This window comes from Oncorhynchus nerka, linkage group LG6 (genome assembly GCF_034236695.1).
Source record: "Oncorhynchus nerka isolate Pitt River linkage group LG6, Oner_Uvic_2.0, whole genome shotgun sequence".
Classification (NCBI taxonomy): Eukaryota; Metazoa; Chordata; class Actinopteri; order Salmoniformes; family Salmonidae; genus Oncorhynchus; species Oncorhynchus nerka.
The window spans coordinates 72,665,127-72,722,807 of record NC_088401.1 but is presented as its reverse complement, the minus strand read 5'-3'; the positions used below and the strand labels follow the sequence as shown (position 1 = coordinate 72,722,807).

The 57,681-nt window shown below is 44.4% G+C and overlaps 4 protein-coding genes across 13 annotated transcripts; 3 read left to right on the top strand and 1 right to left on the bottom strand.

Annotated features, from left to right (window-relative positions):
* The first annotated feature begins 2,207 nt into the window (after window positions 1-2,207).
* Window positions 2,208-22,863, top strand: ganabb (glucosidase II alpha subunit b). Of its 6 annotated transcripts, XR_003863869.2 has the most exons (25): window positions 2,208-2,438; window positions 3,503-3,604; window positions 5,254-5,362; window positions 5,513-5,640; window positions 7,995-8,174; window positions 8,336-8,401; window positions 12,489-12,558; window positions 12,818-12,881; window positions 13,095-13,191; window positions 13,427-13,607; window positions 13,763-13,916; window positions 14,056-14,291; window positions 15,651-15,777; window positions 15,870-15,949; window positions 16,697-16,759; window positions 18,280-18,420; window positions 18,574-18,772; window positions 19,010-19,318; window positions 19,452-19,528; window positions 19,640-19,714; window positions 19,880-19,993; window positions 20,106-20,218; window positions 20,311-20,411; window positions 21,345-21,612; window positions 22,039-22,863. XR_003863869.2 is itself a non-coding variant. In XM_029662522.2 (24 exons), the coding sequence occupies exons 1-24, from the start codon at window positions 2,419-2,421 to the stop codon at window positions 21,452-21,454; spliced, it is 2,916 nt and encodes a 971-aa protein (XP_029518382.1). In that variant the 5' UTR covers window positions 2,208-2,418; the 3' UTR covers window positions 21,455-22,863. The 6 variants fall into 6 exon arrangements, 5 of the variants coding, with proteins under 5 accessions (XP_029518382.1, XP_029518385.1, XP_029518384.1 ...); XM_029662522.2 differs by having other exon boundaries at window positions 21,345-22,863; XM_029662523.2 differs by lacking the exon at window positions 2,208-2,438 and adding an exon at window positions 2,562-2,898 and having other exon boundaries at window positions 21,345-22,863.
* Window positions 22,864-23,106: 243 nt separating this feature from the next.
* LOC115130935 (pre-mRNA-processing factor 39-like) lies at window positions 23,107-34,920 on the top strand. Of its 3 annotated transcripts, XR_010464146.1 has the most exons (15): window positions 23,107-23,206; window positions 27,788-28,038; window positions 28,199-28,324; window positions 28,489-28,607; window positions 28,826-28,993; window positions 29,627-29,789; window positions 29,995-30,099; window positions 31,407-31,688; window positions 31,773-31,899; window positions 32,024-32,295; window positions 32,739-32,923; window positions 33,152-33,226; window positions 33,395-33,572; window positions 33,763-33,843; window positions 33,933-34,022. XR_010464146.1 is itself a non-coding variant. In XM_065019850.1 (14 exons), the coding sequence occupies exons 1-14, from the start codon at window positions 23,143-23,145 to the stop codon at window positions 33,772-33,774; spliced, it is 2,127 nt and encodes a 708-aa protein (XP_064875922.1). In that variant the 5' UTR covers window positions 23,107-23,142; the 3' UTR covers window positions 33,775-34,920. The 3 variants fall into 3 exon arrangements, 2 of the variants coding, with proteins under 2 accessions (XP_064875922.1, XP_029518387.1); XM_065019850.1 differs by having other exon boundaries at window positions 33,763-34,920; XM_029662527.2 differs by lacking the exon at window positions 33,763-33,843 and having other exon boundaries at window positions 23,108-23,206; window positions 33,933-34,920.
* Window positions 34,854-38,502, bottom strand: LOC115130936 (UBX domain-containing protein 1-like). Of its 2 annotated transcripts, none has more exons than XM_029662529.2 (10): window positions 38,402-38,502; window positions 37,718-37,780; window positions 37,583-37,636; window positions 37,300-37,439; window positions 37,056-37,140; window positions 36,629-36,820; window positions 36,230-36,281; window positions 35,998-36,117; window positions 35,669-35,852; window positions 34,854-35,430 (listed from the first exon to the last, which is right to left on the bottom strand). In XM_029662529.2, exons 2-10 carry the CDS (start codon window positions 37,774-37,776, stop codon window positions 35,390-35,392), a joined length of 927 nt encoding a protein of 308 aa, XP_029518389.1. In that variant the 5' UTR covers window positions 37,777-37,780; window positions 38,402-38,502; the 3' UTR covers window positions 34,854-35,389. The 2 variants fall into 2 exon arrangements, with proteins under 2 accessions (XP_029518389.1, XP_029518390.1); XM_029662530.2 differs by having other exon boundaries at window positions 37,718-37,776; window positions 38,402-38,442.
* A 3,819-nt stretch (window positions 38,503-42,321) lies between these two features.
* LOC115130937 (EH domain-containing protein 1-like) lies at window positions 42,322-57,296 on the top strand. 2 transcript variants are annotated; one of them, XM_029662531.2, is made up of 7 exons: window positions 42,322-42,425; window positions 42,752-43,184; window positions 49,416-49,513; window positions 53,281-53,522; window positions 55,401-55,571; window positions 55,904-56,068; window positions 56,316-57,296. In XM_029662531.2, exons 2-7 carry the CDS (start codon window positions 42,796-42,798, stop codon window positions 56,853-56,855), a joined length of 1,605 nt encoding a protein of 534 aa, XP_029518391.1. In that variant the 5' UTR covers window positions 42,322-42,425; window positions 42,752-42,795; the 3' UTR covers window positions 56,856-57,296. The 2 variants fall into 2 exon arrangements, with proteins under 2 accessions (XP_029518391.1, XP_029518392.1); XM_029662532.2 differs by lacking the exon at window positions 42,322-42,425 and having other exon boundaries at window positions 42,639-43,184.
* Window positions 57,297-57,681: the final 385 nt, after the last annotated feature.

Genomic DNA, 57,681 nt, shown 5'->3' with positions numbered 1-57,681 from the left:
CTGTACCCCGGTGAACATTTGGCCCCTTCCTCCACCAAGGTTGCGTCTCTCAGTCCTTTAGAAAAACAGAAAAACAAAAATATCGGGCTTGGGCAATGTAGCCTAAAGATATTTCCCCCACAGTAGAGTCAATTCTACAGGAAATTTGTGCAGTTAGTGTATGACATCAGCCATTCATGAAGTAAACAGGTGTCACCCAACTGATACACTATGACATGGGGTGTACTACATAGTGTGAAAGAAATGTTGGTTACATACCTGTACTCCAGTCTAAATGTCCGGATGACACAGGCGACAGTAAAACGGCTCAAGTTGGGCTGCACTATCTGTCCAGCCTCTCACATTGTCAGCCCATGGTTGATGACATGATCAACTAAGGTTGCTCTGATTTCACTCTCTGTCCAGCCTCTCACATTGTCAGCCCATGGTTGATGACATGATCAACTAAGGTTGCTCTGATTTCACTCTCTGTCCAGCCTCTCACATTGTCAGCCCATGGTTGATGACATGATCAACTAAGGTTGCTCTGATTTCACTCTCTGTCCAGCCTCTCACATTGTCAGCCCATGGTTGATGACATGATCAACTAAGGTTGCTCTGATTTCATTTGAAAGTTGTCTTCTTTGGCCATGAACTCCTCTACCAGCTCTACCCCTACCTCTCACTCTTCCTCTCATTCTCAACCTCCCTCTTCCTCTCTCTGTAATTGCTTCCATTGTTGTTGTAAAACAAAAGGTGCTCACCTGTGGTCTTTTCATAGTGCTTACTTCCTGATTGAAGTGGTAACATTTAACCAGAGGTGTTTGGCCAGGTGGCACATGTATTGGCCAGGTGGCACATGTATTGGCCAGGTGGCACATGTATTGGCCAAGTGGCACATATAGTGTCATTTTGAATGGCTGTGTTTTGAAATGGCAAACATGTGACTTTATGTCAGATTGTTGTGTCTTACGCAGAGAACTGTGTGAAGTGCATTTAAAAAGTGCCATTTTGAATTGCAAAATGTGTGTAAAGCAGAAAATGTGTTTTGACTTTTGGAGACTTGAGAAGAGGTTTTGCTCTCTGTGTGTCAGTTTAAATAATTGTGCTGTGCATGTCATTTTTGTCTGTTAGCAATTGGAAAAAACTAATAACTTCACCATGCTCAAAGGGATATTCAATATCTGTTTTTTTTTATTTATTACCCATCTACCAATAGGTGCCCTTCTTTTCAAGGCATTGGAAAACGTCCCAGTTCTTTGTGGTTGAATCTGTTTGAAATTCACTGCTCGACTGAGGGACCTCACAGATAATTGTATGTGTAGAGTTAAAAAAAAAACATGTCAAACACTATTGCACATCGAGTGAGTCCATGCAATTTATTATTTGAGTTGTTTAGCAAATTTCTGGTCCTGAACTTATTTAGGCTTGTCATAACAATGGGGTTGAATACTTACTGACTCAAAAGATTTCAGCTTTTTAAAAATGATTAATTTGTAAAAATGTCCCCAAAAAATATTTAACTTTAACATTGTGCAGTATTGTGTGTAGGCCAGGGACCCAACATCTAAATATAATCAATTTTAAATTCATGCTAACACAACAAAAGGTGGAAAAGGTGAAGGGGTGTGAATACTTTCTGAAGGCACCTTAGTTCACCAAATGCTGAGAATGTTACATCTACTGTTTATCTCCTGTTTTTTAATCATTTTCTAGACTGAGTAGGATTTTGTATCTAGCTGTTACTGTAGAGGGATAAAAACATGTAGTATACAATAAATAACCAGAAAAAGAGATCTGAGCACATTTTTAATTCAAATATTTGACATTTGAACTTGGCTAAGTTTCTACCTTCTGCAGGTCTGTGTCCTTGATTTTTCTGAACTGACAAAGAAATATATTTATATTTTTTGGGAAAGGTACATTGATTATATTGTAATTTCACACCAGCAAACACATCCCACAGGTACATCATGAGGTATCATCAAATATGCTTGTATGCGATTACAAACAGGACCATTTGTTTGAACCACCATACGTGCTCTGTGTAGATGTTTCACAAAGTGTTTTTATATTGGTAGAGCCTGTAAGTGTGTTTGTCCCTGAAGGGAAATTCAGCAAGCACATTGCAACCAGAGTAGTACATTGCTCCAGAACTGACTACAAATTCATGCTGATGTGTCCGTGTCTGAGAAGATAAATAAATACAAGGAGCGAGATAAACCGTGTGGACACATTCCAGAAGACTAAATAGTTTCGAATCTAATTGCCTATGATAATTATAAATATTGAACATAATCCACCAATATCGAATGAGGTCCTACGTATTTAAAGACTCCAAAAACTCTCACTCAGCTTTTTCGGGTATCTTGTTTTTCTCCGCGGTCTTTGTTAGTTCAATGTGAAACGGGGCTGGGCCAAGGTTGGAACTAAACCAAGATGGCCGCCTTCATAGTAAGGTAAGACAAACCAATTCGGCGGTTAAATATGTATTTAGCTAGCTATTGATTTCGAGAAATATTTCGCATGTACGGTGATCCAGGGACTTTCGCTCGCCATACCTCGACCAGTCCACTCTCTTATCTTTTTACTGTCTCTAGCTAGTAGCAGTCACAGGAAGAAGCTCGAGCCCCCTTGAATTGAATTGAATTAGTTAGCGACTTGAGAGCCCTCTATGCAGCTAAGTTAACGTTTCAAGATCTCTAATTTTATAATTTTCTACATACGTTTAACTAACTCTGATCGGTGAAGTGTCATAACGTGCTTGTCTGTCTTGTCTCTCTGTCCTAGTTGTAATTACGACGAGGATTTCGCTAGTTAGGGTATGGTTTTGGCTAGTTAAGTTATAGCGTTAGTGAGTCATTATACACGTTTAGATGAGCTTAATCACCAGGATTCGGAAACAGCAACAGCCTATCAGTAAGTGGCAATTGTATCAACCTTTGATGATGCATAACTAGGTTAAAGTCAATTGTAGTGTAAATTCCCACATGCATTTCACCGTCTAGGCCAGTATTTCCCAACTCCGGTCCTTGCGTACCAACAGCACACTTTTTTTTTAGCCCCGGACAAAAACGCATGATTCAAGGGCTTGATGATTAGTTGACAAATATAATCCGTTATATGATTGTCTGGAGCCACAACATACATATATACTGTTGGGTATACTCGAGAACCGACATTGGTTAACACCAGTCTAGGCATTTGACTTGTCAGCATCATTATCTATCACTAACTTTGCCAAGTATAATGCAGTGTTTCTTAACCCTGGTCCTGGAGTAGCCCCAACAGTACACATTTGTATTTTAACCATGGACAAGCACACCTGATTCAACTTGTCAACTAATCATCAAGCCTTTGATGAGCTGAATGAGGTGTGTTTTTCAGGGCTACAACAAAAAATGTGTACTGTTGGGGGTACGTGAGGACCAGGGTTGGTAAACAATGGCTTAATGTATGTAGTATTTCATTCTCCTCTTAACCTTTGCTTTCCATTTTCTGTTTCTCTCTTCTGCCCTCTCAGGATGGGGCCACTGTTAGTGTTGTGGCTGGCTGTCTTCCTCAGTGGGACCTGGGCGGTGGACCGTGGGAACTTCAAAACCTGTGACCAGAGTGCCTTCTGCAAGTAAGTCCTGGATGATACACAGCTACACCACTTAGCACCTTGATGAAGATGAAACACAATTAATGAAAGTAGACTACGTATTTATACTGAACAAAAATATAAACACCTAAAGTGTTGGTTTCATGAGCTGAAATAACAGGTTCCATATGCACAAACATAATTCTCTAATACAAATTTGTGAGCATTTCTCCTTTGCCAAGATAACCAATCCACCTGACAGGTGTGGCATATCAAGAAGCTGATTAAACAGCATGGTTGTTACACAGGTGCACCTTGTGCTGGGGACAATAAAGGGCCACTAAAATGTTCACTTTTGTCAAACAATACAATGCCTCAAATGTCTCAAGTTGAGGGTGTGTACACTTGGCATACTGACTGTAGGAATGGCCACAAGAACTGTTGACAGATAATTTAATATTCATTTCTGTACCATAAGCTGCCTCTGTCATTTTAGAGAATTTTCCACTACTTCCAACCGGCCTCACAACTGAGGACCACGTGTAGCCACGCCTGCCCAGGACCTCTACATCTGTCTTCTTCACGTACGGGATCTTCTGAGACCAGCCACCTGGAAAGCTGATCAAACTGTGGGTTTGCACAACCGAAGAATTTCCACACAAATTGTCAGAAACCGTCTCAGGGAAGCTCATATTCGTGCTCGTCGTCCTAAGCAGGGTCTTGACCTGACTGCAGTGCTGCGTCATAACCGACTTCGTGGGAAAATGCTCACCTTTGATAGCAACTGGCACGCTGGAATAGTGTGCTCTACACAGATTAATCCCAGTTTCAACTGTACTGGGCTGATGGCCGACAGAGTGTATGACTTTGTGTGAGCGAGCGATTTGCTGATGTCAACGTTGTGAAGAGTGCACCGTGGTTGTGGGGTTATGTTATGGCCAGAAATAAGCTACGGACAATGAACACGATTGCATTGTATCGATGGCAATTTGAATGCACAGAGATACCGTGACGAGATCCAGAGGCCCATTATCATGCTATTCATCGGCTGCCGTCACCACATGTTTCAGCATGCAAATACACGGCCCCATGTCGCAAGGATCTGTACACAATTCCTGGAAGCTGAAAATGTCCCAGTTCTTCCATGGCCTGCATACTCACTCACCAGACATGTAACCCATTTAAGCGTGTTTGGTATGCTCTGGATCGATGTGTACGACATGTACATGTGTTCCAGTTCCCACCAATATCCAGCAACTTCGCACAGCCATTGAAGAGGAGTGGGACAACATTCCACATGCCACAATCAACAGCCTGATCTACTCTATGCAAAGGAGATGTCACGCTGCATGAGCAAATTGTGGTCACATCAGATACTGAGTTAAAAAATGTTTTTTATCTCGGCCCCTTCCTTTTTTATGGTATCTGTGACCAACAGATGCATATGTGAATTCCCAGTCATGTGACATCCACAGATTAGGGTCTAATTTATTTCCTTATGAACTGTAACTCAGTAAAATCTTAAATTGTTGCATGTTGCGTTTTTAAAAATATTTTACCTCAGTAAGTGATTGACGGTAATGCGTGAGCCTTCAACAAGTCTATCCTCACTTATGATCCAGAATGTTCACTATATGTACTTCTATATGCAAATAGAACATGTTTATCAGGGTTTGTGTTTGTGCACTCAGGCGTCAGCGAGCGTTGAAGCCTGGCCAGTCCCCGTACAGAGCCCTGCTGGAGACCCTGGAGCTCACCAACACTAAACTCACACTGCAGCTCATCAATGACAACAACAAGGTCTGTTACACTCGCACTTCAATCGACAGATGTAATATGATGTTATTATATGTCCATGCATGTATTAACAGGTGTGCTTGAAACCCCTATGGGATCTGGTCTCTTGTTTATTTTTTAATCTATTTTTTACCCCTCTCTCTTCCCCCGCAGGTGCGTCTGCTGCTCGAGCTCTATCGTCTCCAGGGCAACATGACCAGGGTGAAGATAAATGAGTTGAAGCCGCTGAAGCCTCGCTTTGAGGTCCCCGATGTGCTCATCAACGACCCTCCTACAGAGCCGTAAGTCTCAGAGAGCCATCTGCAGTAGTGGGTGGGTGATGGGTGACACTGAGTCATGTGGATTTTATTTTTAATTATTTAACCTTTATTTTATCAGGGAGTCGTACTGAGACCAAGGTCTCTTTTACAGATGAGCCCTGAATTACAGAAAATGTACACATCACTATATATGCAAGTGGAAAGAACAACATGGTCAAAAAACAACCACACATTCATCAATGACACGGTCCTCAATCAGCCGTCTGAATTGCCCGAGAGGTACCAAAACATCCCATTTAAAAACATTTTGAAGATTGCTCCACAAATAAGGTGCAAAAAAGGTAAATCACCTTTTAGTTAACTCAGTAGAGACCAAAGGAGTTTCCAGAGTTAACCTGTTTGTCTAAAATTTTGTAAAGATGTTAGGCACAGTGGGACTTTTTGTAAAAGGGCTTTTATAAATGAAAAAAGCAATGTATCAACCTAAATGACATCAGAGGGCCAACCAACTTTCTGGTAGAGTGCAGTGATGAGCACTTAAATTGTCGCCCATAGTCAAGCGCAGTGCGCTATGATAAACTGCATCTAATGGCTTTAATGAAGTGGCAGCTGCGTTCATATAGATGTGGCCATAGTCTAGGACCGATAGGAACATCGACTGAATAATCTGCTTTCTACTATTTAGCGAGAGGCAGGACCTATTTCTATAGAAGAAGTCCATTTTTATTCTCAGCTTCTGAACTAACACATCAATATGCTTTTTAAAATACAGCTTTATCTATCCAAATCCACAGATATTTGTAAGCAGGGACACGATCAATATGATCGTAATGCAATGAAGGCAGCCTGGTCAACCATGGGGGCAATAGCATACACAACAGTATCATCGGCATACAAGTGCAGATTAGTTTTTTACGGACCAGTCGATATTCTTAATGTAAACCGTAAAGGTACCTAGAATCAACCCTTGCGGGACACCTTTCGTAATATCCAGGAAACCTGTTTTAACATCATCAGTAGATACACATTGAGTTATATATGTCAAGTAACTTTTAGACCAGTTACATGCAGCCTGGTGTAGGCCAATTTGAGGAAAGCCTCTGAATTAGTAGTGAGTGATCAACAGTATTGAAAGCCTTTGAGAGGTCAATAAAGAGGGCTGCACAATGTTTCCTTTTATCCATAGTTAACCACATTTATATCCACCTTTGTGAAGGGGGAGTACATGGGCTGACTTCCAAACCTTGGGGATAGTACCAGATACAATCAATCAGGTTAAAAATATGGGTTAATGATTCAGCAATCAGGGGGGCGGAGAGCTGAAGTAAAAATGGATCAAGCAACTCAGCCCCAGTGGATTTGACATATCCTAAGCAAGGCATCTAGCACATCATAGATAGTAAATTGTTGAAATGAAAACAGATTGACTAGAAGTTGACGGATTAACCTTTGAGTCCGCTAGAGCCTGGCAGAGGGAAGAGCAGTCGATTGACTGGCCCAGGGTCAATTAAACCACCGCTTAAAGCCTGCTGAGATAAAATGATGATTAAAAGCACAAAATGATTATGATGATTAAAAGCACTTCCATTCTTTGCAGTTATTATGCCAGTCAGACAGAATGTGCATAGGCAGGGAAGAGGAGGAATTTGTACGCTTTAGTGCGTTTCCTGTTTTCCAAAATTGGAAGAATCCCCAGCAGAGTCAGAGATGGAGCTTAAAAAGTAGCTTGATTTAGATTCCTAGTCAAGATAGTACATGGGTTTCTCAATTGTCTGAAAGATTGCCAGTCCACTACAAAGTCAGTTTTCCTTGCTTTGGCCCAGGCCTGATTTCTCATCTGAATGAGCTCAGATAGATCTAACCTTTGGTTATCTTTGACTCTGACTTTTAAAAGGGGCGTGTGTAACTGCCAGAAGAATGGATATGGAGGAGAAATGTTCTAGAGCGAACTCTGTGTCAGGAATACAGGAAATGGTGGCTAAAGCAGAGTAGAACATGTCATGTAAAAACCCTTGAGGAGAAATGGGGAGAATGAAATGAAATGGGGAGAATGAAATGAAATGGGGAGAATGAAATGAAATGGGGAGAATGAATGAATTGGTTAGGACAGACCAGCAAGGGAGTTCAAATGAAATATAGTTAGTGTAGGCTAGTGGAGGACGCAGTGAAACACTACCTGAGGACATGCAGAAGATGAATGACCTGGCTTTCAGGAAGTGGTGTAGATTTGTTGATAATGTTATAGCCACCAGCACCAAGAGAGAATGCATCTGTATGAATAGACAGAGGAGACAAGATGGCACAGAATGTCATCTCTCAATGATTTGTGTATTGATTCCACCCATTTTCTCTCACACTCGTCTCTCCTTCCTCAGTCTGTCTCTCCTGTCGCAGGATGAGAATGGGGTGGTTCTGTCTTTGGGGGCAGACTCTCAGTGGCTGATCGTCAGTGCTAAACCGTTCCGATTGGACATCATGGAGGGGCGGGAGGTTCTTCTGTCACTTAACTCCCGTGGTCTGCTGGCCTTCGAGCACCTCCGGATCCGCAAGGATACGTAAGTGACAGCAATGCACCCACATATCCCGCCACAATGCAAGTTTGTATTCATGTTCTCACAGTATACATGTTTCTTTGTTTTTCTTGCTTTTTCACTGCTTGGTGTTCTGTTAATCCATTAAATAATTTCCCTCCATTCTGTTCTGTTCAATGTCTCAGCATCTCCTATAAGATAAAAAACAACGTTTATAGCGCGTGGGAAAATATCAAGTGGGTATTCTCTAGGTAAATTCCTTCAGCTTTGTGGGTTTGTATTTGTCTGTGCTGAGTAGGAGTATGGAGTTGAGTGTAAAAGTTTAGATAGACATCCAAAAATGACATGCCCAAATGGCTCAAGGATGTGGTGACTTGGCTTGGTAGCTTTTTCTTAAATAATTTCTTGTCTATGCATGAAAACCAGTTCTAAGCTCTCTACCTGTCTTCAGAGGAGATGTTCACAAGCCTTTTTCCTCCCATACTTCTCTTTTGACATCAAACGTCTTCATGATAGTCATTTCACCACACTGTTGACCCAACACAGTCATGTTATACTGTGCCTTTGGAAAGTATTCAGACCCCTTGACTTGATCCACGTTTTGTTACGCTACAGCCTTATTCTAAAATGGATTAAATAGATTGCGGATTTTAATCTACACACAATACCCCATAATGCCAAAGCGTGAACAGGTTTTTAGAAATGTTTGCAAATGTATAAAAAAAATGAAATATCCCATTTAGGTAAGTATTCAGACCCTTTGCTATGAGACTCAAAATTGAGCTCCGGTGCCTCCTGTTCTCATTCATCATCCTTGAGATGTTTCTACAGCTTGATTTGAGTCCACCTGTGGTAAATTCAATTTATTGGAGATGATTTGGAAAGACACACACCTGTCTAATTAAGGTTCCACAGTTGACAGTGCATGTCAGAGCAAAAACCAAGCCATGAGGTTGAAGGAATTGTCCATAGAGCTCCGAAACAGGATTGTGTCAAGGCACACATCTGGGGAAGGGTACCAAAACATTTTTGCCATTTTGAAGGTCCCCAAGAACACAGTGGTGTCCATCATTCTTAAATGGAAGATGTTTGGAACCACCAAGACACTTCCTAAAGCTGGCCATCTGGCCGAACTGAGCAATCAGGGGAGAAGGGCCTTGGTCAGGGAGGTGACCAACAACCCGATGGTCACTCTGACGGAGCTCCAGAGTTCCTCTGTGGAGATGGGAGATACTTCCAGGACAACCATCTCTGCAGCAATCAGGCCTTTATGGTAGAGTGGCCAGACAGAAGCTACACCTCAGTAGAAAGGCACATGACAGCTCGCTTGGAGTTTGCTAAAAGGCACCTAAAAACTATGACCATGAGAAGCAAGATCCTCTGGTCTGAAACCAAGATTGAACTCTTTGGCCTGAATGCCAAGCGTCACGTCTGGAGGAAACCTGGCACCATCCCTACAGTGAAGCATGGTGGTGGTCGCAGCATCATGCTCTGGGGATGTTTTTCAGCGGCAGGGACTGGGAGACTAGTTGGGATCGAGGCAAAGATGAACAGAGCAAAGTACAGAGCAATCCTTGATGAAAACCTGCTACAGAGTGCTCAGGACCACAGACTGGGGTGAAGGTTCACCTTACAACAGGACAATGACCCTAAGCACACAGCCAAGACAATGCAGGAGTGGCTTCGGGACAAGTCTCTGAATGTCCTAGTGTGGGCCAGCCAGTGCCCGGACTTGAAAATAGCTGCAGCAACGCTCCCCAACCAACCTGGCAGAAAGTGAGAGGATCTGCAGAGAAGAATGGGAGACTCCCCAAATCCAGGTGTGCCAAGCTCGTAGCGTCATACCCAAGAAGACTCAAGGCTGTAATTGCTGCCAAAGGTACTTCTGCAAAGTACTGTGTAAAGGGTCTGAATACTTGTGTAAATGTAAATTCAGCAAAAAAAGAAACTGCCCTTTTTCAGGACCCTGTCTTTCAAAGATAATTGGTAAAAATCCAAATAACTTGACAGATCATCATTGTAAAGGGTTTAAACACTGTTTCACATGCTTGTTCAATGAACCATAAACAATTAATGAACATGCACCTGTGAAATGGTTGTTAAGACACTAACAGCTTACAGACGGTAGGCAATAAGGGTCACGATTATGAAAACGTAGGACACGAGGCCTTTCTACTGACTCTGAAAAACACCAAAAGAAAGATGCCCAGGGTCCCTGCTCATCTGCGTGAACGTGCCTTAGGCATGTTGCAAGGAGGCATGAGGACTGCAGATGTGGCCAGGGCAATAAATTGCAATGTCCGTACTGTGAGACGCCTAAGACAGCGCTACAGGGAGACAGGACAGACAGCTGATCGTCCTCGCAGTGGCAGACCACGTGTAACAACACCTGCACAGGATCGGTACATCCAAACATCACACCTACCGGACAGGTACAGGATGGCAAAACAACTGCCGGAGTTACACCAAGAACACACAATCCCTCCATCAGTGCTCAGACTGTCCGCAATAGGCTGAGAGAGGCTGGACTGAGGGCTTGTAGGCCTGTTGTAAGGCAGGTCATCACTGGCAACAACGTCGCCTATGGGCACAAACCCAACGTCACTGAACAGGAGTGGCAAAAAGTGCTCTTCACTGACGAGTCGCGGTTTTGTTTCAACGGGGGTGATGGTCGGACGTGCGTTTATCGTCGAAGGAATGAGCGTTACACTGAGACCTGTACTCTGGAGCGGGAACGATTTGGAGGTGGAGGGTATGTCATAGTCTGGGGCGGTGTGTCACAGCATCATCGGACTGAGCTTGTTGTCATTGCAGGCAATCTCAATGCTGTACATAACAGGGATGTCATCCTCCTTCCTTATGTGGTACCCTTCCTGCAGGCTCATCTTGACATGACCCTCCAGCATGACAATGCCACAAGCCATACTGCTCGTTCTGTGTGTGATTTCCTGCAAGACAGGAATGTCAGTGTTCTGCCATGGCCAGCGAAGAGCCCGGATCTCAATCCTATTGCGCACATCTGGACCCCCTCCCACCCCCAGAAATGTCTGTGAATTTGCAGGTACCTTGGTTGAAGAGTGGGGTAACATCTCACAGCAAGAACTGACAAATCTGGTGCAGTCCACAAGGAGGAGATGCACTGAAGTACTTAATGCAGTTGGTTGCCATACCAGATACTGACTGTTACTTTAGATTTTGATCTCCCCCTTTGTTCAGGTACACATTATTCCATTTCTGTTAGTCACATGTCTGTGGCACTTGTTCAGTTTGTCTCAGTTGTTGAATCTTATGTTCATACAAACATGTTAAGTTTGCTGAAAATAAATAAATGCAGTCGACAGTGAGGGGACATTTTCTTTTTTGAGTTTATTTCAGTTTATTTTTTAAATAAAATAGCATCCAAATCTCAACCTGTTTTGCTTTGTCATTATGGGGTGTTGTGTACTGATTTGATGAGGGGGGAAAAACAATTCAATAAATTTTAGAATAAGGCTGTAACAAAATGTGGGAAAATCAAGGGGTCTGAATACTTTCCAAAGGCACTATATGTAGTGGCTGCCTAGTCTAATCCCATAGCACTGAGTAGACAACAATCTCCTCAAGGCTTGTTTGTTCCAGTCAGTGTGTGCTTCCACTGGGGTAGTGTGTGTTCTCGGAGGTCTGTGTGTAAGGCAGGGTACTGGTTGTCACTTGCGAGTTAGTCCCTTGGGGTGTTCAGCTAAAAAAATAACCACAAGGTAGGGAGTTGCTCCCCTTTGTCATTAGAGTGAAATCTTAGAGGGTTAAGTAGTTTGACACTAGCTGTATTTTGATACTAGTGAGAAGGCTGTGTGTGTGGGGGGGTCATCATGATTTTCCTTATTTCAAATCAAATTGTGTTTGTCACATGAACCAAATACAACTGGTGTGGACCGTGGTGTGAAATGCTTACTTATAAGACCTTAACCAAGACTTCTGTTCAAGAAATAGTTAAACTATTTAACACAAGTTAATGAGTAAATGTGTGGGGGTACAGGTTGTGGTACAGGTTGTGGTAATTTGTACATGTAGGAGAGGTAAAGTGACTATGCATAGACAATAAACAGTAAGTAGCAGCAGTGTCAAAAGAAAGGGGGGGGGGGGGTGTCAATGTAAATACTCTGGGTGGCCATTTTGATAAATTTTTCAGCAGACTTATGGCTTGGGGGGGAAGAAGCTGTTAAGGAGCCTTTTGGACCCAGACTTGGTGCTCCGGTGTGTGTTCCCTCTTCCCTGTGTGCTTCTTGTACCTACTTTAGATGTTTAATCACTCAGTTGTCAGGAAGTTGTGTGTCTTTTGGGGATGTTTCTCTCTCACAGTCAGGTAGACCCAGAAGGAGCTGAGAAGAAAGAAGAAACTGATGCTGCCAACGAACTGGCAGAAGGAGAGGTGCGTGTGTGTGTGGGGGGGGTGAAGAGAGAAGTAACACTAGAACGAAGGTTGCCCCCAGTCTTTTTGATTAGGATCAGTAAACTGAACGAGAGATGCAGTTAAATGTTTTGTAGCACTGCTTACTGCCCTTGCCAACGGACTGAAACGCACATCAACCCCCTTTTCGTTGCTTTTCCCATTTTCTTTCTCTCCACCACAATGCTTCTCTCCTGCTTTTTCCATCGGTCTCCACGTTGGTTCTTTTGTTCCTTCCTAGACCGCAAAGGAGGATGGAATGTGGGAGGAGACGTTCAAGTCGCACACAGACAACAAACCCAATGGTACGGATACATCTCTGTGGACCTGTTTCAGATAAATGGAGAGGTGAAAGAGGAGGCTTGCAATCACATACTTGGTATTCTGATCCTGGGTCCTCATCTCCTGGAGATATTATTTTCTGATTGGATGAGTTTTATGACTTGCTTTAGGCACAGTGACCAGTGCTGAATGGGTTTTGAATGTAGTGTGTCCTGGTTGGCTGTTTTCTCCCACAGGCCCTTCCTCCATTAGTCTGGACTTCTCTCTGCCAGGGGTAGAGCATGTCTATGGCATCCCGGAACACGCAGACAGTCTTAAACTCAAAACCACTGAGTGAGTGATACTGACATTGGCCCCTTATATTGGTTAATTGAGACTGTAGTTAATTAAGACATGTTTTCACATGGCTTTCCACCGTATGTATTTTCTGACGGTGCAGGACATCCTAATTAGTTCTGTTTGTTTATGCATTTTATTTTATTTTCAACGATGTAGGTTGAAGATTTTTAATTAAGATGAAATTAGACTATATGACTTATACAATAATATATGCGCATGTGTTTTCCAGTGGAGGGGATCCATACCGCTTGTTTAACCTAGACGTGTTCCAGTATGAGCTGTTCAACCCCATGGCCCTGTACGGTGCCATCCCTGTCATGCTGTCCCACAGTGCACAACGCACCATGGGCATCTTCTGGCTCAACGCTGCTGAGACCTGGGTGGACATCAGCTCCAACACCGCTGGAAAGGTAACACACACACACAGTTAGTCAGTAAATCCTTTTCTCCATGGTTCCCAGTGAGACACCTCTCAACCACCCTGTGTATAGAGATTGAAGGGTATAGTCAGAGAGAAACCAAACACAACTTCTTACCCCTACTCTGGTTCTCTCTGGTTGTTTAGACTGTGTTTGGCCAGATGCTAGACTATGTTCAGGGCTCCAGTGAGACGCCACAGACAGACGTGCGTTGGATCTCAGAGAGCGGCATCATTGACGTCTTCATCATGCTGGGACCCACTCCCACTGATGTCTTCTCCCAGTACGCATCACTCACAGGTCAGACTCTCACTACAGAAACCCAGTTCATATTCCCTGTGCACTTTGCCAGTTCACCAGTCTATTTTCTAAGTCCCTGTGGAGGTTAGTGTCGCAGATCGTGCTACTTCCCTCATATCACCCTCACACACTGCTCCAGGTACCCAGGCCTTCCCTCCCCTGTCTGCACTGGCCTACCACCAGTGCCGCTGGAACTACAACGACCAGGAGGATGTGGCGGCTGTGGACAAGGGCTTCGATGAGCACGACATCCCCTACGACTTTATCTGGCTGGACATAGAGCACACGGACGGCAAGCGCTACTTCACCTGGGACCCTCACAAGTTCCCCCAGCCCAAAGACATGCTGCAGGGCCTGATGGACAAGAGACGCAAGGTGAGCACATGCATGTGTTACAGCTGTCTGGCCAGGGCTCCCTTGTAGTAGACATTTTTGGGTTCTGTCTTATTGGGACTCAAAAGTTTAAATCGGTGGTCACAAAACCGGTTGATAGTGATCGACTTGTCCATCTCCAAGGCATTTCTAGTGGATCGCCAAACATTTCTGTTGGTGGTAGGTCCAGCCAATTCAGCTGCACTGCGCGCCGGGTAGGCAAACTGTTGCCATTTCATGTGTCTGTAGGTACAAGCTTTGCCTTCCCGGTGGGCCTGAGGAAATCAAGTGCACTATGCCTTTCCTGGCCAAGCAGATTGCTCAGATGACTGAGTCTGCAGTAAAGTAGCAGGCATAAAATAAAGCTACGGTTAAGTTGATACTGTGAGACTTCAAAACTTTTTAAACCTTGACTAGAAAGAGACTGTCAACGAATACAGCAAAGAGCTTCTGTTTTTGGGTGAGTTAATGTTTCAGTTCTTACTCAGCACTGTCAACACTTTGTAGTATTCAACACTTATTTATAAACCATAAAATGCTAGTTCTTCCTGTTTCTCCTCAGCACTACAACAAGCAGTGCAGCAGTAATGAATGAGTTGGAAAGTGTATTTATATGCTTGCCTTGTTGTTAATATTAGCGGCTTGGGTCTTTTTTTAATATCGGAAATATTTAACTTTCTCTGTTCATTGGAGTAACAACATGAATTTATGCATGAGGCAGAAATAATGCGGTGCGACTCGAGTTTCACCATCAGCTGTAAGACGGTGTCCCTTTTTGGTCAGTGGAGGAAAGAGAGAGCGGAGGGATGTTGAGAGACGGACCCTCAGTCTGCTGCTCTCTCCCTCCGCCGAGACTGACCATCAGATGCAGGTGCCATCAGCCCAGTAAAATAAAAAGCAAATTCTTTAAATGTATGCTCACTCAGCTGTGCCTCACAAGTAATACAACAATGGATTTATTACCGGTGGGATCATTTTGTCCACCTCAAATGTTGAAATATAATTTTAAAACATGTCTCGAACAACAATGTATTGGCAGGGCAATTCAAGCAAAGCCAGTATGCAGTGATAATATATTGGGCCTATAGCTTACTGCACAAACCTCATTGCTACAGGACTGTTTTTAATTGGTTAATGTTGCATAGGCTTACATTTTTTTTAAAGTCATGTTAATAAAAAATAATCTAGGGTAGATCTCGGCATGCATTTTGACTCGGTGATCTTGACTCAGAAAAGGTTGGTGACCACTGGTTTAAATGGTTGAAGAATGAAAAAAGACAAAGTTTCTGAGACAGGTTGAAAAGTCATCTAATCTCAATTTTGCTGTTTTCTTTCTCCCTCATTATCCCCCTCTACCATTAGATGGTGACCATTGTGGACCCTCACATCAAGGTGGACAGCAGCTACAAGATCCACAATGAGATTCGCTCTAAAGGCTTCTATGTCAAAAACAAAGATGGTGGAGACTACGAGGGCTGGTGCTGGCCTGGTAAGAAACTGGGAAATGAGTCTGACCCACAATCAAAGAACACATTGCAGTTACTCAACATCTCTCGCTAAGCTTTCCCTTTTCTAATCTAGGTAATTCTGGTTACCCAGACTTTACCAATCCTGAGATGAGAGCTTGGTGGGCCAGTATGTTTGCCTACGATCAGTATGAGGTAAGTTCCTTTTAGACTGTGGCGGTTACGAAATTTCGTTAGCCGTTGATAGTCAAGCAAATAAGTGTCAGTCTCATGGTAATTGACTGTTAATTAACAAACACATTTAGCATCTCCTGGCTTCCACACACAGCTTACAAGTCACTGATGCAGACCTTTTGGAACATCTACATTTTAAAAGTCTAATAAATCCATGTAATATAGCCTACACCATAACAATAAATCCATTATTTATTTTAGACAGGTCTAAAGAAACATGATATGAAGGAAATATAGTCTATTTCAGAAGAACAGAATAACATACTCTGAGTTGCCATATGGCTGTGGGCTACACATTTAGCAGGCAAGATTTGTTTAGAATTCCGTGGCATTATTTTATAGTATGACGAATACAATTGAACAAAGCTGAATAAAATAGAACGTGTATTATTTGAGGGAATGTGGTTAACAAAGAAATAGGTACTCCTATATTATAAATTTAGAGTTATCAATGTAACTTTAGTTGTTCTCCAAACGTTGGGCCATATGTTTTGATTTTAAATGCATTGTAAAGCTATATGATGCGACTCTGATTTGAAAAAAAGTAGCTTGAAAGGCATGAGCTCTGCTTTGGTTTTTACACAGCCTCTACACACTTCGTCAGTCTCTCATTCACAATTTGAGAAGCACTTGATAATGCCTAGAATTTCCCGGCAGCATCCCCTTTGTGGCCATATTGTACCCTAAAATAATCCATGCCTTTTGCAGCCCTTCTCCCTGAGTGCTGCCTGCTCCGAAGCACCTCATCTCACTCACACAGCTCTCCATCAGGTGATCAGGTCTTTCTCATAGGCTGCAAGTGAAGACAGACACATCTGTGACGCAATTGCACGCGTCCTTATCTAATTCTGTGGTGCTTATTGAAGATATTGGAAGAACTGTCCACATTTACTTTGTATCAGCCAACAAGATGAGTAGGCCTAATGAACAGAAAAATAACTAGCCTATGTCAATATACTATCCCCCACAGTACAAAAGTTGACCTATTCTGTGCGAGAAATAAATATTTCAAACATTCTGGGACAGTGGTGGGATGCTATAGATCCAAAATTAATACAACGACTAGCATCATCAAAAAATGAATTATGCAATGAGGCTGACACAACAGATCAGAACGTTTAGCTTAACATTTTTAAAATGCTATTTCTTCACATTATAAGCACAGCAATGCACACATGATAGTAGGCTATAAGCTTGAATGTTCCATTAGTGGAAAACACCATTAACAAAAGTAACTGCAAATGCAATTATGCATGTAATGCTTTTATGAAGGTGCATTTTTATGGTGAAAATTATCTTCCCCAAACTTGAAACTCAGGCCATGCATACAGTATGTGTGCCAGTTTGGCTCTACACCCTTTGTAAAGCGGATTAATGTGTTTAATTTTAAGTTATTTGGCCACTTTAGTTGTGATACAAGCCTTATCAAAACATAGGTCTATGGGCTGGGCTACATGAGTTGTTGAAGAAATGACTGTTGGACGATGATATGAAAAGTCACAAGGCATTGTTCCTTTCCTTAAACTGGCCATCATTCACAAGTGATAAGCAAATATTGTCACCCATCAGACTTGTTCATTTAGATCTGTCTTTACATATACTAAATAATGTGTGAAATTCGTTTTGATTTAGAATAGACCGTTATCATGCACCACGGGCACAGGGGAAATACTACATCTCTGCACGTAAATAGTTTCCTTTTCATGCCAGCCAGGTAGGCTATACTTCTGTTGTAATGAGAAGCAATGTGCTTAATATGAGGAAAGTTGAGAAACAAATATAGTATGCCTAGCCTATAGAAAGCTGTTGGGCACCTCTTTTTATTAGTGGCCATCGCTGTTTTTTCACGCGGTCACGTGGCATTTGACTCCCTTCATGACTCGTGACCGCCGGTGTGGCGGTAATACGGTCACCGCAACAGCCCGACATGAAGTGTGGGGTGGTCACCGTAACAGCCCGACATGAAGTGTGGGGTGGTCACCGTAACAGCCCGACATGAAGTGTGGGGTGGTCACCGTAACAGCCCGACATGAAGTGTGGGGTGGTCACCGTAACAGCCCGACATGAAGTGTGGGGTGGTCACCGTAACAGCCCGACATGAAGTGTGGGGTGGTCACCGTAACAGCCCGACATGAAGTGTGGGGTGGTCACCGTAACAGCCCGACATGAAGTGTGGGGTGGTCACCGTAACAGCCCTAGTCCCTTCTGCCCGGGTTTGATTTTTGCCATGTCGTCTCATTCCCTGTGTCGTTCTTTTGCTGAAATATCTCTTCCCCCATCTCTGATCTCAGGGATCCATGGAGAACATGTATACATGGAATGACATGAACGAGCCGTCAGTGTTTAATGGACCAGAGGTCACCATGCATAAAGACGCCCTGCACGGGAACTGGGAGAACCGTGACCTCCACAACCTCTACGGACTCTATGTGGTGAGTGTGTTGTATGTGCCCATCTTCACCAGTAGAACTGGGACTTACAATTGCAATGGTAGACTTTTTCTTGAATAAATGACTGTTGGACTGTTGAATGTTTGAGTTTTGCTGCTTGAACTTGCAGTAACCACCCCCTCTTCTCTCCCTCAGCAAATGGCCACAGCAGAGGGTCTGATTGAGCGTTCAGGGGGAGTGGAGAGGCCGTTTGTCCTGACCAGAGCCTTCTTCGCTGGCTCCCAGCGCTACGGTGCTGTGTGGACAGGTGATAACACTGCTGAGTGGGAACATCTGAAGATCTCCATCCCCATGTGTCTCAGTCTGGGCCTGGTTGGTGTTTCTTTCTGTGGAGGTGAGTCTGACTCCGGCTTAGTGAAAACCTCTATTTTCTTCTCCACTAAAAGTCACAACTAAGCAATTAATACATTGGAAATATTTTGCACAATTTTATGTTGCCATTATCGACTTGTTTACATTACATTTATTATGGTTTGTTGCCTGTTTCTTTAAACCCCACCACATTGTTATTGGTTATTCTCCCTCTGTTAAATCTCTGTACCACTCCTGTCCTTGTTTCTCCCTCTCCTAGCTGATGTGGGTGGTTTCTTCAAGTCTCCCAGTACTGAGCTCCTGGTGCGTTGGTACCAGACAGGGGCTTACCAGCCCTTCTTCCGGGCCCATGCCCATCTGGACACCCCACGCAGGGAGCCCTGGCTGTTTGGCCCAGAAAACACTGCTCTGATCAGGGAGGCTGTCCGCCAGCGTTACGCCCTCCTGCCCTACTGGTACCAGCTGTTCTACCACGCCCACCACTCTGGCCAGCCCGTCATGAGACCACTGTGGGTGGAGTATCCTCAGGATACGGCCACGTTCTCCATGGATGACCAGTTCCTGCTTGGTGAGTGAGATCATGTTTATATTTATCTGTTATTCCCTAGTATAACTCTGTGTCAATAGATATTCCTGTCTTTGCTTATCCGTTATGACTGATGCCATGACTGAGTCACATTCCATCTATCCTGCTGTTTCAGGGAGAGATCTGCTGGTGCACCCTGTGACTGAGGAGGGGGGCAGGGGTGTTACTGCCTACCTGCCTGGAAAAGGAGAGGCGAGTCCATCTCAGGAACTGTCATAACATTGTCACTTATGTCTTGTGTAGGTTATATGTCAGCCGTCTAATTGAAACCCTCTCCTAGCTGCTCTGTTCTGTGTCCTTCAGGTCTGGTTTGACGTCCACACGTTCCAGAAACACAACGGAGCCCAGAACCTCTACATCCCTGTCACCATCAGCTCTGTAAGAAACTCTACAACACACTCACAACCAGTCTGTCATGACCAGGGGGCTACATGCTTAGTTAAACAGTCACATACAGTTAAGATTACATCCTGTATGTGCTGTTGAGAGAATTGTGTAAGCTTGGAAAGACACTCCCTGTTTGACTCGCTCTCTCGTTACCAGATTCCGGTATTCCAGCGCGGTGGTTCAATTATTCCCAGGAAGGCCCGGGTTCGAAGGTCATCATCCTGCATGGAACATGACCCCTACACCTTATTCGTTGCGCTTAGCCCCAAGGTAAAACAAACACAGACATTATCACTTATACACTAAATGTTCCCCATTTAGATGGATTTCTGAAGCAGGAGAAGTGGGATTCGGGATTTGACCTTTTTTTTACGTCCATTAGAGATTTGCCCAGGGCGAGCTCTACATAGACGACGGCCACACCTTTAACTTTGACAAACAGAAGCAGTTCATCCACAGAAGACTTTCTTTTGCCAATAAGGCCCTGTCCTCCAGGTCTGTCAGATCATTTTTCTCTCTCCAAATTGTTTAGTCATTATTACTCCTGGCTTTTTGTTTAACTCAGATTTCCCTTTCTCTCCCTGCAGAAACCTGGCCCCTGGTTCCCAGTTTATCACTCCCTCCTGGATTGAGAAGATAGTCATATTGGGGGCCAGTAAGCCCAGCAAGGCCACTCTGAAGACTCCTGGTGAGTTCTTCCAATGTCTTATTCATACTATGGATTACTGTGCCGAATTAATTTGCCCGTAAGTCATTGTGTGTTCGAATGTTTCTGGTTTTCACACCCAAGTAGGCATTTGAGACGGAAACAGTTTGGGAATAAACTATACTGAACAAAAATATAAACGCAACATGCAGCAATTTCAACGATTTTACGGAGTTACAGTTCATATAACGAAATCAGTCAATTTAAATCAATTAAGGCCTAATCTATGGACTTCTCATGACTGGGGAGCCAGGCCCAGCCATTCCAGAATGAGTTTTTCCACACTAAAGGGCTTTATTCCAGACTAATACTCCTCAGTTTCATCAGCTGGCAGGTCTGACGATCCTGCAGGTGAAGAAACCGGATGTGGAGGTCCTGGGCTGGCATAGTTACACACAGTCTGTGGTTTTGAGGCCGGATGACATACTTGCAAATTTCTCTAAAACGACGAATGTGGCTAATGGTAAATTAATGTTCATTTCTCTATCTGGCAACAGCTCTGGTGGACATTCCTGCTGTCAGCATGCCAATTGCACGCTCCCTCAAAACTTAAGATATCTGTGGCATTGTTATGTGACAACCGCACATTTGAGTGGCCTTTTTGTCCCCAGCACAAGGTGCACCTGTATAATGGTCATGCTGTTTAATAAACTTCTTGATATGCCATACCTGGCAGGTGGATGGATTATCTTGGCAAGGAGAAATGCTCACTAACAGGGATGTAAACAAATGAATGCACAGAAATTTGAGCGTATGGAAAATGTATGGGATCTTTTATTTCAGCTCATGAAACATGGGACCAACACTTGTTATTTATATTTTTGTCATTTTTTGTGTATCTTTCACTGTGTGTATAATGGCAGATCATACTCAAATGACTGTTATTGCTATGTTCTGATGTCTTTTTCTCTGTAGATGGCAAGGAGAATCTGCTGGAGTTTGAGTTTGATGCCTCAATGTCGGTGTTAACCCTTCGTAAGCCAGGCGTCAACGCAGGGGTGGACTGGACTGTGGTGCTTCAGTAACCATTGAGATGAGAAATGGAGGGGGAGGGCGGTGGCGCTGAACCTGACTGAACAGGAAAGGATGAGAGAGATGGAGGAACTGAGTGGACACGGGCTGCAATCGTAACGCACCAAGCAAGATATTGGAACGATTGCTCTGTGGTACTCAGACTGGACAGGTGATACAGGACTATTCTCTCTCTCCCTCTCACACACACACACACACACTGTCATAACAATTTTGTACACACAAACACACGTGGACAGGGATTTGCTCTGTAGATCTGAACTGGTTACTAGGTAGATTGTTCTTTGTTAGCGGCATTTAGGGCAAAATTCTTCAATTCAAATCAGGGTATCATTGTCGTTAATGTTTTGGGAGTACTCGGACGTTCACGTCTGATGGATGATTATTTTAGGTTTTCCATCAAGTATGCTGTAGATGTAAAAGATCATTGAATAAGTTTGCTGACAACAAAATTAAGACACTCATTCAGACTAGTTAGTATCTGTTTAATTCCATATCTGGACATCTCTTATGACTTTAAATTCTTATATATTTCATGTTTTTATTCCATTACATATTCCCCCTGTAATTACTGAAGAGAAATTGACAGGAAAGCCAAACCGGGGGGGGGTAGAAACTCTCCACCAATCAAGAATGCTGCACTGATCAAGATCTGTAAATGTCATGTGCATCTCTCTAATTGCCATAAGGTGTATTGAGTCTTCTCTGATATTCCTAATTAAGGTTAGTCATTCCTTCTTATTTTGCCCCTAATTTAGTTTCTGACAAGAATGTGCGCGCTTACCTCAGTCATTATTATGCCATTTTTTAAAATGTGCTGGAGAAAAGACACAAAGTATGGTCGACTGAACTAATGAATGGCGAGGATTTGGCTTTATAAGTTGGGTCATATTTGGGAATTATTCTAAAACCACTTGACTTGGTGGATGCTCATCCTAATAGCAGTTAGGGCCATGCATTGGGATTAGATTGTCAGTTGGGGTACAGGGTCATGGTCCACTGTCTTCAGAGTGTCATATGATCTTTATAGTGTTGATTTAATAGTCCACATGCGACTTAGGAAAGATATGTTTACTAAGATGCAGTGAGCTCTCTGGAGACAAGCGACCGGTCCTGGTTGGTCAAAGCATCGTTAAGCGGTTCTATTCCCTACTGTCGTTGGTAATCAAGCATTTTGAAGAGTTTTTCTTCATTGTTTTGTGGTTGAATTCAAAAACTTACTGCAGCATTCTCAGGATGAGTGTTGGAACTGGGAACCAAGGAGGCCAGCTGTATGTGATAAGATGACGGACCAAGTGAAAATAAACCTGACCAAATGTGAGGGCATTGTTGTTTTTAATTATGAATTAATGCAGTTTACGTAGATGGGGATGTTAATAAAATAACTATATTCCCAATCTAATGAGTCCTTGTTTTGTTCTTCTTGTACCAAAGATATGTTAAACCCAAAGCTTTCCTTTGCAATGTGTGTGTATACAGATTACGAATTTGGCCTACAATAATGCCAGCCATTTTAAAGGAAAGTCATTGATCAAGGATCCGCGTACCCATTTCCATATGAATACTGTCAGTGGAATACATATTTGGCCGAAAATACCGTGAATCAACGCTCAGCAAATTTTTTTATTCGGTTATCTTGCAGACAGTACTTGTCGCATGGAAGTGACGTATTTTTTTTGTCATGGCGGCAGAAGGCTCGGATTCAGAAGACCTGAACACCAACGGGCTAATGGAGGCTCCTTCAGGTTGTAAAAACATGAAATAATCTAAATATATTCACGAAGTTATTCAATGGTAACGCGGGATTCATATGTATAGTCGTTTGTATCTTTACTGTCAGCTAACAGTCGCAACTACGCCTGTGAAAAGATGGCTGGCTAGCTAACGTTAACTAGCTGACATGGCTAATATGAGTTTACGTTGCGCCAACTGGAGAAACCGAAAGTTGCCTCCCCCTAGCAAGTACCAGAGTTAATGCACTAGCACAGGGTTGGGCAACTTTGATGGGGGGTGGGGGTCCACAATAAATCTGAACTCATTATGGGGGGCCTCAGTGGCTCGCGGGTCTGCATACACACATCCATACCTACACATGTAGTCAGAGCCGGTCCTAGCCTTTTGGGGGCCCTAAGCTACATTTTGTTACCCCCACCTTGTGAGCAAAATATTTAAACTTTTTCCATCAGTGGATAGAGGGGGAGAAAAGGACGTTTTTAAATACATTTCCTGCAATTCTACCAGGGCTGGCCCCTGCTAAAAAAAAATATTGGTCCAGCGAAAGTCATCAATCTTTTAAGATCAATTGATTAGTCAATTTTGGAACATATTTTTCCATATGATTTAAATAACTATATGTGTTGAGCTTGTCTGATGCTTTAAGCTTTTGATGAAATAAGACACCAATGCCTTGAGGGAACCAGAGATGTAGGTAACCTTAAGCTGACCCAACTCTTTCTTTCTGTTCCTACTGGCTTTCTCCGATTCTGCCATTACTCTCCTGAAGTTTCCGGTAATAGGCTACACAAGGAGTCGGCAACCATTTCTCACGTGGAATGGCAATTTCTTACAATTTCTACCGATCTGCGTGCCAGTTATGGTTTTCATATGCACATTTTCCTTGAACTGTTAAATTTAATTTATAATAACGTCTTCATATTTCTAAATAATTTCATTCTATCCAAATGAAAATAACCTAAAAAGTAGCTTCTATTGCCACTTCCAACTATGTAAAATTGCCTACATAAAGCCAACAAATAAAAACAGTACATCCTGCAGGTAGAAAATATCCTGATTTAAAAATACATATCCTATAAATCATATTGGCCTGTCTGCAACAAACTTGAAACATTGCATCACCTTGGGTCTGGCCTGTAGCTTGCACTAGCGAACCTGTAACATTGTATAAAATATTCTGGGCCCTCAGTTTCCCACCAGTGAGCTCAAGACGGACACAGTTGTAGGCTCACCGTAGCTGACGACCAGCACCTCAACTGTTTTACTGCTTGAGCTCCTGTTCCTCTTCTAGAATATTAGCTCAAAAGTATTGTGGAGATCCTGCAACTACATATAAACAATACCAGCACCCAAAATGAGTACCTGAACCTATTTCAGTCCATGACAAGCACTGATAAGTAATCAGGTAGACCTATTTTATGACGTTTCCACTGGATCAGAGCATTACACGCTGAGTGGTTATCGAAAGGGAGAGGGCTGGAAAGATTTTTTTCAAATACATTGAGGAAGTAGTGTAATGCTCAATGGATGTAAAAACAGTCTTCGTTTCCTTACTATTTGATGTGAAAACATTACTTTGAGAAGCTCCACAGCTCATTAGTGATTGTGCTTGAAGCCAATCAAAAATACTATACCCCATTTATATGCCTATATTTGTGCGCAGGCCAGGTAGCCTATAGGCCTACTTCTATGCATGCGTGTCCTTACTCAACATTGACATGAGCACTCAAAACAAAAGGCAATGACTAAATTGTGTTGTTCACTTCACATATGTAGCATATGTTGTGCGCTCTACAGTGTCAACTCTGACAATGAACTGTAAGACTGGAATAATATTGAATGCATTAACAGAAATTACCATAACGAAAGTAAGAAACATTGTAGATTAGGAATTACCGAGAAATGTACTACTGGTGATATATGATGGGGAATTGACAGACACTAACAATCAAATGCAAACAATTCACACAATGAAGTTATGAAACAATGAATGTTCACAAATTGGTGGGAGAGAGCGCATTCTGGAGATAGAAGTGCATTGTGCATCTGGGCGCATGGTCAATCTGACGTCTGCATTGGCCATGCAGCATTTACGGTGACACGGCCTCAGCAAAAGACTGGGTACTTCTTGTGCTTCGCTGAGCAGTGCAGTTCTGTTATCAAGGGAGTGAGTTTGTGTTTATACAGGATGTACCGCCCCCCTACACACACCATATATATGTAGCAGTCATTCAACCTACTCATTCAAGAGCTTTTCTTTATTTGGACTACTTTCTACATTGTAGAACATCAAAACTATACAATAACACTTATGGAATCATGTAGTAACCAAAAAATAGTTAAATCAAAATATATTTAATATTCTTTAAAGTAGCCACCCTTTGCCTTTGATGACAGCTTTGCACACACTGTCCATTCTCAACTGGCTTCATGAGGTAGTCACTGGAATGCTTTTCCACAGTCTTGAAGGGGTTCCCACTTATGCTGAGCACTTGTTGGCTGCTTTACCTTCACTCTGTGGTCCAACTAATCCCAAACCATCTCAATTGGGTTGAGGTTGGGTGATTGTGGAGGCCAGGTCATCTGATGCAGCACTCCATCACTCTCCTTCTTGGTCAAATAGCCCTTACACAGCCTGGAGGTGTGTTGGGTCATTGTCCTGTTGAAAAACAAATGATAGTGCCACTAAGAGCAAACCAGTTGGGATGACGTATCGCTGCAGAATGCTGTGGTAGCCATACTGGTTAAGGGTGCCTTGAATTCTAAATAAATCACAGTGTCACCAGCAAAGCACCATCACACCTCTTCCTCCATGAGTCTCACAAAGACACAGCGGGTAGGAACCCCAAATCTAACATTTTCCTCGGTCTAATATCTCATCAGACAAAAGGACAGATTTCCCTCAGTCTTATGCCCATTGCTCGTGTTTCTTGGTCCAAGCAAGTCTCTTCTTATTGGTGTCCTTTAGTAGAAGTTTCTTTGCAGCAACTCAACCATGAAGGCCTGATTGACGTAGTCTCCTCTGAGCAGCTGCTGTTGAGATGTGTCTGTTACTTGAACTCTGTGAATCATTTTTTGGGCTGTTATCTGAGGTGCAGTTAATTGTCGATTTCTGAGGGTGGTAAACTCTAATGAACTTATCCTCTGCAGCAGAGGTAATTGGGTCTTCCTTTCCTGTGGCGGTCCTCATGAGAGACAGTTTCATCATAGCGCTTGATGGTTTTGGAGACTGCACTTACAGAAACTTTCAAAGTTCTTGAAATTTTCCGCATTGACTGACCTTCATGTTATAAAGGAATGATGGACTGTTGTTTCTCTTTCCGTATTCAAGCTGTTCTTGCCATAACATGGACTTGGTCTTTTACCAAATAGGGCTCTCTTCTGTATACCACCTCTACCTTGTCACAACACAACTGATTAGCTCAAATGCATTAAGAAGGAAAGAAATTCCACAAATTAACTTTTAACAAGGCACACCTGTTAATTGAAATGCATTCCAGGTAACTACCCTATGAAGCTGGTTGAGAGGATGCCAAGAGTGTACAAAGCTGTCAGCAACGCAAAGGGTGGCTACTTTGAAGAATCTAAAATATATTTTGATTTGTTTAACACTTTTTTGTTTACTACATGATTCCATATGTGTTATTTCATAGTTTTGATGTCTTCATTATTATTCTACAATGTAGGAAATGTATACTGTATATTTGCTACTGCTCGACTAAAAATATTTTGGTCGACCAACAGCCTATCGACCAGTCGACTATTTGGGGTCAGTTCTAAATTCTATACATTTTGGAATGGGGGCATATAGAAAGTGTTGCAGTTTTAAAGCAACTTTGCTGCAAATCTACACATTTTGCCATGGGGTGGTGAGAAAATGTTTGCCGTTTTTAATATGATATCTGAGTGCAAGTGACTAGCCAAATTCAATTGGGGCCCCGGGTCGATAATTCGACCATGATTACTACTTGCCTAAACATCAGAATTCTATGCAATTCAACGTTGAGTCTTCAGGCACGTTTACTACAAATTTAGATAGCTTGCCACTAGACTAGCTTGTCACTAGACTAATTTACCAATCTAAAAAATGTTAGCTGAAATTAGCTAATTGAGTGACTGATATAACAAGAAAAACTGCTGATGCACAACCACATTTTGACATTTTGAAATTGTATTCTACGATTTTAACTCTCAACAGTAGGTTGAGGCCCCGACTGAGTTCCAGTCAGGTCGCCAGTTACCCATCCCTGCACTAGCTAGTACTTGCCAGGCCGGGTCTTTTATTATGGTATAGTAAGCTGATCTAACCAGTGTAGATGCAGACATTAGTCGCATCATGCCCCCTGCTGCTCCGTCCCCGGCCATTGTTATGAGTGTAGTGATTTGTGTGTAGTACCTAGAAATACTCATCAATGATTGGCTAAAAACACCATCAGTGATTGGAATTCCCCTTATAATGGCAGTAATCTACATTTAATCTGTAAATTACATTTGATTAGGACTATGCGTCATTGAGCAGGCCAGCCATTTCTTTGTGTTATAGATAAAACAAATTATTCCATGTGTAACTTTCTAAATTTCTCATTTAATAGCTCTGGAAGCCATGGAGGCTGTCCAACTTCCAACAGAGAAGGAAGAGGCATCAGAGGAGAATGGTGGAGGAGGAGCCTCTGAGGCTCCAGAAGCAGCAGCTGCGACATCATACAACATGCCTCTGGCAGAGAATGAGGAGGAAGAAGACGGAGAGTTCCCTGCGGACTTTGACCGACTCTGGAAGCTGGCCCATGACAATCCACAGGACTTCTCTAGCTGGACTGACCTACTGCAGTACTGTGAGCAAGAGGTGAAAAGAGCTGAGGAGACAGACAAGACTCCTATTGCCATTTTGTCATACGCCTAAAGCTCTTCTGCATTAATAATGCATAGCTAACTATACCACTGTTGTTCAGATGTGCACTGTTGAAGTGGAATTTGCAGCTAACCAGATTTCTAATTGTCCCCAGAGTCACATGACAGCGTCACGTCGGGCGCTGGTAGCCTTTCTGGCACGGTACCCACTGTGCTACGGATACTGGAAGAAGTTTGCTGACCTGGAGCGACGTGCTGGCTACACCAACAAAGCTCAGGAGGTATGAGGATGAGGTGGAGTGTGTTTGGCACATGGATGTGTGTCTTGTTATGTGGTCTGCTGACTGACATTTTTTATTGACAAAAAGGCACATTCTTCTCTCTCACAGTATGTAATGGCTTTAGTTCCATAACATTCATGTGTAATGTTGTTTTGTTGTTCCAGGTGTGTGTTCAGGGTCTGAAGGCCATTCCCCTTAGTGTAGATCTGTGGATCCACTACATTAACCTGCTACTGGGCACGCTCAACATGAACCTGCCAGAGTCCTCTCAGCGCATTCGCAGGTACACACTCCTATACTCTTAAACACACAGTACCACACTTATATACATTCAACACTAGCCAGCCTTTACTTTCAATATTAGCCTGAACACTCCAAATGTTTTAATTCAGTATTTATTCTCATTCACAGAATGAATGTTCAAATAAAGATACGGAGCCCTAACTCTTTTTTAATAGATGTCAGATAGCCTGATACCTGTCTCTTGTCACTTCTCCCCAGTGCATTTGAGGAGGCGGTGACGGCAGCAGGACTGGACTTCCACTCTGACCGTCTGTGGGAGCTGTACATCGAGTGGGAGAAGGAGCAGGGAGACATGAAGGCTGCCACTGGAGTCTACGACAGAGTCCTCAGAGTCCCCACTCAGCTGTACAGCAGCCACTATGAGAAGTGAGACTATACACATTCACAAACAGTACACTCTCTCTACTAAGAAAAAGAGTAGAGCTTCAAATCAGTCAAAACTCTAAACTATAGGGCCTCCCGAGTGGCGCAGCGGTCAAAGGCGCTAGAGGTGTCACTACGGACCCTGGTTCGTTTCCGGACTGTATCACAACCGGCCGTAACCGGGATTATCATAGGGCGGTGCACAATTGGCCCAGCGTCGGGAGGGTTTGGCCGAGGGGTCTTTACTTGGCTCATCTCGCTCTAGAAACTCGTTGTGGCGGGCCGGGCGCCTGCAGGCTGACCTCGGTCGTCAGGTGAACAGTGTTTCCTCCGACACATTGATGCGGCTGGCTTCCGGGTTAAGCGGGCGGGTGTTAAGAAGCATGGTTTGGTGGGTCATGTTTCGGGAAGGACGCATGACTCAGCCTTCGCCTCCCGAGCCCATTGGGGAGTTGCAGCGATGAGACAATATCGAAAAAGGGGGTAAAAAATATATATATGAAGTATAAAATCGTAACCTTTTATTAAATGATAGATTTTAATAATTATCAAACTCACTTCCCATTATGGACCTCATATTTGCTGACCTGGTGAATCTGATCCACTTTCTCCGTCCCTCCTATCTCTCTCTTACAGATTCAAGACTCATCTTAATGCCCATGCGCCCAAGGACGTCCTCTCAGCAGTGGAGTATGAGGGGTTGCTTGAGGAATCTAAACAGAGCCACAAGACTGAGAAGTCTGAGTTGGCTGAGGGGGAAGAGGAGTTACCACCTGGGGAAGAGAAGGAACCTACAGAGGTGGATTACAAATGACAAATCCCTAGTAATGTTGGATTAAGATTTAACATGATATTTAACACGAGTGTCAGATGCTGCCAAAATAGCATAAAGTGGAGACATTTCAAGCTATGGAGTAAGGCTATGGTATAGGATCTTAACTTTGATTTTACACGGATTTAAAAGTCTGCCATCATAACTGTCATGTTATGTTTCACCCAATCAGGAAGAGCTGATTCCGAAAATGCGAGAGCTCCTATTGGCTCGAAGAGAGAAGGTGTACCAAGACCTGGAGGGAGAGGTCAGGAAGAGGTGGAACTTTGAGGAAGCTGTGAGTTACCCCTGGAACACACACACATCCCTTCTATGTGCAACTCAGAAGCAATGATTGAAGCATGACACGCTATATATACAAAAGTATGTGGACACGCATTCAAATGAGTGGATTCGGCTATTTCAGCCACACCTGTTGCTGACGGGTGTATAAAATCGAGCACACAGCCATGTAATCTTCATAGACTAACATTGGCAGTAGAATGGCCTTACTGAAGAGCTCAGTAACTTTGAACATGGTACCGTCATAGGATGCCACCTTTCCAACAAGTCAGTTTGTAAAATGTCTGCCCTGCTAGAGCTGCCCCGGTCAACTGTAAGTGCTGTTATTGTGAATTGGAAACGTCTCGGATCAACAACGGCTCAGCCGCAAAGTGGTAGACCACACAAGCTCACAGAACGGGACCACCGAGTGCTGAAGCGCGTAGCGCGTAACAATGGTCTATCCTTGGTTGCAACACTCACTACCGAGATCCAAACTGCCTCTGCACAAGAAATGTTTGTCGGGAGCTTCGTCAAATGGGCTTCCATGGCTGAGCAGCTGCACACAAGCCTAAGATCACCATGCGCAATGCCAAGCATTGGCTAAAGTGGTGTAAAGCTTGCCGCTATTGGACTCAGGAGAAGTGGAAACGTGTTCTCTGGAGTGATGAATCACACTTCAACATCTGGCAGTCCGACGGAAGAATCTGGGTTTGGCGGATTCCAGTAGAACGCTACCTGCCACAATGCATTGTGCCAACTGTAAAGTTTGGTGGAGGAGGAATAATGGTCTGGGGTTGTTTTTTAGGGCTCGGGCTAGGCCCCTTAGTTCCAGTGAAGGGAAATCTTAATGCTACAGCATATAATGACATTTTAGATGATGCTGTGCTTCCAACTTTGTGGAAACATCAGCATGACAATGTTCCTTGCTCAAAGCGAGTTCCATACAGAAAAGGTTTGCCGAGATTAGTGTGGAAGAACTTGACTGGCTTGCACAGAGCCCTGTCCTCAACCCCATTGAACACCTTTGGGATGAATTGGAATGCGAGTCCGGCCTAATCGCCCGACCTCACTAATAATCTTGTGGCTGAATGGAAGCAAGTCCCCGCAGCAATGTTCCAACATCTAGTGGAAAGCCTTCACAGAAGAGTGGAGACTGTTATTGCTGCAAAGGGGGGACCAACTCCACATTAGTAAACATGATTTTGGAATGAGATGTTCGACGAGCAGGTGTCCACACTCTTTTGGTCAAGTAGTGTACTTTCATTGGTTGGAAACATTTACTTATCTTCTCTTCTGTTCCCATTCCTCCCTTCTTTCCAGATCAAGCGTCCATATTTCCACGTGAAGCCTCTGGACCGGACCCAGCTGAGGGCCTGGCACTCCTACCTGGACTGGGAGCTCACCGAGCTGGGGGGGGGCGGTGAAAAGGAGGTGAAGACCGAGACCGAACCAGAGGCCATGGAGGGCCAGGAAGAGGAGCAAAAGGAGGAAAAGGAGGGGTCAAAGAGCAGTGAGATCGTTGCCGGGGGAGACCGGAGGGTACGGATCCTGTTTGAGCGCTGTCTGATTGCCTGCGCTCTCTACGAGGAGTTCTGGACCAAGGTAAGGAGGGGCTGCAGGGTGTGTGTGTCAGTAACATGTTTGTATGTCAGTGTGACTAATGTATACTGAATGCATGTTTTTCAGTATGTTCAGTACCTGGAATCTCAGAGTCTGGACGAGGCGCGGGGAGTGTTTCGGCGAGCCTGTGAGATCCACCTGGCCCACAAACACACCATGCACCTGCAGTGGGCCACCTTCGAGGAGAGGCATGGTGAGAGAGGAAGAGATACGTCACATTGTTCACCTTTTCACTTTCACCTCAAATGTGATACACAGGACACCATTACCCAGTGTTGTAGCCCATTCACGTCCTCCTCCCCTCCATCTCCTCCCAGGTGACCTAACAGAGGCACGGCGAGTGTTGGAGGCTCTGGAAACCTCAGTGCCGGGATTGGCCATGGTCCGGCTGCGCAGGGCGGGGCTAGAGAGACGGGCGGGCCGGCTAGATGAATCAGAAGCTCTGCTCAGGGACGCGGTGGCCCAGGCCAAAGAGACACCTCACCTCCATGCGTTCTACTCCATCAAACTGGCCCGGCTGCTGCTGAAGCTCTGCAAGAACCCTAGCAAGGCCCGGGGAGTCCTGCAGGAGGCGCTGGAGATTAGCCCGGTGAGAGGAGGGGAACAAATGAAAAGATTTAGGGAAAGGGGGATACCTAGTCAGTTGTCCAACTGAATGTATTCAACTGAAATGTGTCTTCCGCATTTAACCCAACCCCTCTGAATCAGAGAGGTGCTGGGGGCTGCCATAATCAACATCCACGTCTTCGGTGCCCGGGGAACAGTGGGTTAACAGCCTTGCTCAGGGGTAGAACGACAGATTTTTAACATGTCAGCTCTGGGATTCAATCCAGCAACCTTCCGGTTACTGGCCCAACGCTCTAAGCATCGACTGAAAAAGGAAGGATCACATTTAAGATGCAATTGGGATTGAATATCAGGGATGGAACATGGAAAATAGTCCAGATCTAAACCTCATAGAAAATGTAACCTGTCAGAGCATCATTTATCATTGTTTGTTGTTCCCTCTTTAATGTCCCCTCTGTTTTCCAGGATGACGGTAAGCTGCACCTGAACCTGCTGGAGCTGGAGGTGTCCGGTGACCCCAGAGGGTCGGCCGAGGGGGTGCAGCAGTGTGTGACGCGGGCGCTGGCCGCACCCCTCTCCCCACAGACCAAGATCCTCTTCTCCCAGAGGGGCCTGCAGTACGCTGAGGACTATGGGACCTCTGTGCAAAGGTCAGGGGTCATAGGATTGTTTGTTGTTTTTAGATACAATCAGGAACCTGGAGAAAATAAAACAAGCATTTTATTCTGCCCATATTTGATTTAATGGTATAAAATCAACCAACCAGGAGAAATGACTGTACTGTTGCTGTCCTATGGCCTGCAGTGTGCCAACAGTCTGAGGAGCATCACTTTACCATGTTTTAAATGACTGTGCTGTTGCTGTTCTCTGGCCTGCAGTGTGCTAACAGTCTATGAGGAGCATCAGAAGCTACTGAAAGAGCTCGGCAACAAGAAGAGAGTGGCTGAGAACGGGTGAGATTATAACGTATCTATCAATATCATGCAAGGGTTTATACCTGTAAAATTGTGTGATGTTGTGACACTTTTTTTTGTTGATCTGAAGCTGTTCATGGAGAAGCAAATGGGTAAACTGTTCATGGATTGGTTATTGACGCAGTTGTTATATTGATTGATCTGCAGAGACAGTGAGGACCCAGAGAAGATGAGTAAAGGAGAAGATGGCTCTGCTGTGCCTGCTCCACCACAAGCCCCTCCCACAATGCCCCATGTCCCCATGACGACGCCACCTCCACCCATGATGGGTGGGGACATGAGTACGGTTCATGCAGGCTATGGAGGATATGGAAGCTGGCATCAGGTATGACAGGGATTGTTACGCTGTACAAACTGATACGAGCCAAATATCGTCTACATACGGTCTTAAACGATCAGTGCTTCTTTTGAAATTGAGCCAGATAGAGGAGAGACACTGAAGCTCTCAAATTCAAATCTGAACATCAAAGCCAGTTCCACTGCTTTTTTTTATTTTATTCTTCCCCTCTAATCAGGGACTGATTTAGACCTGGGACACCAGGTGGGTGCAATTATCAGGTAGAACAGAAAACCAGAAGTAGTCCGAACCTCGTAGGGTAAGATCTGAATACCCCTGCACTAAAATGTTGTTTAGAGAGCGGGTGTTCCTTCACTTGCCCTTTTTTAAAGTGTTCTTCTCTTTCAGCAACCACAGTATGGGGGATACGGAGGCTACCAGCAAGCCTGGAACTACAATCAGGGTTACTACCCTCCCAGCTAAGGGTGAAGAGAACTCCTGTGACACACCAACTGACAGCAGGGGTTACCAGAGATGATTCAGCATTGACGACCCAGTGTTCACATGTTTAAACTCCATGGATGCACCCCAAATGGCACATTATGCCCTATATAGTGCACTACCTTTGACAAGGGCCCATAGAGCTCTGGTCAAAAGTAGTGAACTTTGTAGGGAATAGGGTGCAAACTCATATCTTTTATCAGGAACAGGGGTGGGACCTGTGACGTCTACTACTCGTTTGGTCTTTGAAAATGTGCTCTTGTACATTGTTTTAATGATAAACTATTTTTGTATTCTCTTCTACATGCAGCCCCTTTCATTTTAAGCAAAACAGTCTCTCCATACCTCCTGTATTATTGTCATTCCAGAAGTATAGGCTAGTCATTTTTTCTAATGTACATAATGGTGTTTTATAGTTGTGAAGTTAAAGCGCTTTTCATTAACGAGCAGGTTAAGATCAATCTATTGTGTCCTTCATTCAAGTTTCTGTCCATTCGAGTCCTCCAGTGTCGTCGTCCTCCAGACAGAAGATAGGGAAGCCATGTTGTATGCAGGTGTACCAGTGCCTCTGGACTCAGAGGTTAAGTAAAGAATAATAACTGAATAGGTACGCTGTGCTGTACCTAGTGGACATGTCTAAAACCAACAGCATCAGTCATGTTTGGTCAAACTTCAGAGTAGAAAACTGTTAAATGTTTGGCTAAATCCACCACACAACTTTAGCCTTTTTTAAATCACTCAGTTTTTTAAATACCATTCCATTTCTGTTGTGTTTTAGTGCATCCAATCCATTGTACTCAAAAAAGGCATGCACAAATACACTGAAAATGTATGACAATGTAACTTTTAATCTTCACTTTTACATTGTTCAATAAAACATTTGAGTGAAGCACAATGCATTTTTGGGACTCTTGATATGACACACATGATTTCTTAAGAGTGTATCTTAACTGTCATGCACATATAAGGAACTCTCACCAGTCAGTAAGATACAAAGCTGACTTAGGTCATCAAGTTTTGCAGCTTTCTCGTAAAAGTACATTATGTGAAGTTTTAAAGTATGTTCAGTCCACCATGTAACTCCAAGTGATTATGCAATAACACCACTGTCAAATTGTTTAACTTATAAAAACTATAACTTCAATACAGTGGAAAGTCGCAGTGTCTCAACAGCAGCCATGTCTTACACTTTAGGCCCCTTGAGAATCAATGGTCATCCATCTTGTGTTGCTATTTAAAATTAAAGCTCAATGTTTGTTGAAGGAGAATCAATCCATAGTTGACATCCTGGTCATTGTCCTGTTGTGATAAATGATGTGTGGAATTGAGGTTGGCTCATAAAGCATGTTTTTACTTCAGGGTCCTTATTTCTTGGCAACGACCAGCACAGCTGAAGGCACCAAACCTGAACAATGACACAAAACAGTTAAGACAGTACGACACAAACTACAACACACCTAAATATCAGATTAGATTCCTCTAAAACTGATCTGACAACACAGGATAGATGAAAGTAGTACGTCTTTGGCTGGTTTTGACGTCTCGTCCTTTCAGATTAGTGCAGATGAAGGAGAGGAAGCCCCTTTGAACTATTGCGATTCTCCCTGTTCAAGCCCAGTAAGACGGGCATCCTGTCTGCTCACCCAGCTCCTGCAGGGGTTTCTCCATGTCCAGTTCTGTGTAGACGCGGCGGGGGTACGGGGACAGCAGCGTGAAGTCCTGGCCTTCGGGGGCGTTGCCGTTCATCTGGACGTAGACGCGCACAGCAGCTAGCGGCTCCTGTGCCTTGAACACTGAGGTCAGCGCCGAGCCGTCCAGCATTCGCACCTGAGGACAGGAGGATAAATAAATAAACGACATTGACTGTTGAGACAAACTCATCAAAAATATCTGTTGTGTCAAAATGCGTTGTACATCAGTTGTGAGTATGAACAGAATGTGAACTAGGCTGTAGACATCCATGGCCTCTTACCTGGATTCTGCACTCGTTATAGTCCTTCTTGGCGGGAGGCGGGCCCTGACTGGGCGGAGAGGAGGGAGGGCCCTCTGCTGAAGGGGAGGTTAGAGCTGTACTGGAAGAACCGCCTCCAAACTGGAGAGGAGTAGAAGGGGTTAGTGAGTTCAACTCTTTCTATGAAAGACATGGAGACATTATTTAGCAACAGTTCAGCATACGAGTCAGATGCAGTAGGTGTAGTCAGTACCTTAAGTGCTCTCTCCTCTCTGTCGCGTGCTATCTTGTCTCGCACCCGCTGCCTGAGAAAGAGAGGGTATTCATTGGACAAAGAGAAGAGTTGTAGAATGGGAATAGACTTTAGAGACATTTACAAAAACGAACTATTGGCTGTGTATGTAAACCTTACTAGCTATTCTTGTTTCCTCAATTCCTCTCAAAGCTCATTGAAGGAGGTTGTTCAAGGATCCTCTCCTCCAATGTTCTTTGAGACAACAGCCATTGGCCAATTTTGAGAGCATCAAATCCATCCGTGATGCATTGTGGGTAAATTGTGACTGCCTAGCTGATCTACAAATAATAATACTTATATGTAAGGTATTTTGTAAATCAGTTCAAATCAAACAAGCCCATTGACTTCATGGCTTACTTGGCCATTTTGTCATCATTCTTCTCTCTCTGGCGCAGGTCGACCATTTTTTTCATCTCATCTTCCTGCAGTTTCTGTTTGACCTGCAGCAGCTCCTGGCCCTGCCTCCTCCTTTGCTTCTCTCTGTCTACTTCCTCTGCTCGTTCCCTCTCTCTCCGCTCCTCCTGCTTCACCCGCATCAGCTCCTCTAGCCTGGTACACACAGAAACACACACATGGAAGTAGACAAAGAAATGGACACACACACAAAGAAACAGACACAAACACAGGCTTCATTGTATGCTGTCTCATTGCATTTTCGACTGAAAGCTTTTGCTGACACTTGATAATCTCTTTGAGTAACATTATTGACCAAACCTGACATTTCCCCACTGACAGAATAAAACAAGTGTGTAAACAGAACCTCAGTAGAGGTGAATTATCTGACCTCTTTATCTGCTCACGTTTCTCCTCCTCTGTCATTGGTCGTTTGGTATCCCCGTCATGGATCATCTGGTCACTACCGTCTGTAGCTAAAAGGTAGAGTTGACATAGAAGAGGTAGGGGACAAGAAAACAATGTAAACCAACAACCATGTTAACCAGTAATGGGAAGTACAAGCCATAGTTATGAGGTTATAACAATATGAGTAATAACAATACAATATGCTGCCCTGACCATTGACCACTTACCAGGGTCTGTTCCTTCTGCTGCGGTTTGGGCTGCTGGGCTGGGCTGTTGTGGGTCACTTCCTCCAGTTCCACCAAGCACGTTCCCCACAGGAGGTACATAGGGCTCGTCAATGTCTGGGTCACCCTCATGTTCCATTAGCCTGTGGAAGGAAGCCATAATGGAAGAAAGAAATGACAAATCAGTTATTCCATGTGAATTACTCAACTGACCATCTGTAAAATTGAGCTGTGGATTTAGAAGCCTCTGAGGCCAGCTCACCAAAGCCTCTGCCAGCTGACTTACCAGTCCATGGCCCGCTCTATGCCCTGGTTTCCTGTGTGTGCCACAGCCTTTTCCCTGAAAGCAGTAGACAGACAGGACCAGAGTTGATATTTAGTGTGTCGAAAAATAGCCACATTAATTCAGTTTGCTACTTACGCTCTGTTTCTGTCAAAGCCCATTTCCAGCAGGCTGTCCAACGTCGTCTGTTCTGCCATCTTGCTGAGAGAACATGGAAGTTAAGAAGACAAGTTTCACTTTGGAGTCAGATACTGTAGGCAAGGAGGTGAGCATGTAAAGTAGCCCTAAACAGGTATTAACTATACTAGTGTAAATGATTTAGAATCAGGTTGAACCAATTACATGTTACCCGAATAACTCGTGAGCTAGTTACATGGGTTGTTATTACATAGTTCCATAATGTGCTAGCTGTGTAGTTATTTGACTGGATTGAACTGGCTATGAAGATAACAAAGCAGCATCCCTTAGGTAACGTCCCGCAGGAAACATTTTGGTATCTACACAGACCACCACATGAATATCATTCATAAACCAAAGAAGAATTGCCCAGTAACTTTGCCGTATTATCTATGTTTACATATGGACTAGCTATTGTTAGCCAGCTAACTAACGTTAGCTTGATGGACGAATGAGATGGCTCATTTCAGTTAGCCTCTCCTGCTAGCTGTAACAAGAAAAACTGTTTGCAAAGTAAATTGATGATGCTCTGTACAATAGAGGGTGACTATTGCATTATACTTGCCAAAATGATAGAGATCAACAATTTCATAAACGTTATTTTACTAAATAGCATTATTTGTTTGAGAAACATTAGCAACTCACATTCGGAATCAGTCAACAAACACCGCTTCCAATCTTGTCACATGCGAGCAAGTATGGAGGCCCAATAGGATACAAAATGACCGCATTTTCCAAACATTCTCATTCACAGAAAATTGCTGCCATCTAGTGGACCTTACACTAGCAGTATCCGTATAACAGTTTGCATTATAGTTGTCCCCAGTCGTGTGTATAAACCCTGGATGACTGACAGGGGGTGCTGTAATGATGCCACCGCGCAGCCATCTTGAACGCTACATAAATGCATTTATTCATTCGTTTTTGACATGTTTATTATATTACAGAAAACCTTAATGCATACTTTTAAATTACATTATGTGAGCCAAACATACAAATGAAAAATATATTAAAACATTTTCCTTTAAGTATTTTATTTTAGTACTAATGTTACTTTCCCCACTAGAACAAAACATACTTAAATACATGTAATTTTGTTCTAGAAACATTGAATTGAAGTGCTGTAGAATTCCATTCATTCCTATGGAGGACTGATCCTACTGGAGTTCCAATATGACCAACCGGTGGCTTCAAAGACTCTCAATGGCCAATACATTGCAACAGCAGTCCAGGGTTTGTATACATTATTGCTCGTCCCCGAAGATAAAATCTGTGAGGGGACTGTGGGTCTGTCTCCGTCCGTTAGGATGTTCTTTCCTACGTTATTCACACTTGGTATATCAGACAGCACTGGCCCGATTTGGAATCAACTTAGGTGAATGATGTATTTACAAAATTGTTACTGATTGGGCAGATGGTGGCGCAATAAAAAGATACGCCCCTCAGCCCGTTTGACCTAAAGTCCTGAAATTCGTATATACTGTAGGTCCCTCAGGTATATAAAGAACGGTCCCTCCCCCCACATGAAACAAATTTGCCTCTGGGACACGTCTTTCATTATGGATTTTCTGGCATTTTGAATTTAGTGAAAAAACGATTAAAACGCTAACACAGACAGAAGTGGAAACCTATAAATATCTTTGATGCTACTCTTCTGGCACCTAATGACCGATCTGCACCAAACTTGATATGTGATATCTATGGTCAAAGGTCTCTCAAAGCAATATTTTTCAGACTAGAACCTAAAACAACATGGCTGGTATTGGCCAATAAACGTTCATGCCGGCGTGGTCTGGCACATAAATGCATATGAATCACATAAATGCATATTCATATTATAACAACATTTGGCACACATGTTGCAAACACTGTCAACACTCAACACATGCAAAAACATTCATATCGACCTCACGGTGGCGCTATAACAGGCACATGTTTATATCTCTTGATCTGTTGACTCAAAGTGATTAAATTTGGCACACCTGCTCAGGGAGATGAGTCTAGCTAACCCACTCAATATCTCAGACACCACTGGTACGATTTTGATGAAACTTGGGTGAATGAAGGTTCTTGCCATAGAGATCCATCGGTCATTTACAAAATGACATTGATTGGCCCAAGGGGGGCGCTGCATCCTTTGTGGGGGACAACATGTTTGCTGCTGTCTTGTTTTATTATGGGTAAGCTCCACTTCTGTTTGCAGTTTGTTTTGTATCTATAGGTCTATCTGATTCCCAAGCATGTGTTTACTTTTACAATTTGGGTTTAGTGTGTGTCTGAGTGTGTATATTTTTGTTTAACTATCCTTGTCGGTCTCCATGAGGAAAAATGCTATTTTAGGCTTAGGGGTTAGGTTTAGCGTTAGGGTTACAATAAGGGTTAGGATTATAATTATGGTAAGGTTTAGGGTTAAGTTTAGGGTTGGGAGTTAGGGTTAGGTATACTTTCAGGGTTAGGGGTTTGGGGTTAAGGTTAGACTTAGGGTTAAGGTTAGGGTTAAGGTTAGGGCTAGGGTTCTATTTAGGGTTGCGGTGAGGAAAAATAGGGATTTGGATGGGAACAAATGATTTGGTCCCCACAAGGATAGCAGTACAAAACTGTGTGTTTGTGTGTGTGTGCTGGTATGTGTGTACGTGTGTATTGTGTGTACGTCAGCGGAGTCTGCTGAGGGGAAGATGGCTCATAATAATGGCTGTAAAGGAGCAAATTAAATGGCATCAAATACATGGAAACCATGTATTTGATGTGTTTTGATACCATTCCACTTCAGCCATTATCACAATCCCGTCCTCCCAAATGAAGGTGCCACCAACCTGCTGTGGTGTACGTGTGTGTCGGCTTTGTGTGCTTGCGAATGTCTTACTGCTTGGCTATAGATGTTCAAACAGGATGCAAAGTTTATGGGCAGGGTCTGTTACATATTTACTGTATGTATAATGATTAATTTCTCTCTCCCTCTCACAGTCTTAAGCAGCCCTCGCTCACTTCTTTAACTAGTACTTTACTGAACTTCAGTTCCTGAGGGTGAGTAGGTTCAGTTTGTTTTTAAATTGTTATGTTTAAATCTCAACCTGTCTAGATTATGAGATCCCATTGGATGAGATGAAGACATTTAATCAATTGTAATAGATCATTCCATCCATAGTCAGTTTTATTTAGGACGCTGGTAGCCTTTCATCTTGCGGTTTCCTCTTCTTGTAACTGGCAGGCACAAAGAAAGTCAGCTGATAAGTGATTCAATGATTATCTTTAGTGATGTGTGAATTCCCTGATCAGAGAAAGAAACTCAAATGAATTTAAAAACATAGAAAGAGAGCAACATGTAAGACTGAAAGGTGAACAAAGTTGAAGGAGGAAATAAGGGGCCAAAGTCACTCTCTCCTGAATGGTTTTATTGTTTTGTTTTGAAAAGCTGGAAGGGTGGAAGGTAAAGATCAGTGAGTCAAAGTCTATAGAGATTCTGGGAAGGACAACGAGAAAGAGAAGGCCTAGGATTCTGGAACTAAAGGGTTAACAAATAATAACTGTTTTGTAAGTTCAATACTGTTTGAAATACTCTGAATTCAACAAATGTAATTGAATTCATGAATCCATATAAAAGTATTTCATTGATTGAAGTTGAATAACTGACCCCCCTTTACAGAAGAACCAGACATCCTCCCGTATGTGCTGAACGGGACCAACCCTTTGAGAACATTGCGCTGGTGGGCACAATCACCATGATTTTATTGCTACAGTTGAGTGATACACAATCTGTATTGTAAATTAGCAATAAGGTAGATCAAAGGTAATAATAAAATAGGTGTCATTCTTAATGGTGTCTTAGCTCCATTATCACATGCTTTTTATGCAGTGTCATCATGTTCAGATTTATGGCACAGTGTTGTAATTTTCTTTGATCAACAGGGGGCAGTCTAATCTCACGCTATATGACAAGACAATTTGAGACTTGTGATAAGAGTACGTAAATGGTTTACTATCGAATCATGTGGCTTTACGGCTGTGTGATAAAGTGCGCTATAACTCCAGTGTCTGGTGTCCGCTGGCTGTAACAGCATCTCCATATGGAATAGCTCAGGGTTCCAGTGGAGCTGCTGTTATGGGCGGAGAGACACCTCTGGTCATCACCCTGGGTGCACTGTGTAGACCTAAATCTACTGTATGTGACGTTGTATGTGCGCTTGTATGTACTGTACTTGAGTAGGCCTTTTACTACGAATGTATTTATATTGTGTTTCTTTTTAGTGTTTCTTTTCACAATAAAGATACTGGCATTTACTGTAATTGTCTCTCTTGTTTAGTGTGTCTGGTCTTTACCACAGCCTACCACATATTTGGGCCAGCCATGAAGACACACACACATTTTTATTTGGCTATCAGACAGGGCATTAATAGAGCTGAGTCCAACTTTTAAGGAATTGCGATAGTGAGGCCAAACCAGCAATGTGCTACAGCTGTCATAAGACTGGGTAAAATGACGATGAGCCAATTGCCTGTTTCTTCATCCTCATTCCTCACTTTCATAATTTTGAGCGACAATAGGCCTACGTACTTCATTCATTCGGTGGGACTTTTATTTTGAAGTTCACATTCCACTTCCGCTTTCTGCGTGTCACACACACAAGTGTCAGCCAGCAGGTGAACGCGGTCACATAACTCTAAAGGACAGGTAAAAGTTATGTTTTCCTCCTTTTAAAGGATAGTGTGTTTTTATTATTAAATGTTTAAGAAAATTACGCTCTCGACTTCTATGAAAGATTGCCAATAGCCGGCTAGATACATTCATTCTCAAGTTACTGGAGAGGGATTGTGCTTGGTGCGTGATTGACTAGTAGTACAAACTAGTTGGGGCGTGTTTGGCTAGTCGGGAGGGAGGGACAATCAACACTTCAAGACTCGCCTACTTTAGCCAACATTACTCTACTACTGTGATCTATGATAAAAGAGTTGCACTAACAACTTAGCCACATCGCCATCTCTCTCTGCTGTTTTCAGATCCAAAGCGACACTGCTGTGTCAAACCAGCTCAACAGCCCACCATGTTCCGTACTAGGGATAAAAAAACGCCAGAACCGTTCCAGGATGTTTCGCAAGGTTTGAAAAAACTTTACCGGACTAAACTCTTTCCCCTGGAGGACAGCTACCAATTCCACGACTTCCATTCACCGGCGCTCGAGGATGCGGACTTCGACAACAAACCCATGGTTCTTTTGGTCGGTCAGTACTCGACCGGGAAAACTACCTTTATTCGGCACCTGATGGAGCAAGACTTCCCCGGTATGAGGATCGGGCCCGAGCCGACGACAGACTCTTTCATAGCTGTGATGCACGGTGACCAGGACGGGATGATACCTGGCAACGCCTTGGTTGTCGACCCCAAAAAACCCTTCCGCAAACTCAACGCATTTGGTAACGCGTTCCTCAACAGGTAAATACTCATTCCAAGTTCCCACGCACTAGTTGGGGAGGGTATGCCTTTTGTAAAGTACAGTGTACAAAAAGGCTATACCTTCATACGTAGGACTAATAGCCAGTAGCTCATTTCATAACATTGTTACTTGATTGTTGATCACCTGATCTGATGAAGTGTCAGGTGACAGTCATAATGTCATTGACAGTGACACCACTCCCAGCATTCCATATGATACCTCCGGCACAAGCCTCTCCATGTAGGGACTCTTTGAAATAAAATCTCTACTGTTGCATCATATTCCTCCAGTCATTTAGCCCAATGTGTTTATACCTGCAATTCATCACCACAACAGATTGTAGCCTCTGTTGCATCTACTACAAACACCTGTTTGTTAACCCACCTGGAAAAGTCACCTTGCCAAGTAGACAACCTTTTATTTGAACCGTGTGTAACAGCACCTAGCCTAAACTAGATGAGTCACATCCTAGTCTGGCTACACTGCAGCAGATTGATTTGGGCTCATGTCACTGTAAGGTAAATGAAACAAATATGAATGACTGTGTTTACAGTAGCCAGGCAACACAGTGACTTATGTCTTCCTCTTAGTTGAATGGACATCCCAGGGCAGGCTACAGCTGCCACATCAGTAGTAACAGCTGGCCAACTCCCACTGTGGCTTCTGCCTGCTATGAGACGAAGTCAAAGTGCAGTGCTGGTATGTTCTTTATGGTAGTGTGACAGCACAGTAACTCAGAATGTAGGCTATAATGGTTGCAGGCAGCCTAATTCTGATATTTTGCTACTTATTGGGCTCCCTGTCTAAAAGCAGGCCGACTAGACCAGATGAGTATTGACTTCTTGTGTGTTCAATGACTCATTACCATGACAAATCAAAGTGATTCAGTGGTCCAGACTGCTCTATGGCACATTCTGACACCACAGTCAGTTGTTCTAGTCTGTTCTATATGGCATTATGACAACAATCAATGGGAGTTTGTCTGTCCTGGGGCTTTATGTGTGCTCTCTGTTTTCTTTCAGACTTCAAACTAGGGCTGGGAATTGCCAGGGACCTTACAATAGGCATCGGCTAATGGGGATCCCAATCATATCCAATCTCTAAATAAACCAAATTATCACTACTGAGGTGCAATAGGATGTGTAGGCTATTATGATTCTCCCCATTTTCTACATGTATTATTAAGATTCGATGCTGTGATTTTATTGCGATTTAATGTTCCAAACGTATTACTCACCATGTGTCTGCTGCAGTGGGACAAGAGCCATGAGAACTGGTTTTGATCAGTAATGGAAATAAAAGTGCTGAAAACAAATTAGCTCCCTATTTAAAAAGAAGATGGAGAACAAACTATGAAGGAAAAATCCTGGCATTTTGGTGGAGGTACAGTACAGCCAACAAGTGCCAAAATGATATTGTCAAAAACAATACTATATGAAATATCGTCAAATATTATCCCGATATGTAACTTTTTCTTTTCTTCCCCCATTGGTTTATTGCAGTTTCCTTTACTGAAGTAGTCCTTCTTTCTAATGGATATCTCCTCTCTCTGAGAGCTTGGCTGTCACCACAAGACACAGCACCTAAACAGATGGTTAGATAAACCTGGCCTTGTCTCTCTCTGTGCTACAGACTGACTGGACAGGTTTTAGAGGAAGTCATGTGCTCAACCTGGCAATAGGTCATTTCCTCAACCCCAGATTAGCTGTGGTGCTTCACACACTGCCATATGCTGGTTCAAGACACATGGGTCACCACTGATACTGGACTACACTGCTGCTCACTCCTGTTCTGGGGTACTACATTGCCCAGGATGCATCTGTAGAATTGATTTCTGTTGGCTCATAGCAGAGAAAGTCAATGAGGGTCAATTGATAATTAGCCTCGCTTAGAGGCTAATTGACGAGATGAACAAGGTGTCACAAGGCCCATTAGACAGGGCTGTTTCACAACAAGACTTATGACTATTGTAACCGAGGGAGCAGCACAGACACAGATGGTGAGATGATTATAGATCTATAACCATAGCGTTGGCCTTTAATTACCACAACCAGCCATCGGCCGCTCTCTCTCTGTGTGTGTGTGTGTGTGTGTGTGTGTGTGTCCACAATGGTTGTAGTAAGAGTCAGCGGGATGGGGTTCCATTTTACTGAACTCAGCCTGTTATTTCAGGACACTGACTGACTCTGCACATTACTGCATGGGGTCTTCCAGTAACATCTCAAAGGGAAATGTTAAGTACTTGGGCCTACTTGTCTTGCACACAATGTCCACCATGTCCTCAAGCCTCATAGTATTTCTTCACTTTGGGGAGTTGTGGAGCTGCCTGATGAAGGGTTCAGAGAGGGAGGGGGAAGAAGGTATGGGGGTTACTGTTTGAGTAGTGTCTGGTGGAGCAGGAGAGATTCTGAGGTTAGCACAGTTGTGCTGAGCTTTGTGTGAAAAATATTAGATAAACTGGAAGGCTTGGACTTTCAAATCCCATTCGTCAACAACGGGTGTAGACTGACGGGTGTAGACTGACGGGTGTGACGGGTGTAGACTGACGGGTGTAGACTGACGGGTGTAGACTGACGGGTGTAGACTCAACAACGGGTGTAGACTCAACAACGGGTGTAGACTCAACAATGGGTGTAGACTGACGGTGAAATGCTTACTTGCAGGCCCTTCCCAACAACGCAGAGAGAAACATTGAAAAATAATAGAAAGATAATAACACAAGGAACAAATCCACAGTGAGTGATGATATGTACATGTAGACGGGGGTAAAGTGACTAGGCCACAGGATAGATAAACAGTAGCAGCAGCTTATGTGATGAGTTAAACAATTTAGTGTGTTAGGGGGGGGGGGGGGTATTGCAGATAGTCCGGGTGGCTATTTGGTTAACTATTTAGAAATCTTATGGCTGTTCAGGGTCCTGTTGGGAGTCATGTTGGTTCCAGACTTGGTCTATGACTTGATGTAGAACTTTTTGAGGATCTGAGGGCCCATGACAAATCTTTTCAGTCTCCTGAGGGGGAAGAGGTGTTGTGCCTTCTCAATGACTGTGTTGGTGTGTGTGTGGACCATGTTAATTCCTTAGTGATGTGGACCCTGTAGTCCACGATCAGCTCCTTTGTCTTGCTGACATTGAGGGAAGGATTGTTGTCCTGGCACCACACTGTCAGTTCACTGACCTCCCGCGGCTGGTTTTCCCTCTGTAATCTGTGATAGTTTGCAAGCCCAGTCATATCCGACTAGCGTCAGAGCCAGCGTAGTAGGATTCCATCGTAGTCCTGTATTGACGCTTTGCCTGTTTGATTCCTCGTCTTAGGTCGTAGCAGGATTTCTTATAAGCGTCAGGATTAGTGTTCCGCACCTTCAAAGCGCCAGCTCCAGCCTTTAGCTCAGTGCAGATGTAGCCTGTAACCAATAGCTTCTGGTTGGGATATGTAATATTCCTTTTGTGATATGATACTCCTCTAGAACAGGAATTTTCACACCCCTATTTATTTTACGTCTTGTTTGGCCTTAAATTTCCTCTCCTATGAGTGTTTGTGTGATAATTTAAGCTAAGAGCTTAGTTCTACTAGTATTGTGACCTAATGCCTGTAGTATAATGTCCAGAAATTAAGTTCTGAGGGAGCGGTGGGGCAGCAGAGTTCTGAGGGAGCGGTGGGGCAGCAGAGTTCTGAGGGAGCGGTGGGGCAGCAGAGTTCTGAGGGAGCGGTGGGGCAGCAGAGTTCTGGGGAGCGGTGGGGCAGCAGAGTTCTGAGGGAGCGGTGGGGCAGCAGAGTTCTGAGGGAGCGGTGGGGCAGCAGAGTTCTGGGGGAGCGGTGGGGCAGCAGAGTTCTGGGGGAGCGGTGGGGCAGCAGAGTTCTGAGGGAGCGGTGGGGCAGCAGAGTTCTGGGGGAGCGGAGTTCTGGGGGAGCGGATTTCTGGGGGAGCGGAGTTCTGGGGGAGGGGGTGGGGCAGCGGAGTTCTGGGGGAGCGGAGTTCTGGGGGAGCGGTGGGGAGCGGAGTTCTGGGGGAGCGGAGTTCTGGGGAGGGGTGGGGCAGCGGAGTTCTGGGGGAGCGGAGTTCTGGGGGAGCGGAGTTCTGGGGGAGCGGTGGGGCAGCGGAGTTCTGGGGGAGCGGAGTTCTGGGGGAGCGGTGGGGAGTTCTGGGGCAGCGGAGTTCTGGGGGAGCGGAGTTCTGGGGGAGCGGTGGGGAGTTCTGGGGCAGCGGAGTTCTGGGGGAGCGGAGTTCTGGGGCAGGGGAGTTCTGGGGGAGCGGAGTTCTGGGGAGTTCTGGGGAGCGGAGTTCTGGGGGAGCGGTGGGGCAGCGGAGTTCTGGGGGAGCGGAGTTCTGGGGGAGCGGTGGGGCAGCGGAGTTCTGGGGGAGCGGAGTTCTGGGGGAGCGGTGGGGCAGCGGAGTTCTGGGGGAGCGGTGGGGAGCGGAGTTCTGGGGAGCGGAGTTCTGGGGGAGCGGTGGGGCAGCGGAGTTCTGGGGAGCGGAGTTCTGGGGGAGCGGTGGGGGAGTTCTGGGGAGCGGAGTTCTGGGGAGCGGAGTTCTGGGGGCGGTGGGGCAGCGGAGTTCTGGGGGAGCGGAGTTCTGGGGAGCGGTGGGGAGCGGAGTTCTGGGGGAGCGGTGGGGCAGCGGAGTTCTGACGGAGCGGTGGGGCAGCGGAGTTCTGGGGGAGCGGTGGGGCAGCGGAGTTCTGGGGGCAGCGGAGTTCTGGGGGAGCGGAGTTCTGGGGCAGGGAGTTCTGGGGGAGCGGAGTTCTGGGGGAGTTCTGGGGGAGCGGAGTTCTGGGGAGCGGTGGGGCAGCGGAGTTCTGGGGGAGCGGAGTTCTGGGGGAGCGGTGGGGCAGCGGAGTTCTGGGGGAGCGGAGTTCTGGGGGAGCGGTGGGGAGTTCTGGGGCAGCGGAGTTCTGGGGGAGCGGTGGGGCAGCGGAGTTCTGGGGCAGCGGAGTTCTGGGGGAGCGGAGTTCTGGGGGAGCGGAGTTCTGGGGAGCGGTGGGGCAGTGGAGTTCTGGGGGAGCGGAGTTCTGGGGGAGTTCGGTGGGGAGTTCTGGGGCAGCGGAGTTCTGGGGAGCGGAGTTCTGGGGAGCGGAGGGGCAGCGGAGTTCTGGGGGAGCGGAGTTCTGGGGGAGCGGTGGGGCAGCGGAGTTCTGGGGGAGCGGAGTTCTGGGGGAGCGGTGGGGCAGCGGAGTTCTGGGGTAGCGGAGTTCTGGGGGAGCGGTGGGGGAGTTCTGGGGCAGCGGAGTTCTGGGGCAGCGGAGTTCTGGGGAGCGGTGGGGCAGCGGAGTTCTGACGGAGCGGTGGGGCAGCGGAGTTCTGGGGAGCGGTGGGGCAGCGGAGTTCTGGGGGAGTGGTGGGGCAGCGGAGTTCTGGGGAGTGGTGGGGGAGTTCTGGGGGAGCGGAGTTCTGGGGCATGGGAGTTCTGGGGGAGCGGAGTTCTGGGGGAGTTCTGGGGAGCGGAGTTCTGGGGAGCGGTGGGGCAGCGGAGTTCTGGGGGGAGCGGTGTTCTGGGGGAGCGGTGGGGAGTTCTGGGGAGCGGTGGGGCAGCGGAGTTCTGGGGGAGCGGTGGGGCAGCGGAGTTCTGGGGAGCGGAGTTCTGACGGAGCGGTGGGGCAGCGGAGTTCTGACGGAGCGGTGGGGCAGCGGAGTTCTGGGGGAGCGGTGGGGCAGCGGAGTTCTGGGGGAGCGGTGGGGCAGCGGAGCGGTGGGGCAGCGGAGTTCTGGGGGAGCGGTGGGGCAGCGGAGGTCTGGGATGAGAAGGAAAATAAGTGGTTAAACGTAACAATCGTTGTTCCTGCTTGAGGAAACTGCAGTCTTCTGTTTGACTGACCTAGCCCTCTCTCTCCAGATACAAAACATGTTGTTTTCTCTGTGTGTGTCATGATTTGCTCCCAGTTATATACTTACCCACTTGAAGTTTTAGGCTGAGGGACATTATGTTTGGGCTGACTAATGCACAACTATAATATGATGTATTGTTTAGGCTTGCCAGTGAGTCAAGGTTATTCATAAGTTAGTTATTCTATGGACAATTTAATAAATTATGCAGAATTTAACTCTCACAAACTTGTTTTTGTGTTTTGTTTTGTTCCACTTCTAGGCAAACCATTCAATTCCGATTTCTAGCCGTGACAGGTTGACTGTAAGCAGTTTAGACGTAGATTAATGCCTGTCTTTGTTTCAACATCCCTTTCTCTCTCTTTATATCTACCTCTTTCACTTCCACCCTCCACTCCATCTCCTTGCAGATTTACGTGTGCTCAGATGTCCAACCCGGTCCTGGAGAGCATCAGTATCATCGATACCCCTGGAATTCTGTCGGGAGAGAAACAGAGGATAAGCAGAGGTCAGCCTCACACCCACGCAAAAACACTTGCTTTTATGTTTTTTTCCACAGTTCTCTATAAAGGTGTCAACCACTAAGTGGGTCAGAGGTAACACAGGCAATTTAAACCTCACCTAAGATGAGAGAATAGTATGCAAGACTTCTCTTTTCTGTTAAGAGAAGTACAACTAATGCAACTGACTCTTATGACATTTGGGGTCCTAAGAAGGGAAGCTGACTAGAACTGAGATGACTGTGAGTTTCCCCACAATCCCTATGTTGAACATTTTCTGATAATGTTCAGCCAATATCTTATTGGCTCATTCTGCTAATACTATTTGGTCATATTATTTCTTATTGGGTCATTTTTTCCCCACACTTCAAGTGAAAGGTTGAGAGATCAAATTGTATTTGTCACATCATGCTTCATAAGCAACAAGTGTAGCCTAACAGTGAGTTGCAGAGTTGAATGCTTAGTGTATATGTGTGTGTATGTATGTATGTATGTGTATGTATATGTATGTGTATATATATATATATATGTATATGTATATGTATATATATATATATATTTTTTTTTAAGAAATAGTGACACCAGAAGTAAATACACAGTGAATAACAAGTAAAAACTAACATGGCTATATACTACAAGGAGTACCAGGTACATATGGGTAGTGTTAAAGTGAATAGGCAACAGGATCAATGATAGACAGCAGAAGTGTATTTGGTATCTGTGTGGCATCAGTATGCATGTGTGCCCGTGTTATGTGTATGTGTCATAAGAATGTGTGGGTTAAAAAAAAGAAGTAAATGCAGGTACTCCGATTAGCTATTTAGCAGTCTTATGGCTTGGGTGTAGAAGCTGTTCATGTTTCTGTTGGTTCCAGACATGAACAGAATCTACCCCCAAGCAAAAAGACTGCTAAACAAGACTGCTAGAGAGCTGGGCAGAGATCCCAAGAGAGTAGAGACAAGGAAAGAAGGGACAACATGGAGAAGTATGAGAGATAAACATAGCTAAGAACTATGAGATGGGGGGAAAGTACGAGAGAAACATAGCTAAGAGCTATGAGATGAGGGGAAAGTATGAGAGAAACATAGCTAAGAGCTGTGAGATGAGGGGAAAGTATGAGAGAGAAACATAGCTAAGAGCTATGAGATGAGGGGAAAGTATGAGAGATAAACATAGCTAAGAGCTATGAGATGAGGGGAAAGTATGAGAGATAAACATAGCTAAGAGCTATGAGATGAGGGGAAAGTATGAGAGAAACATAGCTAAGAGCTATGAGATGAGGGGAAAGTACGAGAGAAACATAGCTAAGCGCTATGAGATGAGGGGAAAGTATGAGAGAAACATAGCTAAGAGCTATGAGATGAGGGGAAAGTACGAGAGAAACATAGCTAAGCGCTATGAGATGAGGGGAAAGTATGAGAGAAACATAGCTAAGAGCTATGAGATGGGGGGGAAAGTACGAGAGAAACATAGCTAAGAGCTATGAGATGAGGGGAAAGTATGAGAGAAACATAGCTAAGAGCTATGAGATGGGGGGGAAAGTACGAGAGAAACATAGCTAAGAGCTATGAGATGAGGGGAAAGTATGAGAGAAACATAGCTAAGAGCTATGAGATGAGGGGAAAGTATGAGAGAAACATAGCTAAGAGCTATGAGATGAGGGGAAAGTACGAGAGAAACATAGCTAAGAGCTATGAGATGAGGGGAAAGTATGAGAGAAACATAGCTAAGAGCTATGAGATGAGGGGAAAGTATGAGAGAAACATAGCTAAGAGCTGTGAGATGAGGGGAAAGTATGAGAGAAACATAGCTAAGAGCTATGAGATGAGGGGAAAGTATGAGAGAAACATAGCTAAGAGCTATGAGATGAGGGGAAAGTATGAGAGAAACATAGCTAAGAGCTATGAGATGAGGGGAAAGTACGAGAGAAACATAGCTAAGAGCTATGAGATGAGGGGAAAGTATGAGAGAGAAACATAGCTAAGAGCTGTGAGATGAGGGGAAAGTACGAGAGAAACATAGCTAAGAGCTGTGAGATGAGGGGAAAGTATGAGAGAAACATAGCTAAGAGCTATGAGATGAGGGGAAAGTATGAGAGAAACATAGCTAAGAGCTATGAGATGAGGGGAAAGTATGAGAGAAACATAGCTAAGAGCTATGAGATGAGGGGAAAGTACGAGAGAAACATAGCTAAGAGCTATGAGATGAGGGGAAAGTATGAGAGAGAAACATAGCTAAGAGCTACGAGATGAGGGGAAAGTATGAGAGAAACATAGCTAAGAGCTATGAGATGAGGGGAAAGTATGAGAGAAACATAGCTAAGAGCTATGAGATGAGGGGAAAGTATGAGAGAGACACATAGCTAAGAGCTGTGAGATGAGGGGAAAGTATGAGAGAGAAACATAGCTAAGAGCTATGAGATGAGGGGAAAGTATGAGAGAAACATAGCTAAGAGCTATGAGATGAGGGGAAAGTATATGAGATGAGGGGAAAGTATGAGAGACATAAACATAGCTATGAGATGAGGAGGGGAAAGTATGAGAGATGAACATAGCTAAGAGCTATGAGAGGAGGAGCAGAGGGAACGTATGAGAGATAAACATAGCTAAGAGCTATGAGAGGAGGAGCAGAGGGAACGTATGAGAGATAAACATAGCTAAGAGCTATGAGAGGAGGAGCAGAGGGAAAGTGTGTGTACATGCATACATCTATGTGTGTCAAGATGACCCTATTTAGCCTTGGGGGGTGAAATGCTGTACTTCAATACCACATACATACCTCAGACCACTATCATTACACACACACACACACACACAGCTGACTGTATTGTTCATCGGGGGTATGACAGTGCCTGGGGCTGGTGTTGTGTGTGTTAGAAGCAACAGTTGTTGGTAGACTGGAGAGCGTGGTGCAGTAGTCATTGTGTGGAGACAGTTGTTTCAAACTCCATTTGATGGAAAGAATGTCCTCTAAATCCCACAGGCCTCTGACTTTCAGATTCCCAGATTCCCCCATCTCTCTCCGTCTCCCCCATCTCTCTCTCTCTCTCTCTCTCCTGTTTTGATATGCTATTGTTATGATTTCCCTTTCTCCTCTCTGTCTGTGATTCTGTCTCTTTCACTCACTCTCTCTTGCTCGCATTTGTTCTCTCCCACTCACTCTTTCCACTGCCCCTCCCACCCCCCTGACACACACATGCACAAAGCCTACCCCTGGAATGCGTGTGCAGCAGATCTGGTGCTGATTGTGTGGCCAGCTGCGTAGATTAGCTTTTTAGACTGACTGCCTGCATTCTTTTCCCATCAGATGACGGCACTAATCAAAACCATAATTCCCCCCTCTATTTCTCTTCCTTTGTATTTTTAAAGAGCCTCTGCTCGCTGCGCCAGAACTCCCCAGGCTTCTGTTCAGAAAAGGAAAAGCCTCTGTTCCTATTGCTTTTCAGACTCCTCTGTTTCCTGTTGTTTTTTAAATAGGCTAAAGAGGATGGCACTGAACACGTTTGAATATTTGGACAGTATCAGAGACGTTTGAAACATGCTGCATAGGTTCTATACTTTCAGTATGTCCATCAGTAGTGTTGTCCATTATAGGGTCATGTTAGCCACAATACACCACAACCCACACCATCAAAACCCAATATCCACTTTTCCTATTCATTTTGTCATCATCTTTCTCCCCACAATCTCATTTGGGGTTCCTCCTCAACATAAGTCTTGCTGATAGACAGTCCAGACTGTGTGAATCCAGCGTAACCCGCCTTGCCGCTCTACAGGGTATGACTTTGCAGCAGTACTGGAGTGGTTTGCGGAGCGTGTGGACCGCATCATCCTCCTGTTTGACGCCCACAAGCTGGACATCTCAGACGAGTTCTCTGAGGTGATCCGCGCCCTGAAGAACCACGAGGACAAGATGCGCGTGGTGCTGAACAAGGCTGACCAGATCAACACGCAGCAGCTGATGAGGGTCTACGGTGCCCTCATGTGGTCGCTGGGGAAGATCATCAACACCCCCGAGGTGACTTATTATTTGTTTTATTTCAACAAAGATGTGCCTGAAATCGCACCCTATTCCCTATATAGTTCACTACTTTCCTTATATACTTCACTACTTTCCCTATATAATACACTACTTTCCCTATATAGTTCACTACTTTCCCACAATCAAAAGTAACTATATTGGGAGTAGGGTGCCATATCAGATGCAGCATTTTTAAATACATATAGAGTTGCCTTAGCTGTCGGATGAAAACAAAACAACATTTAAGGATAAAAGAAACAGTAAAGTCTAACAACTTCTTTCCATTGTGTTCTCTCTGGGGTCACCCACACTACTCTAAGTCGCTTTGGACAAAGGTGTGCTAAATGGCACATACACTACTGTTCAAAAGTTTAGGGCCACAATGGACAATCTTTTTATTCTGAGATATGGCTTTTTCTTTGCAACTCTGCCTAGAAGGCCAGCATCCCGGAGTCGCCTCTTCACTGTTGACGTTGAGATTGGTGTTTTGCGGGTACTATTAAAGGAAGCTGGCAGTTGAGGATTTGTGAGGCATCTGTTTCTTAAACTAGACAATCTAATGTACTTGTCCTCTTGCTCAGTTGTGCACCGGGGCCTCCCACTCCTCTTTCTATTCTGGTTAGAGCCAGTTTGTTCTGTGAAGGGAGTAGTACACAGCGTTGTATGAGCTCTTCAGTTTCTTCTAAATTTCTTGCATTGAATAGCCTTAATTTCTCAGAACAAGAATAGACTGACGAGTTTCAGAAGAAAGTCACAAATGCTGATGGTCCAGATACTCAACTAGTCTAAAGAAGGCCAGTTTTATTGCTTCTTCAATTAGCACAACAGTTTTCAGCTGTGCTAATATAATTGCAAAAAGGTTTTCAAATTATCAATTAGCCGTTTTTAAAATGATAAACTTGGATTAACTAACACAACGTGCCACTGGAACACAGGAGTGATGGTTGCTGATAATGGGTCTCTGTATGCCTATGTAGATATTCCATAAAAAATCTGCCATTTCCAGCTACAATAGTCATTTACAACAATGTCTACACTGTATTTCTGATCAATTTGATGTTATTTTACTGGACAAATGTGCTTTTCTTTCAAAAACAAGGACATTTCTAAGTGACCCCAACATTTGAACGTGTGTGTGTGTGTGTACATAAACTCAGCAAAAAAAGAAACGTCTCTTTTTCAGGACCCTGTCTTCCAAAGATAATTCATAAAAATCCAAATAACTTCACAGATCTTCATTGTAAATGTTTTAAACACTTCCCATGCTTGTTCAATGAACCATAAACAATTAATGAACATGCACCTGTGGAACGGTCGTTAAGACACTAACAGCTTACAGACGGTAGACAATTAAGGTCACAGTTATGAGAACTTAGGACACTAAAGAGGCCTTTCTACTGACTCTGGAAAAACACAAAAAGAAAGATGCCCAGGGTCCCTGCTCATCTGTGTGAACGTACCTTAGGCATGCTGCAAGGAGGCATGAGTACTGCAGATGTGGCCAGGGCAATAAATTGCAATGTCTGTACTGTGAGACGCCTAAGACAGCGCTACAGGGAGACAGGACGGACAGCTGATCGTCCTCGCAGTGGCAGACCACGTGTAACAACACCTGCACAGGATCTGTACATCCGAACATCACACCAACCAGAACCAGGAATGCACAATCCCTCCATCAGTGCTCTGATTGTCCGCAATAGGCTGAGAGAGGCTGGACTGAGGGCTTGTAGGCCTGTTGTAAGGCAGTTTGTCTGTTGTTGAATCTTGTTATGTTCATACAAATATTTACACGTCAAGTTTGCTGAAAATAAACACAGTTGACAGTGAGAGGCCATTTCCTTTTTTTGCTGAGTGTGTGTGTATTGTGGTCCTCAGGTGGTGAGGGTGTACATCGGGTCGTTCTGGGCCCAGCCTCTCCTGATCCCTGACAACAGGAAGCTGTTTGAGGCTGAGGAACAGGACTTGTTCCAGGACATCCAGGGGCTTCCCCGGAATGCAGCGATACGGAAACTCAATGACCTCATCAAGAGGGCACGGCTGGCTAAGGTGAGACTGGATGGGGGAGGATTCCCAGATGGGTGTAGGGAAGGTGTGATGGAATATCCAAGAGGGCACTTTAGCAGAGAGGAGCGGAGTTAAAGTTAGTAGTATTTTGTTGTGGGTCAACCGGTAGTTTCTAAAGGATGTTTGAACCCTTGGATGTCATAAGGTGAACGCACCAATTTGTAAGTCGCTCTGGATAAGAGCGTCTGCTAAATGACTTAAATGTAAATGTAAATGTTGTCCATGCCTACATCTTTAGGTTTATTATGGCAGAATATCAGTCTGGGTCAATAGCTTGTTTCTAAAGGTTGTGTGACCTTTGAACCCTTGTCCAGGTCCATGCCTACATCATCAGCTCTCTGAAGAAGGAGATGCCCAGTGTGTTTGGGAAGGAGAACAAGAAGAAGGAGCTGATCGCCAACCTGGGAGAGACGTACCTGAAGATAGAGAGGGAACATCAGATCTCCCCTGGAGACTTCCCTAAACTCAAGAAGATGCAGGTGAAATGGAGCCTCTGAATCCATATCTAGTTTAGCCTTTGTTTCCTCAGAGAAAAGTTAATGGTATAGTTTCCGTACACACATCCACACCAGAGGTTAATGAATGTGACTACAAACTGAAGTGTTATCCTGTCCTCCATATTATGTTGTGAAAGAAATGAAGACCATCCAATGATGAACACATTCTTTATTAATGACATCAGACCTTTAACATAGTATACATCTCCCCTCTCCTTCATCTCTGTAGGAGCTCCTGGCTGGCCACGACTTCTCTAAGTTCTCTACCATGAAGCCCAAGCTGCTAGAGGCTGTGGAGGACATGTTGGCCAATGACATCGCCCGCCTCATGACCCTGGTCCGCCAGGAGGAAGCCGCCATGCCCAGCCAGGCTGTCCACGGAGGCGCCTTCGAGGGCACCATGTCCGGCCCCTTCGGCCACGGCTACGGAGAGGGAGCAGGGGAAGGCATCGATGAGCTGGAGTGGGTGGTGGGCAGGGACAAACCCTCATACGATGAGATTTTCTACACGCTGTCGCCGATCAATGGGAAAGTGTCGGGCGCGGCAGCCAAGAAGGAAATGGTGAAGTCCAAGCTGCCCAACACGGTCCTGGGCAAGATCTGGAAGCTGGCCGACGTGGATAAGGATGGTTACCTGGACGACGAGGAGTTTGCGTTGGCCAATCACCTGATCAAGGTGAAGCTGGAGGGGCATGAGCTGCCGGGGAAGCTTCCGGAACACCTAGTGCCACCTTCTAAACGCCACCAGGAGATTGATATGGGAGAGTGATATGGGATTGTGAGGAAGGGGGAAAACCACAATCTAATGAGCCAGGGACAGACTGGGGAGGGCTGGGTTAAGGAGGGGTTGTTTTGAGGCGTGGGGGAAAATGTTTCTGAAGATTAGCTGAGGGATGGTTGGGCGGGTGGAGAGTTGGTACTTATGAATGGACATTAACGGAACGAAATGGGTTGATTGCTGCATGAGGGAATGGGATGGGGAAACTTGCTAAATAAATGTTTTGCAAATATATCAGATCCAAAAAATATACTGTCCATATGTTGATCCAAAGAGACATAATTAACATCCTTTTTGAAGAAAAAACAATTCTAAATTAGAATATTTTATCTATATTTTTGTATTTCCCGTCTGTTTACTATGGAATGCATTCAAATGCTTCCATTTTATTATTTTCTCAGATGAATTAAAAGGAAATATTTATCACAAGAAGGTAGTCTAGTATTTACTATGTTGGAAAACTTTTACATACTGGCCGCGTTGCAATTTACACATTCAATAATTTCATCCAAACTGCTTGCGAGCATCTGCGTAGCCAGGCGCTAAAATTTAACATGGTTCTATGTTAGACACTTGACGCGCTGAAAGTCCCGCTTCTCCCATCTACTCATTGGTTTTTAGGAGCATATACCCACGTGGGTGATTGAAAGATGAAGTCCACACTCCAGTCCTGTTGGTTGCAGTAATGCACCTTAAAGTTGGTTGCCAACCGCAATATAAAATCCACAGAAGACTGAACAAGGAGAGATTATTAGAAACTAACTAGGTTTCCCCTTTTATCTGTGGATTAATTGTCGGAGTTGAGAACACACAATTT

Excerpts from the sequence above, each read along its gene's own strand:
- ganabb (XM_029662522.2), top strand. The coding sequence starts at position 2,419 with ATGGCCGCCTTCATAGTAAG. Across the intron at positions 8,175-8,335 it reads CTCCGGATCCGCAAGGATAC|CATCTCCTATAAGATAAAAA; the intron begins GTAAGTGACAGC and ends TCAATGTCTCAG. Across the intron at positions 13,192-13,426 it reads CTTAAACTCAAAACCACTGA|TGGAGGGGATCCATACCGCT; the intron begins GTGAGTGATACT and ends TGTGTTTTCCAG.
- LOC115130935 (XM_029662527.2), top strand. The coding sequence starts at position 23,143 with ATGGCGGCAGAAGGCTCGGATTCAGAAGACCTGAACACCAACGGGCTA. Across the intron at positions 28,608-28,825 it reads TCCTCTCAGCGCATTCGCAG|TGCATTTGAGGAGGCGGTGA; the intron begins GTACACACTCCT and ends ACTTCTCCCCAG. Across the intron at positions 32,924-33,151 it reads TATGGGACCTCTGTGCAAAG|TGTGCTAACAGTCTATGAGG; the intron begins GTCAGGGGTCAT and ends TCTGGCCTGCAG.
- LOC115130936 (XM_029662529.2), bottom strand. The coding sequence starts at position 37,776 with ATGGCAGAACAGACGACGTTGGACAGCCTGCTGGAAATGGGCTTTGAC. Across the intron at positions 37,440-37,582 it reads ATAGAGCGGGCCATGGACTG|GCTAATGGAACATGAGGGTG; the intron begins GTAAGTCAGCTG and ends TTCCTTCCACAG. Across the intron at positions 35,853-35,997 it reads ATAACGAGTGCAGAATCCAG|GTGCGAATGCTGGACGGCTC; the intron begins GTAAGAGGCCAT and ends TCCTGTCCTCAG.
- LOC115130937 (XM_029662531.2), top strand. The coding sequence starts at position 42,796 with ATGTTCCGTACTAGGGATAAAAAAACGCCAGAACCGTTCCAGGATGTT. Across the intron at positions 43,185-49,415 it reads GGTAACGCGTTCCTCAACAG|ATTTACGTGTGCTCAGATGT; the intron begins GTAAATACTCAT and ends ATCTCCTTGCAG. Across the intron at positions 49,514-53,280 it reads GAAACAGAGGATAAGCAGAG|GGTATGACTTTGCAGCAGTA; the intron begins GTCAGCCTCACA and ends GCCGCTCTACAG.